General features: G+C 31.9%; 2 long non-coding RNA genes and 2 pseudogenes across 2 annotated transcripts; 3 read left to right on the forward strand and 1 right to left on the reverse strand.

The window, feature by feature from the left end:
- The first annotated feature begins 22,962 nt into the window (after positions 1-22,962).
- On the forward strand, positions 22,963-24,238 carry LOC135949318 (uncharacterized). Its single transcript, XR_010575859.1, has 3 exons — positions 22,963-23,412; positions 23,484-23,618; positions 23,675-24,238. It is a non-coding gene; the product is annotated as an uncharacterized LOC135949318 (long non-coding RNA).
- A 10,682-nt stretch (positions 24,239-34,920) lies between these two features.
- LOC135963181 (uncharacterized) lies at positions 34,921-36,219 on the forward strand. The gene is made up of 3 exons (XR_010576829.1): positions 34,921-35,058; positions 35,130-35,265; positions 35,322-36,219. It is a non-coding gene; the product is annotated as an uncharacterized LOC135963181 (long non-coding RNA).
- Positions 36,220-42,675: 6,456 nt separating this feature from the next.
- Positions 42,676-43,688, forward strand: LOC135949538 (uncharacterized; annotated as a pseudogene).
- Positions 43,689-46,130: 2,442 nt separating this feature from the next.
- LOC135949547 (putative nuclease HARBI1) lies at positions 46,131-47,395 on the reverse strand (annotated as a pseudogene).
- Between the last annotated feature and the right edge of the window lie 24,694 nt (positions 47,396-72,089).

Here is a 72,089-nt window from a genome sequence, read left to right on the forward strand (position 1 = left end):
AAACGTACAAATTTGTCAAAGCGGGCAAGGTTTGTGGAACTTCTGAGGAGTAAATAAAGGCTTTTTATATAAGTATTTGATACTGTTGAAAACATAATGACCTGAGGATTGATATTTTAGTAAAATTAAATAATTTTATAAAATTTTGGGACTTCATTTACCTTAAAAACTAAAAAAACTTTCATATGGTGATTTTCCACGAATAAAAATATAAAATTTGATTTAATGTAAAATTTTAACGGTTAAAGATATCATAACAAAATTGGGAACTAATTTAGATCCAAATGTCCTTAAATTAATGACATTATAATTTTTGACATTTTTTATTTTCAAATACCGAAATTCCTAAAACGGGGAAAATGTGTTCCAATAACTGAGTTTTTTTAGAAAAGTGCCTACTGTGACCGTAGGCACTACCGTGTGATAGTAAAACAACTTTCTAAGTATTTAAACAACATATAGGGTTATACAAATACGGAACTTTTTCGAGGATCGGTGCTTTGCCTTTTTAGAATTTTTTACTGAAACCTAAATATTTTTTTTTAAAATTGTCCATGCTTTTGGATTAAGTTTTCTTTCCGGAACATATAAAAATTGTATATAGTCCCAAAGAAAATTTGTTTCTACAAAAGAAAAAATATAGAGACTTTTTTAGGAAAAATCGTAAAAAATTAGGCCCATTTTACATGTTCCAACTTTGGATGCGTGTAACTTTTTACACGGACGAGATAACTGTTACCAAGTTGTTTTTTATTTTATTTAGAATTTTATTGCCAATATAGCTGATATTTTGAAAAAAAAATTCGACCCTCCGTAGGGCCGCCATATCTAAAAAACAAAAAAAAATCTAGCAAAATTAAAATAAATATATAAACCTAAATATCTCTTCAACTGAAGGAGATAACCTACACATGTAAGCGTAGTTTTTGTAGATCTTCTCAAGGACTATTTATATTTTAAATTTCAGCTCATTCGGATCATAAATGAATTTTTGGGGATTTTTTAAAAATTTTGATACCCGAGGTGACCAACTTTTAGGGGGCACAAACTGGCCCGTATTACCCCTAGGAAGCTGAACAAATGTAATTCAACTCAAATACACCTCAGATCTAACCATGTGAAATTTTGTAATAATATCTCCAATAGTACCCGAGATACCGAATTATTTCAAAAAAAAAAAGTTTCTAAACCACTGTGCCTTGGGAGTCACCAAAGTCGACAAAATAAAAAAAAATAAATTGTTAGTATCGTTAATACTTTTAACACAATTTCTTTTCAGAATAATATTTTTAAAAACCAATACTTATTATACTTTAACTATTTGCGTTCCTCTGGTTCCTTTCTTCCTCTTTGTTCTTCGTTGCTTTGGTTTCTTGTTGCTTCCGTTGAATGGTACTTGATGCTGTTGTTGTTCGTCGTTTTGGGTTTTTTATGTTCTTGTTGAACGGTATTTGGCTGACCGTTTTTCTTCCAACTGGGTTTTTATGTGGAGTTTTATTTTGCAAATGTAAAAAACAACCAAGAATTTTGTTTCATTTAAATTTACACGTAAACAATACACACATTTTTATAATTTTCCATTTTAAAAAATTTTGTGCCACAGACTACGAAAAAATTGTCTTACAAATTTATTTGTTTGTTTTGTTCACATTTCTTTGTCTACCAAATTCTTGTTTTGTATAGCGTTTTGCTTTAACACATCACTGATATTGTAATACAAAATATATTGCTATCTCTTTTTATGAGAACTGCCCTAACATATGATTTGGCGTTTTTTAAACGTCAAATTTGACACTTCTGTATATTCTGTGGCAGAAACCAAGGCGAATTTATACAAGGTGGAGTCAGTCAATCAGCTGATTACTCTTTTTTCGCTTGTTTGGTTCTAACACCTGTCAAAGCTTGTTTTTATACTTCAATGTCTACATATTCTAAGCTAATTAACAAAATATTTATATTTTGCATAAATAAGTAAAGCCCTCACTATTCAATTATCTACACTATATTTAGTTTTAATACATATTTGTTTAATTTTTAATTTCTGTTTTTTGACATTTGTTAAGACCATTTGTTGTTTTTGTAGAACTACCACCACCTTGAATAAATTCGCCTTGGCAGAAACCACTCATTTCTCTGCTGCAAATTATTCTCAGAGAGTATTTTTTATTTACTCTCTTCAAAATAAGTGAAAACAAAAAAGTTTGTTCCATAGAGAAACACATAGAGCGGAAACTATCCTGTCAAAGACCTAACTCAGTTGTCAAAAACCCAAGTGGTGAGAATGTATTAGTAAAAAAAACTATGTAAAAACAAAAACAGACAATCAATAAAACAATTGTTATATTTTGACATTTTAATTTTTTTTAGCCTTGGTTTTATTATAATTTCTTTCTTTCTTTGACGTTTGTCTTGCATTTGACACTTAATTACTGGAAATATTCCAGTAAGAACAGAATCTGTGTGGTCTGTTTTCGCATTCAAATACAGAAACACTTTTTTCTCACACATCGAGAAACGATGGAATTTTTTGTTTCACAATTCATGCGAGATATTTTACGATGCGAGAAATACAGAAACGAGCTACTGGTTAATACATCTTCGGTCTGAATGAGAATACACAAAAGGTGCATTTAGTGGTATGTTGCTTCCTTCTTGTGCTTCTTATTGAATTTTCTATACTACGAAAGTTTAGAATATTTCTAATAAAAAACTTATGTGCGGTTTTACTATAGCGAACGAGTGCTTTGAGTGGACGTTTTACATATATTTTGTCATCATTTTCAATTGACTCCATAAAACTGCTATTTCTTTATCACTAAATGATGGAAGCTTAATTTTTAAGACAATTTTTCTAACTTATTAGTAAAGAACACTAAACAGAATAGTTGAATTTTGTTGAACTAAATGACTAAGGCCGTCTAAAGACGATGTTTCCAAAAACCACAATTTGGTGACACATGTTCAGTCACTAATCATATTAGTAAACAAATATGAAAGTTTACATTTCAAATACTTCCCGAGTCAATAGAGCAAATTAAAACTATATTTTTTTTTAAATTTTAATTTTCACAAAAATCACAAATACTTTTTTTTGTTTTTTCACTAAAATTCAGATTGAAACTGTTATTTCTGCCAAACTTACTTATTGAGCACATTCAAACTGGTACCGGTTGATAGGTATTTTTATATAGAATAAAAAGCCTTTAGTTGCAATAAATTGCATTTTTTGAAGACCTTCTATAGACGGTCTTAGGTGTTAAAGGGTTAATAATGAACCTAGAAACTAAATTAAATACTGTAAAAGTTCCTAAATACATGACAATCCACAAGCGGTGATTTATTGGTTCTTTTTATTCTTCAAACGGAACTTTTTGAATTTTCTATAACAGTGTAACGTTTTAACCTTTTGGTTGATTTATTTCCTTTAAATAATCCGGATACTTTTGATTGCACATAAAAGCTGTTTAGTAGTTTAAAAATTGTAACAACTCTTTATTTATTTAAAATGTTCAACAACAACTTAAATTATTACTATGTGTTCTAATACACACACACGTTAATAATTGACTGGAAAGTACAGTAAACTTTAAGGCACACAGTTGATGTTTATTTACACAACGTCTAACATGAACTAACAACTACTGCAACCTCTGCCACTATTTATAACACTGCCATCTGCACTCTAGATTGTTCTTAACTGTCAAAACTCGTATATTCGAATTCTAGAGCTTTCGATGTTATTTAGTGTTGCCATACTTACAATCAATGATTAACTCAAAGCTTTTATTCAATGTTTTATGTTCCACAGCTATGTTAATTATACCCACAGATATGTTAATAATAGTTGAGGAACATTATGCAACTTTAATCCAATTGTTAAATCTGTTATATTTGAATTCAGGTACATTTTCGTAACACGGCCCCCCGCTTAAGCCTGTTCGTCCCGATTAGATTCACTTCTCCCATAAGCAGCCAGTCGTTTCAGATGTTCAACCTTAATTCCCAATATCGGTATTCCATATTTCCGTATTCTATAAACAATGTCGTCCAATTTCTTAACTACCCTATGTGGTTCTTTGCAGTGATTCACTAATTTGAATGACAAACCGTTATTACGTTGTGAGCTATGTATATCAGGTTTTCATTTGTCATTTTAATTCGTCTCCGAACGAATTCATGCATTTCTTAGGCGAATTCATTGGCAGTATCTTTCTCTGCTTAAGCACCTTCACCCATCTTGGAACCCGGTCTGATGATCATTTCATTGCGGATCAGACCAAGCACTCCAACATGAACCATTGTTAGATGGCCACTTTTCTAATTTGCTGATTCCAACACCAACAAACCATTGTCTATACAATCCTCCTCTTCCTCACGGGCCCATACCAAATCCTATGACTGCGGTGGCAACTTTAGGTGCTCAACAAATACTATCTTTCTAGACTTGCTCTCATATCCGACATCAAGGAGTATTTTTACATTTCGCCAATTCATGACTTTTTGTCCCATATCCAAAGTAATGCCGTGACTAATCATGAAGTCCACAATATCGGCAACAACAAAGACATGATGATGTACGCTTACGCCACCAATAGTTAGTTTGACATTAACTTTTCCATGGACAGTAGCAGGCTCTCTAATAGCGGTGAGTAGAATTACATTACAAATTGGTTTAATTGCTTTCTTTACTAAATATGATCTGATGATAGACTGCGGCGCTCCCGTGTCCATAGTAAGGATGTGCTTCTGACCATTGATATACCTACTAGCAGTAAGATTATTATTTTCCTGCTGCATTACTGATATGGAGATGCTAAGGCCTTCAGGTGTTAGATTATGTCCCTCAGTGCTAGCTCGTTTTAAAGGTGGCTCAAATAATGTTTGATGATTCGCCTGCTGGTTGTTACTTGGAGGCGAGGCAGATCTGGTTCGTTTCTTGGTGCTTTGTAGTTTCGCTGAATATGACCAGTTTTTCCGCAGTTGTAGCATTTGATTTTTGCTTTACCTTATTTCACATTTAAAGCCTCTAAAACTACATATTTTATTTCACTGACTATATTTCTCTCATTTTCAGTTATAACCTCGAAATTTCACACCTTGCATACTTGGGGTTTAGACATTTCGTTATTTCTTGTACCAACGCGAAAGAAACGGTTTCCGCAAATGTAGACTTGCGTGTAGTATAAACCGCATGTTTTACATCAGGGTCTCGAAGGCCTGATCTTGAAATGATCAATCTTGAAATGATCCTATAACGGATGGTTTTCGTACGGATATGAAAGCTGCATCAAACGTTCAATTTCCGTTGCAAAGTCTTGGTTTCTGCACTCTACCACGCAATTCCATTCGGTATATTTTTTTCATGTATTCTCCACCATACTTACGTTGTAACGCCTCCATTATGTCATCATAACTATTTCTGTTACTGATTGGTACGCTTTCAAGAACTATTGCTGTGTTTCCTTTCAAGGCCAGAATCAATTCTATAGCTTTTTCATCATTGCTCCATAAGTTCATCTTGGCAACTGTATCAAATTGGAACTTGAAAACGTTAAATGGTGTGCTGCAACCGAAACTAGAAGCCTTTATTCTACTAGATGCCTCTGGAATAATTCGCACCGGTCCATTTTGTCATTGAAGATTATTAATTTTCATTTCCAGATCGAGAAATTTATTATCAACATCTTGGGATTGTTTTTCTAGACCGCTCCACAGTGGTATGAGAAAAAAAAGTAATATCAGAAAATCTCTTTTTTAAATTCAAATGCATGTCACTTTGGACTCAGTCATGATTTTTAAACAATTCTTCCTTTATTTGATATATACATCTGTTGTTAATCCTATAAAAGTAAAATGACGAAAATTGGGAAATATATGGAACCGCGGTCATCAGAAAACTGGAGTAGGGTGGGTAAAAAGGTGGGCTCATGAGGTCCAGATTCAAAACTTAAACTCGACAACACTTCCCCTTTACGCACGTGAAATTTCATTAAAATCGGTCTAAGGGTTTAGAAGTTACAGATTTATTTCCCTCTTTTTTTCTCATACCACTGTGCGCTATCTAAGTCGGACACCTTTTTCTCAATGTCATCCACTCTGCTGTTTATAACTTCCGAAATTTGCTGAAGTTTCTTGAAAATTCGCTTCCATATCTGCTAACAGCTTCTCGTTGTTGATCTTAGAAGTTTTTAACAGTTTCTCGTTATTGGCTCTAGCATTTTCTTGCAATTTCGCTTCCAGGTTCTCGTTGTTGGCTTTAGATGTTTCTTGAACTTCTTTAAATTTTTCCATCATAGCCCCGAACATTGTGCTTATATCCATGCTGCTTGTTATTGCACGGGTAGAAACTTCCATTTCTTCTTTATACTCGAATTCTTAAGCTTCGATGTCAATATCACACCGCTGGAATTCATCTATCAGCCTCTTTTGCAATTCTGCTTTATTGCCAGCTGTAGGTAACTCCAGCTTATTCCATTCTCTCTTGAGTTATTCCACTTTAAGCTCTTCAAACTTCATGCTTATTATTTTGCAATCCCAATTCAAAACGTTGGTTTATTTCCTTTAAGTAGTTTAAAAATTGTAACAACTCTTTATTTATTTAAAATGATCAACTATGATCAACTCAAAGCTTTTATTCAATGTTTTATGTTCCACAGCTATGCTAATTATACCCACAGATATGTTAATAACAGTTGAGGAACATTATTAGTGTTTATAAACCGAATAACCGGTTTATTCGGTTTATATCACTCGGTTAACCGGTTTTTAAAATTTGGGACTAAACTTAATAAAATTTCATGTGTAAATATTATATCAAACATTTGGTATGTGGTATAGCTGCTTTTCTCTAAAACTAAGAGCATAGGAGTAGCGGTACCAAGCTTAAGAGTTTTATGATCTCAGAAAATTCACATTGGGTGAATGTACTTCATTTTTGCAGGTCATGTTAATAGTCAGTTGTAAAAAATCAGCATTATCTTATGGTAGACTTTTTTTTGTGATCTGTTAAAAATTAATTTTATTTCTGCAATCACGTGTTTTTAATTTAATTTTAAAGTCAAATGGGAATATTTTGCTATTGAAGAACATATGTAACAATATAGTATATTTAGTGTATATCTTTAATTTTATAATAATTTCAATAAACCACGTGGTCGGCTAATGTGGTATAGCTAAAGAATTTCAAGCAAATAATATGCCAAAGAAATGTGCAGTACGAAAATGGGCAGCGAAGAATGTATAGAGGAGCTTCTGGTAAGCTTGGTCAGCCGCCAACTTCAACCGCATCCATTAAAGATCATTTAAATAAAACGCAACTCATTTACAAATTAAAATACAATGTATCGGTTATGCGGTTTGGTATACAATATTAAAAGAACATGGTGTACCACATTACCCGCCAATTTTTTCAATTGCTTGTTTATGGGTGTTTTCTCTTTTTCCCAAATTTCTCTGCAACTTGAACTTAAAAGACTTTTTTACTTTCATGGATGTAAACCTACACCCAGAGAAAAAATGAACACATCCGTGTACGATTTGACACCATTCGGTGTCAATAGTGTATCAACCCCGTATGTGCACAAATTGTACACGAACGGTGTCAATTTGACAACGAAAAAATGACACAATTCAGTTGTCGAATTCACACCATCCGTTGTCGATTTGACACCGTTCGTGTACGATTTGACACCTGACCGTTGTCAATTTGATACCGCACCGTTGTCAATTTGAAACCATATGTTGTGGATTTGACACCGTTCGTGTACGATTTGGTAATTGAAATAAATAATAATTCCTTTATGTTTTACATTTATTTTTAAATACAATACTAATAAATACTTAAATATAAAATACATATAAATTTCATGTTTAAATTTGGCAAAACATTGGTGGCAATTGTCGGAGTTCCTGTATGTGAAATTTCAAATAGCATCCCTAATTGTGGCACTGCTTCCACAGGTCATCATTCTAAAAAATAAAACAAATACTTATTGTATTCTACATTGATTATAATTATATAGCTCTACTTTCCTTTTAAATGTACAAAAACTGTATGTTTATTGTTTCCAGGAATTTTTGGAGGTGTATGTCGTCAGTGGATTCGGTGATCTTCTCATTTCTTGCACTGCCTGGATCTTCATCTGCGTCAACACAAATTCACTATTAAACACAATTACACTTTCTTTTATACATATTTTCATTTTTAAATATTTTCACTTTTTTAATGTAAATAAAATTTAAAACTCACTTATAAAAACAAAGCAGAGCAAAAAGTTTCGCCGCAACACTTTGACAATAACTTGTCAGCAACTCACGTTGAGATGCGTCGGCGTTTAATTTAACAACATTGCGTTGTCGATTCGTACCCATTTGTTTACAAATTGTAAACGTACGGTGTCGAAAAAAAGTGACACCGTATGGTGCCAAAATGACACCAACCGTTGTCGATTTTGCAACGTCATTTTTCCCTCAGTGTAACACTTGTAGTAAAACACCAGCTGAAAACTGTTCCAATCGAATTAAGATTCTAAAAATTATAGTCAAATACAAAATAGGTATACCACATTACCCGAACTTACTCTAAATCATGATAATCAAAATTTATAATGACAAATAATCACAGTTAAGAAGAAGTGCGTTTGCATCTTATATATTCTTTTATGGGACTTGGAACATTTTCTGCTTCATATCAGAAAGTTGTGGTGATAATAAATTTTTAAAATTATTAAATACTAGTTGACCGCCCCGGCTTCGCCTGGTAGCATTTACTAATGTAAGTTTTTCAAGTTTCTCCAACCCACATACACCTGCCTGTTCTTATTTATTAGCAAATAAATTATCTAAATTTGTTTTGCATACTTTGGGGAGCTTTTTTTATTACAGTTGGCTGGACTCAAAATTAAAAAAAATGTTCGAGTTTTACCCGGAATCTTTTAATTATTTTTCTTTACAAACCATCTCCTGAAAATTTGGAATTGAATAAAAAAATCATCCAAATCGGTCCAGCCGTTCTCACGTGATGCCATTACATACATGGACCGTTTAATTTTTATATATGTATATGGAAGATGTATTTAATTAAAATATTGTGAGTTACATATTTTGGTTGAAATTTAATGAATAAACCAATAATTAAAACAAGTATTATATATTTAGTAACATATTTATACTCAATTCCATTTTACTAAAATAATAATTTGGAAATTTTTACTAAATAAAATGTACTTAGCACTTATGCATACATATATATAGTTATTTAATATTAACCATTTCAGTAGCTTGTTTCTGTTTTTCTCGTATCGGAAAATGTCTCACATGAAGTGTGAAACAAAAAATTCCATCGTTTCTCGATGTGCGAGAAAAAAGTGTTTCTGTATTTGAATGCAAAAACAGACAACGCAGATTTTGTTCCTACTGGAATATTTCCAGTAATTAAGTGTCAAATGCAAGAGAAACTTCAATGAAAAAAGAAATTATAATAAAAACAAAACAGTGAAAAGCTAAAAAAAATAAAATGCCAAAATGTAACAATTGTGTTTTATTGATTGTCATCATTTAAATAAAAAACAAAAAGTATAGTGTGGCGCTTATAACTGCTGAATTTAAAAAAATAATTTAGTAACACATTTTTGTGTACTTACATGTGTATATATAAATTTCGACTGATTTGGGTTCTATATTTATACATACTAAATTAAAAATATCTATATTTTTTAAAATATAGTTTCTCTCACAGCAATTTCAAATGTGACTTGTTTTGACAGTTCTTGTGAGAAACTTTTCGCAAAATATTGTTACAGAAACACTTTTTCTCACATCCTTTCAATAATTTGTAAGGATAAAAGTCGTCCCTCGTTTTTACCATACAACTATTTATTTTTATAATTGAATTATTATTTGTTTTTATATCATTTAATTTCTTTTGGTTTATAATTAAAGTTGAAGTAATGTTTGTTCTGTTTGAAATTAACGTATTGTTTGAAATTAACGTATTATGTATAAGTGTCGCCATCTATATGTGAATAATTACAATTAGGACAGAGATCGTACTATAGAATACAACTCTAAAGTTAAGATACTACTATTTGCTACAACTAACATAAAATGTAAGACAACAACAACTATGGTAGACAAAAGTGTATAAAAGGCGAGTTGTGTTCATATGAAAAGGCAGTCTGCGCCCAGTTCTCGCTTAGGTAAGACTAATCATTGTACGGTGGTTATACCGCCTGCACCGGATTAATCTTATAAGTGAAATATTGTGAAGCAAGAGCATCTGGTGGTTATACCGCTTCGTTGTTCCCGTCTAACAATATTCACTAGCCCACCCCCAGAGTATTGAGAAGCTAGAGCATCTGGTGGTTATACCGCTTCGTTGCACTTGCCTATTAATACACTGTTGGCTAGCCATACATATTGTTTGTACGGTGGTTATACCGCCTGCAAGACATTTGTGGTGATAAAGAGTAAACTACTAGAGAGACTCGCATAAGAGTGAGCTATTGTGAAGCAGGAAACTTCTGGTGGTTATACCGCTTCGTTGTTCCCGTCTAACAATATTCACTAGCCCAACCCCAGAGTATTGAGAAGCTAAAGCGTCTGGTAGTTATACCGCTTCGGTGCGCTTGCCTATTGATACACTGTCGGCTAACCACATATATTGTTTGTACGGTGATTATACCGTTTACAAAACTTTTGTGGTGTATAAGAGCGAACTGCTAGAGAGAGTCGCTTAAGAGATAATTTAAGAGAAATAAATATTATAACGTTTTATTGAAATCCCATTATATTTTTTTCTTTCACAACCCGCAAAAATAAATTTTTGTACTGAACCACTGGCACCGGCGAGTATACCCCAGCCGAGAGCGAAAACGTGTCGTTACAATGGCGCCCGAGCAGGGACTTGAAAGATAAAACAAATAAATTAATGGGAATCCTGTGTGGATCAATAAAATAAAGTGAACGGTATAAGATAAAAGAAAAGTTAAGCAATTGTCAAAGAGACAAAAGAAAATAAAAAAAAAGAAACAGAATTGTGTTAAATAAAAAAGAACGGTGTTAAAAAAAATGGCGTCGCAAAGAAAACGAATTTAAAAAAGAAAGAGCTGTATTAAATAGATAGTATAAAAGAAAAAGAACTGTGTTAAATAATAACGAGTGAATGAACGAAAGTAGAAAATAACTGTGTTGAACAAAAAAAAATAAAATAATAACGAGTGAACGGTAAAAATAACAAAGAAACAGTAACGAAAAACGAATTAAAGGAGAAAGACAATAAGTAAAAAAAAAAAAAAAGATAATGTTAAGAACGAGTTGGGGCTACGCGTTAAAACGCGATGAATTAGTGTCGTTGCTAAGTGAATTTAAATTAGAAACAGTCGGTACGGTAGATGAAATGAGAAAAAGGTTCGCGAAATTTTTAGGCAGTGAACATGATGCAGATAGATTACAACGTTTGTTAGTGATCCAAGAAAAATATGAAACGCAAAACACATTAGTGTTACCTACAACAAAAAACACTTCAACATCATCACCAGTTAAAAATGAAAATAATTCAGCAAATATGCATCAACCTACAACAGTACCAGTTCCATCCCGTACATCGACCGAATTAAAGCCAAATTTAATTGAGCATGTCAGGAAATGGGGTCTCTCATATGATGGTGGTCGTGATCCCATAGAATTTGTCGAGCGTATTGAAGAACTCGCAGAAATTTATGATTTACCATTAAACCAGATACCTAGAATTATGCCTGAATTCTTAGAGCGAAATGCCCTCGTATGGTTTAGAAACAATAACAAACATTGGCAAGTATGGAATACTTTTAAAACAGATTTCTTATCGTTCTTTCTTCCTGCCAGATATTTCGAAAAATTAGAAGATGAAATTCGAAAGAGAGTTCAGCGACCTAGAGAAGTTTTTAAAAATTATGTGTTAGCAATCCAGAATTTGATGCGTCATGCAGATATGTCGGAGGAGCAAAAATTGCAGCGAATTTTTCGAAATGCCCTTCCAGACTATCAACTATACATTCGGAGAAAAGATTTTTCCACATTACCAGAATTGATTTCATTAGCAGAAGATTTAGAGAGTATCACAACAACAACCACAACCGTTCGAGTGGAAAACCCACGTGTAATGAGTAACAACCCTCGCCATGGACAACAAAATAATTGTTATCGATGTGGAAATCATGGTCATTTTACATCAAGTTGTCCCCATGAAGATAGAAACCGTTCGGGAAACGTCCCCGGAGGCCGTCGGAATTGAGGGAGAACGAGCCTCCAAGAAAGAAGCCCTCACAAAATAGAACAAGTCTCCATAGTGAAGATACGCGTTTAAGTGCAACAGTAATATTAAATGGCAAATTACATAAAGCAACAATTGACACCGGAGCCAGTAGAAGTTTTATGCGACAAGATTACGTTAAAGTTATATCTAGTAACCCAGTATATATTAATGAAGAAATAGATGTGCTATTAGCAGATGGTTCTACTAAAACAATTTCAAAAGCTGTGGAGTACGAAGTTACTTTAGGAAAGCTTACAAAAAAATGTCGTTTCCTGCTAATGCCAGAAACTAGTGAAGATGTTATCATAGGATTAGATTTTTTACGCCTTTTTAATACAACAATTCAAGTGGCTGGATTAACCCTAGATGTTTCAAAAACAGATGTTAAATTTAATGCAATTGAAGATGCGGAAGACAAAGAAACTCTTAATAATAAAGACCCCAAAATAAACGAAGAAGATCAACGAATTATCAACAACTTCCTAGAAACAGAATTACCGAAGTTTCAAGAATTACATGGTTTGTCAACAATAACAACTCACAAAATTATTATTACCGACCCACGTCCAATTAAAATTAGTTACGGTCCAAAAAATCGAGCTATGCAGAAAATAATTGATGCCGAAATAAACCAGTTAATCGCACTAGGATGCATCGAGCCTTCAAATAGTCCGTATAGTTTCCCGATTACCCTAGTAAAGAAGAAAAATGGTTCGTGGAGAACTTGTATGGATTTCAGACAGTTAAACCTCAGGTCAGTACCAGATGCATATCCTTTACCCCGTATTGATAGTATTTTAAATCGATTACGTGATGCCAAATATATTAGTAGTCTAGACCTTAAAAATGGTTATTGGCAAATCCCGATGGATAAAAATAGTAAAAAGTATACAGCTTTTGCAGTCCCAGGTCGTGGATTATACCAATGGCGAGTAATGCCATTCGGATTACATTCAGCACCCGCAACTTTCCAAAGAGCTTTAGATTCGGTAATAGGAGCAGATATGGAACCATACGCGTTTGCCTATCTTGATGATATAATAGTTATTGGAAAAACCATCTCTGATCATCTACAAAATTTAAAAGAAGTTTTTTGTAGATTGAGAAAAGCGAATCTTAAGATAAATGTGGATAAATGCAATTTTTTTAAACATGAAACAAAATATTTAGGACATGTAGTGAGTGTAACCGGAATAAAAACAGATCCAGATAAAGTCGCGGCCATAGCTCAAATACCAACACCAATGAACATTCGAGACGTAAGACGATTTTTAGGAGTTGCTTCATGGTACAGGAGATTTGTGCCAGATTTCTCAAATATATCTCAGCCTTTAACTCGATTATTGAAGAAAGGAAAACATTGGAAGTGGGAAACCGAACAGCAACAGTCCTTTGAATTACTTAAAACCAAACTTACTGAAGCGCCAGTACTAGCATGTCCAGACTTTACCAAAACATTTAGTTTACAAACCGATGCGAGTGATTATGGGTTAGGAGCCGTATTAACTCAAGAATTCGATGGAGAAGAACGTGTAATAGCTTATGCTAGTCGCCATTTAAATCCAGCGGAGAAAAACTACTCGACCACTGAGAAAGAATGTTTGGCCATAATTTGGGGTATACGAAAAATGCGCGCTTATCTAGAAGGATACAAATTTATCGTAATTACAGACCACCTGGCACTCAAATGGCTTAATTCGATCGATAGTCCCACAGGAAGATTAGCCCGTTGGGCACTCGAGTTGCAGGAATTCAATTTCTCGATACAATACCGAAAGGGAAAACACAACGTCGTCGCCGATGCGTTATCACGTCATCCAGTAGAAACTGCTAACATAGCAAATTGTGCACAACCAAAAACACAAGAGTGTAAATGGATCAAAAAACTTATCAACAAAATACATACAAATTCGGAAAAGTACCCAGATTATACAATAATTGATAATCAACTATATCGTCGTTTTCAACGAAACACAACGAATGCAGAAGAAACACCATGAAAGCTATGCGTACCCACACCCTGCAGAACACGCGTTTTAGAAGAAAATCATGATAGTGCTGCAGCTGGTCATTTGGGTATACGAAAAACTATAAACCGAGTTGCCAGTCGTTATTATTGGCCTGGTATGAGTCGAGATATTATCAAATATGTTCGTCGCTGTCAGTCTTGTCAAAGGTACAAGCTAAATCAACAGAAGCCTGCTGGACAGATGTTAACAAATATTCCAGATGAACCTTGGTCTGTTATTTGTGCTGATTTTGTAGGTCCATTGCCAAGGACTAAACACGGTAATACAATGTTACTAGTAATTTTTGACAAATTCTCAAAATGGAGTGAATTAGTGCCAATGCTAAAGGCCACAGCTGAAGGAGTTACCAAAGCTTTTCGTGAGCGGATACTTGCGCGATATGGGATCCCAAAAGTCCTTATAACAGATAATGGTACCCAGTTTACATCACGAATTGTGAAACGAGTATTAGAAGAATTAGGAGTCCACCATCAATTTACTGCACCTTATACTCCTCAAGAAAACCCAACAGAACGAGCAAATCGTACTATAAAAACAATGATAGCTCAGTTCTCGGGTGAACAACACAACAGATGGGACGAATTGCTACCAGAAATAATGTTGGCTATGAACACAAGCGTATCAGACACAACCGGTTATTCACCAGCATTCATCACTCAAGGAAGAGAGCCAAGACTACCGAAAGCGTTGTATGACGAAGTTACTATTGGTACAGGTGTTATGACAGTAAATCCAGAAGAACGCCAAGTTCAAATGAAAGAAGTTTTCGAGATAGTAAAAAGAAATATGGCAAGAGCATTCGAAGACCAGAAACGTTATTATAATTTAAGAAGAAGAGTGTGGAAACCCAAAATAAGCGACTTAGTCTTAATTAGACAACATCCTCTATCGAAAGCGGTAGATAGTTTTGCAGCGAAGTATATTGTAAAATCTTTCGTATCACCAGTTATATTGAAGATACAAGATTTGAAAAATAAAAATATAAGAAACGTCCACTTGAGTGAAATAAAACCCTTTATAACATAACAATTCGTAGTACTAATTAAATGTATTTTTTTCTGTTTAATTATTTTACTTAGAAACAACACTAGAAATATAAAGAAAAATGGCAAGCGATGATAGATTTGAGGCGACTTCCAAAAAGTTTCGCCAGAAAGTGGAAGAAGAAAATAGTAAGAGGAGAAGAATGATATACCTAGACGATGACCTCCCAACCACAAGCAAACGGTGCAGAAGCAACAAAAACAACCCCACCGAAAAACCACAAAAGAAGACCAGCACTTTTTACCGCTTAAGCACCGCCAAATCATATACAACCGCCAAATCAACAACAAAAGCTGAAGACTAGTCTTCACAACCAACACAACCATTGAAAGATGGAGATGAAATTAATTTAATATCAGATGAGGACACAGAAGATATTAACACTCCACCCCGAGAAGATACCGAAAATGAGTTGCCTCCTACCCCAGGAATTAATCTCGAACACATAAACCAACAGACAGTCGTTAGTGAATCTGATGATATTCCATGGTTTAGTCCTACCGAAGATGAGCCGGATGTAGCACCAACCCCCGGAAGACATAACAATGAGAGATACTCTCCTCCGAGTGATCGTGAGTGCGGAACAAGTAGTGAACAGGCGGCGGAAACACCACAAAGATCCGACCCCATAGACTACAACGAAATTGATGAAATTTTTCGGTCCAACTTTGGTACGTTCGACAATACCGTCGACTTGAGACAACCATCACCATTGTCTTCGGATAGTCAAAGCGATATGTCCGAAACTCCACGTAAAAGACAGGGATGGGTTACTATCGATGTAACAGATAAAAGATGTCACAACTTCTGTGGGCATATTGGGTTCGAGAGGACAGTCACTTATCGATTTTGGATAGATCAAAATAAGCAAGAGACAGTAATACCAATCGAGGGCTGCCGTCGAAGATCCATAGAAGCAGTATCATCATCCTCATCGAACGTATCCTGGATAGAAGTGTCACCTAGACCTACTATAACTTTCGAACAAACACAAGGTACCACCACTTTATCGCAAAGTACATCGGGACAGTCGTCACCTGTCACACCATACATCAGCCTGTTTGCGTCACCCACCCTAGTTTTTATCAACCTCTCATCAGAAAGTTCCACAAAATCTGAAGTAACGCACATACCGTATTTTTCACCTAAAAGGTCACCAGAATCCCATGTAACCCAAATAAACCAGCCAAAAATAGAGAAGTCAGAATTATCATCTACTTCATCATCATCTACTTCATCATCATCTACTTCATCATCATCTACTTCATCATCATCTACTTCATCATCATCTACTTCATCATCATCTACTTCAACATCACCAACATCATCTATAACATTATCACCAAAATTACCATCAAATAACTCCCCACCAACATATACACCCACTACGACACCCCCATGTAATCGTAAAGAGCATTTTGAAGACATCTCATCAGAGCCAAGTTTTTGCAGCGAGATTGAGCCCACCACATCATCACACATCATAAGCCAAACTGTTAACATATCCACAGAAATTGACGAGTTAGCACAGATGCCTCAAGAACTACAAAATAAAATAAACAAATTACTCCAAACTCGAAAGATTGGTCAGCGCTACAAGTTTTTGCAGCAGATAGGAGACAGAACGTACCGGGTAATTGTGGCGAAGAGTGGAAAGGTTCAAGCCCAGCTAATATAGAAGAACTCATTTGTTTGGCGAAGTACGGAGGGACTGTAAGGATAAAAGTCGTCCCTCGTTTTTACCATACAACTATTTATTTTTATAATTGAATTATTATTTGTTTTTATATCATTTAATTTCTTTTGGTTTATAATTAAAGTTGAAGTAATGTTTGTTCTGTTTGAAATTAACGTATTGTTTGAAATTAACGTATTATGTATAAGTGTCGCCATCTATATGTGAATAATTACAATTAGGACAGAGATCGTACTATAGAATACAACTCTAAAGTTAAGATACTACTATTTGCTACAACTAACATAAAATGTAAGACAACAACAACTATGGTAGACAAAAGTGTATAAAAGGCGAGTTGTGTTCATATGAAAAGGCAGTCTGCGCCCAGTTCTCGCTTAGGTAAGACTAATCATTGTACGGTGGTTATACCGCCTGCACCGGATTAATCTTATAAGTGAAATATTGTGAAGCAAGAGCATCTGGTGGTTATACCGCTTCGTTGTTCCCGTCTAACAATATTCACTAGCCCACCCCCAGAGTATTGAGAAGCTAGAGCATCTGGTGGTTATACCGCTTCGTTGCACTTGCCTATTAATACACTGTTGGCTAGCCATACATATTGTTTGTACGGTGGTTATACCGCCTGCAAGACATTTGTGGTGATAAAGAGTAAACTACTAGAGAGACTCGCATAAGAGTGAGCTATTGTGAAGCAGGAAACTTCTGGTGGTTATACCGCTTCGTTGTTCCCGTCTAACAATATTCACTAGCCCAACCCCAGAGTATTGAGAAGCTAAAGCGTCTGGTGGTTATACCGCTTCGGTGCGCTTGCCTATTGATACACTGTCGGCTAACCACATATATTGTTTGTACGGTGATTATACCGTTTACAAAACTTTTGTGGTGTATAAGAGGGAACTGCTAGAGAGAGTCGCTTAAGAGATAATTTAAGAGAAATAAATATTATAACGTTTTATTGAAATCCCATTATATTTTTTTCTTTCACAACCCGCAAAAATAAATTTTTGTACTGAACCACTGGCACCGGCGAGTATACCCCAGCCGAGAGCGAAAACGTGTCGTTACAAATTGCTGGAAAATTATTTAAATGACAGATAATTCTCTCTTCACGACTGTCAGCTCGTGAAGGTAATGAGTCTGGCAAAACATCAGAGAAGAAAGTAGAAGAAAACAAGAAATTATTCCTCGCGTTGTCTTTGCTGCTACAGATGTAGAAAACACTTCTCATAACGTAAATTTATAATTGTTTGTTACATTAAAGTTTAATCTAAATAAAATTAGTTTTAGAATAGAAAAAGAACTATAAATTCAATCAATTCAATTTTTAGACTACGAAAAAATTTAAAGCTGTGTATTCTTAATTGGACATTTTATGTTTTCTTCACTTACATGTATGTTGGTTAACCGGTTTTTTCGAAGTCCCCGGTTATCCGACAAACCAGTTTTTTATAAACACTAAACATTATGCAACTTTAAACCACGGTGGTAAATTCCGGCCAAAAATGGTTTTTTAATTTTTATAAAATGTTGATGGTAAATTTTTCTTAATACTTCAGAATATAAAGTATCATTATTATTTTGGCTATAAAGTAACTATGTGGCCATTTATAGTGCTGTAAAGTCAAAGTTTTTTCATTTTAATTTTATAAAAATGTGATTTTTTTACTTTTGAATCGAAGTATCCGGTGCATTTTTTAAGTTTTTTTTGCAAATTAGCACATGTTTTTATAAAATAGTTATCAGTTAACCATTCCATGTAGTTATTAAGGAGCTTTTGCGTGTTCTTTTTATATATAAGTGAAGTGATTAGGAACTAGTTTTAAATCTATACTGAATGTAACATACAGTGTGAGGAAGATATCAATGATTGTATCAGAGACTTCAAGTCTCTTATCTTTTCGACCTTTGATCACTCTAAGTGCCAAATTCCTCCTAATCCTAAAATGTGTATTTCTAATGCAGAAATTAATAGACTCCTCCTCGAAAAGAGGAGATGTAGAAGAGATTGGAAACACAACAGATCCCCTGCTGCTAAGCAGAGGCTGTCCATTGCAAGCAAGAAATTAAAAAGAGCCCTTCAGTCTGAAGAGGATCGCAGAAATCGAAACTATATTGAAAGTTTAACCAGTACTAAGCACACAAACTTCTCCCTTTGGAAGGCAGCTAAGAATATTAAGCCACCGGTAGAGGGTCAAAGTCCGATAAGAAAATCTGATGGTTCCTGGGCATTTCCACCTTTGCAGATGACACTGCAATTCTTAGTTCTCATGTGGACTTAAATGTAGCATCTAGAAACCTTGATAATTATCTCAGGCACGTGGAGACATGGTTAAAAAATTGGAGAATACAAGCGAACGAAATTAAAAGCAAGCACATAACGTTTTCACTTAGGAGAGGAAATTGTCCACCAGTGACACTAAACAGTGTGAACATCCCACAGTCTGACCACGTTACATACCTTGGCATTCATTTAGATAGACGTCTTACTTGGCGTCGGCACATAGAAGCCAAGCGGCTCCACATGAAAATAAAAGCTTCTAAATTACACTGGTTAATCCACCACCAATCGAAATTAATCCTTAACTTCAAAGTCATCCTGTATAAGACAGTCTTAAAACCAATTTGGACATACGGAATCCAATTATGGGGAACAGCAAGCAATACCAGTATAGATCTTATACAGAGGGCACAATCCAAAATTCTTAGAACCATGACGGGAGCTCCATGGTACATAAGAAACGAGAACATCCACAGAGACTTAGATGTACCCTTGGTCAAGGATGAATTCAGAAAAACTCGTGAAGCTTATATATCAAAATTACATCATCAACCGAACCCGTTCGCAAGGCTACTTACTGTAACTCAAGACAGCTCAAGGCTGCGTAGAGCTGATTTACCACTCATCTAATTTTCCAAATATGATTCTCAATTGAGAGAACAATAATTGTTTAGTTTAAAGATTTAATTACATATTATAAGGCCTAGAAATTAAAGGCAGGAATAATATTATAATAAACGTATAAAAAAAAAATCTATAGAAAATCATTTAAAAAAAGTTTGAAAGGCCGGAACAAATTAAATGGGGCTATTAGAGGTTAAGTGTAAATTACATCTAATACTATAAAGTATCAAGAGTAATTACTATAAATTTCAGCTGCAATTATCTGCCATTCCAATAACCAGAACGATTTCAGTGCCTTCATATTTTACAAATCAATTCAAAAATTATGTAAGTTTGAGAGTTATTTACGTCTATGCTGAATTGGCCAAACCATGTATTTGTATGTCGAAATTTTTTCAATGAATAACCTAACTTTTCCGATAATTTCAAAACGTCCATGATTGTTTGGCCAAACCCTGTATATGTATTCCGAAATTTGTACGACCATTTTTTCAATCACTTATGCTATTTTTCATTTTTGGACTAAATTTCAGGCATTTACATGAATAACCTAATTTGTTCGATGCTTTTAAAATGTCCGTGATTGTTTGGCCAAACCTTGTATATGTAATCCGAAATTTGAATGACCAATATTTTTTTCGATCACATTTCAGCCATTTATTTGAAATTTTTTTGATACTTTTAGGACGTCCATGCTTTTTTGTCCAAACCCTGTATTTGAACATCAAAATATTTATCGATCGATCGGTTATGTTAATCATAATACAAATACCAAATTTCAAACATTTTTATGAAGAAATAAAGAAGTTATGGATTTTTGGCCCTGTGAGGTCTAATTTCTTTTATAATGTTTATTGGGTATATTTAAAAATAATATTTGGTCTCATTGCATTGATTTTATTTTCATTTGAAATAGAAAAAATTTGTGTACGTATATGAAATTTTCATTATAAAATAGTCTGTTGAAAATATTAGTTCGTGGCAAATAATTTGATTTTTTTTGTTGGAATTTTGAAAATATTAAATAATAAGCTTGGAAGAAAGGAGATTTTAGGAGTGAAAATTGGATATTGGTAAGATAATTTAGAAGTTTCTTTTTTCAAAATTTTGTTCTGTTAGATTTATGGTTGGATTTCTAAATTTTTGTTTTAGATTCTATTTGGTGGGATATTCAATTTCGGAATTTTAAGAATTGAACAACTTATTCCTGTGGTAAAAGGTTCAGTTTCCCAATAAGGGAAACAAGGAAAGAACAAACTAACCATTCGGACAAAATTGTATCAAGGGCAAATACATTTGGGTCGAAAATTTTTATCTTATCTATTCCTGCATCCCTCAAACTATTTATTACACCTCTAACCATACAACTTCCAATCAAGTCAAATTTTCTTCAACAATTTTATCATTGATCTTCCATCAAGATCAAGAATTTTTAAGAATTATAAAACTTTCTAATAACACATTAAAGTTTAACTTTTGAGACATTTGGTTGACATCAAACCTTTATAACCTGGACAAGACTTTCATAACCTGGATAAGACCTTTATAACCTGGACAAGTCAAATAACATTAAGTTATAATAATTTGAATTGACATTGAATAATGGATAAAACATTTTAAATTAAAATTTTGTTTTCCTAAAATTTTTTTAAATTTTGATTGTTTTCTATAATTTGTTTGTCATTTTTTTTTGTTTTGTATATTTCAATATTTTAAATTTATTTTAAACATGTCTGTCTGTTAACAAATTTAAACACAAAAACAAAAACATACATTTTTAAATTTAATATTACATTTTTGACACATTAAAAAAATGAGAAAAGAATTTTAAAACTACGTAAAAATTCAAAATTTCAAATCCATGGACAACAGGCCTGCTGTAACATCGGATCCATCTTTTGGTGAGTGTATTGTTTTTATTTAATTTATTCTATTTCTCATTTTATTTACACACATTAACACAATATTTGATTTACATGTTAAATTAATATTGTTTGAATAATTTTCTTTTAAATTAACATTAACATAATCATTTAAACTTTATTAATTGTTTTTTTATATATGTTATTAACATTAATGTTAGATGTTAAGATATTTATGTTGCTGATTTAACACTTTAATTTCTAAATATATTTAATGTTAATAACGTTTGTTACTATTAACAATATAGTTTTTTTATTCTTTTTGTTATAACTTTGTTAACACCCAACAAACATTTTCACTATTGTTGTCTTAATTTTGAATATTGAATTAAATATGATTTTTTTAATTCCACGAAAGATTTAAAAAAGCAGCTAATTTCATGAGTTTGGGCTATCTTATATTATACTAGGTGAAGATAGCAAAGGTAGGGTTGGGTTAAGAACCACAGGGGGTAATACCATCTAACTTCCTTTCTTGGTATGCTTCACTTTATTATTATTTTTGGTTATTTTTTTTATTGCTTATAATTTTTGATTTGTCTTCATGTTATTTTGTATCAGTATTGAAAATAGTAGAGCTACCTATATCTTTAAATTATTTGTAATGTGCATTTTATTTTCGGGAAACAAGATCTCCACCCCATTATCCCTGAGCACAGCCGGAACCATAGGTAGCAAATAGTTTTCTTGAAAGTAAAAGTTCATTTCGTCCGTTACAGCCCGTATTGACCACCGTGCAGTCGTTAAATCCGTTATATTTAAATTCAAGTACACTTTCGTAACAATATGTACTAGGATCGCCTGGTGGCCGAAATTCGACCAATTTTATGGAAAGATTTTTTTTTAAGTTCCCTTTATTATTACACCTGTCAACAAAATGACAATGAGTAATTTAATTTACAGAGGTGGGGTGTTAATTATCTTAAGTCAGTACCTAAGATAACTTAAATCGAATTTTAGAATGATAAGTAATTTATACTTATCAGCTAGTTCTGAATGTGTATACCGTTTAAATCTTCTGGGTGCCAGGGTTTCGTTTGCCGGCAACTGCCTGAGTTCCATGTTGGAATTGTGATGACCACACACTTCTGCTCTGTTTTAATATTCTTTTAATTTAAATTTATTTTTACACAAATTTTGGCACTTCACAAATTAAAATAAAACTTAATCAAAACAACAATGAAAAAAAATGACACTTCTTCTTTTGCGTGTTGTTCTTGTCATCCATTGCGAAATGATAACAAAAACATTCCTGCCAATGTTTAAAATAGAAAAAACATAGTTGCTAAAATTGTAGTATTTGACACGATGGAGACGTGTCTTCTATATCCTGTAAATTAATTTCTTTTTGGTTATACCTATACTTGTTGACACACTTATATATAAGAGAAAAATTTTAAGGAAATCTGTAAAACTCTACGTAGGTAAAACCAAAGGGAATCTAAGGACATTCACAGTATTAAACTTTTACCTAAATTATATGAAATTGATATTAAAATATCAACGAATACTATAACAAATTGGTGAGTTTTTAATACTATGAATTTGAGAAATATCTCATTAGAGATTTTAATTTTCAAACTCCATTTGATAGATTTAAATCCTTGGAATGTGACAGCAATTTCTGATAAAAAAAATAAAGAAACCTAAAAAGAAATTAAATATTTTTATTTTGCACCAAGATATTTACGCAATATATATACGTATAAGCCGGTAGAAAATTCCTCGGGTAAGCTTTAATGAAATACATTTAAAAGATTTGTATTTAAACACAATTCAATGTAGGATATTTAAGTAGTACGCTGTGGTGATTAATGAGAAACAACAATAAAACTCAGGCAACACTGTGTATAGAAGAAATTAAAAACAACTCCATCTACCAACAATCGCCCACCTTACTAAATATCCCGAGTGAGTATTAACTAAGTTCTAAAATCTCTATAGTAGCAAATACACCAACCGTAAAGGCTTATGCATAAAAACAAAATACATTCCACGATAAAATACAGTGGGTATTATATAAACTACCTGATAAACTAACCCTGAGAGTTTAAATTAACAATCTTTGATGAGAAATAAATAGACAAAACTAATCAATTTAGAATATGTTTAAGAATTAATAAAATATATAAATATTTCATTAATACAAAACTAAAACAAAATATGCATGTATAGCACCCTAATATATACAGGTCTATAGATTTATACATGCCTAGGTATAAATATATATGTGAAGCAAATATACATTGAAAGATATGTAGGGATAAATATATGCTTATATATGTACTTATACCTACTTAACCATTAATATATAAATCAAGCTTTAATTAATAGTTAGGTAAAACGATACTATAAAAAAATTATAGTGTATATTTATATGTATAACAAAAGAAAAACTAACAAACAAACCAATGAAGATAAAAAAAAATATATCTACATATAAAAAAAAAAAAATAAATAATATATAGAAATATACATATGCAAATGTAATATAATACCATAATTACAATAAATAAAAATATTAATACTTACCTATACCATAATAAATAACTAAAATCACATAAAATAAACCATATAAAAATAAAATATAAATAAACTTATATAAAAGAATAATAAAACTAACATAAATATAATAAAATAAACCCATAAAGATAAAATTAATAAGTGAAGAAATATAATAATATAAATAAACATAATATAAAAATAATAAAATAAATATATAATCGAATAATAATAAATAAAATATAAAAAAAAGATATAAACAAACTTATATAACAGAAACACAAAACTAACATAAATGTATGAGTAAATACATGAAAATATACAATATAACAAAGGAATATTCATCTAGATATACATATATTTAAATATAATTGACTGATTTCGAAAACTAAAAAAATATTAAAAATAATGTTCAAAATTAACAGAGATTAAAAACAATTATATGTACATAAATGTTTATTACTATTGGTAATTATTTTTTTATTTTTCATTATATTTAAAAGTATACACATATTTGATATATGTACATTTTTATACTTATTTTCAATTTTTTTGTATGCATGTAATAATTGTTAATTTAAATTTGTGTAAACTAAAAAGAAAACAAAAATAAAATGTATCTATATATTTTTAAGTTAATAATGTATTGAAACAGTTTTTCCTATGTTGGGCAAGTAGAGAAGTAGAGATAATGTGGTAAATAATAATTAATTTGGGACATCTTAATGAACCTTTAGACAAATTAAGATGTCATGGTTGACTGAAATAAGTCAATTGGGGTGGGCCGTCTTCTAGGACAACTACACCACAGTCCTTACTCACTTCCTCCTAGAACATATCAAGAACATAGCTCACGGTTTTCCTGCTCAAAAGTGTTTCCACTAACACGGAACTTAACTAACGTTTATTTAACTTTGGCACGATAAATTTTAAATGTAAACGACAAACTGACAGACAACGAATCTACACATCCGACGAGCTTATGCCGCAGCAACCACCAGCGTGCCAGGTCTGTCATTTCAAACAAAAAAAGTCGTTACATTTTGGCGCCCAACGTTCGAGCATTTCGAAAAATACTATTACCTTGTGGAAAGTTATATTTTTATATTTCGTTTGTCCCGGAAGGTACACCAGTACCATGCCTGTGTCGCAACGAAATTAGGAAAGTAACTTACTACTCAGAGTCATCCAAATTTGAATCACATCATTTTAAATTTCTTATGTCTTGGTCCGAAGGGCTATAAAGCTTAGTATCCAATCGCGACTAAATTTTAAGTGAGAAGTTCAAATTTGAATACTTAATAGTTTCTTTTTGTTTTGTTCTGCCAAAATTGTTTAACAAACCATGGACTAAAATTTATCTTATAGAATAAAAACAACTTATTGATATGGTTCAAAAATTTTATTACGTTTTGTTTAGATACAAAACGTTATGATTAAAATTTACAAACAAACGTTACAAATGTTATTCAGAAATATTATTTTTTCTACAACTTAGTTCTAGAAGACAATCAATATTAAGAATAAAAAAAAGTTTGTTCAGATACAGGAGATGTATAAAATTAACCACACAATTGCCTCGTACACGGATCTACAAAACCAACGAATTTTTATCAACTCTTACTTACCTAAAAAGAAAGAAAATATATATACATTAAAAACTCAGTATCATTGCTACTGTCGTAATATTTGTTATAGATTTCTAACTATTTCTAATTCTACTGTATTATAAATTATTATTGTTATTTATATTGTTTTTATTTATAGTGTGGCTATTTATTACTAATTATATTATTATATTTCTAATTATAAAAGTTGTTACTATTTGTATTACTGTTATTGTGCTAATGTGTCTTATGTTTTTGTTTATTCTAAAACTACTAAAATAAAACTGAAGATAATTAATAAAACAATTTTTTAACATATATACTTCTCAATTAAGGGAAACGTTTGAGAGCAATCAATCTTAAATCATTTCACTTTTCGAATTTGAAGTCTGACATTTCTATCCAGGTTATACTGTTCCTTTCATATAGCTTTTTGCCTCCACAGAGTTTGTATATAGAGTCTGTTTCATTACTTTGTGAACTGCGTATTGCTAAGTGTTAAGCAAACATAGATTTTGAGGGTAATAGAAAAATAGTTCTTGAAGTCAGTTTAGTGTAACGGTATGGCAAACAGGCCAAATAATACACAAATTACTAGAAAATCTGACCGGCTAGCAGCTAACAGGTATACTAATATAATTACGCCAACAACTACCATCATTTCGACCACAACAACAACTACTTCATCTTCTGAACAAGTTCCTTTTAATACTAACTCTCCAATAGTTCATACAAGCGCATCCCAAATACCACCACTTATGTCATTGCAATTTCCACCAGGAATTGGCCCGCAGACTTCGTCATCCCCTGAAACAAATAGCACTATCCGATCACCTGAGTATAGCAGCATAACAGCGCAAGGCATTGTCCAACAACGCTCCAACATGCAGCAACAAAACACCCATATGCCTAGGCTCAACGAGGAAGTAAGCCCAGATATGCCAGTTAATGGAAGTGGACTTTCATTACGGGAGTACGTTAGCGCATCAGTGGGAGCTGCACAAGCCACAATCATGAGGCAAGTGCAACAGAATCTCATGGCCATAGTTCCACAAATAATTCGAGATTCATTGAGGTCAGAACAAAACTCCACATTTGAAAACCAGCAGGGAACTAGAAATAGAAACAGCAATCAAAATCGTTTCTCTCAAAATCACAACAACAATCGATATGCAGATCAAATGTTTCAGACTCCACCACCACAAAACATGTCACAAAATATCGCTCACGGCTATAACCATAACGCACCTTTACAAATGGAACAAGTAAGAGTGCTATATTCGGCTATGCCGAATCTTATATACCCTTCACCTTTGTTGTGGATGCATTATTATTTTTTATAATTAGTATATATGTACAGTCAGCGTCTAAAGAAAGTGTACAACTTGTTTTTACATTTAAAACATTTTATTTACATATTAAAAAACTATTTGTTCTCCAGTTCTAGTATATTTAACAAAACATTTAATTGTTCTCTTGCAATATATAAACAAAAAACTAAACTAGTTCAACTGCAACAAAAGCAGTAACAACAAAATCAAAAATACTCCATTTTTAACGCGTCAAAAGAAAGTGTACAGTTTAGGGAAATTAGAACAAAAAACGTGTTTAGTATTTTATTTGACATCTTTTGGGTTTTAAAACAGTTTCAAGCCTCCTTGGCATTGTTTCTACCAATTTTGATGTCACCGATGTTGGGATGTTGAACCACTCTTCCTGCAGGATTTCGTGTAGAGAGTCATTGCTGGTAATATTTCATTTTCCGATCTGTCTGTCCAAATGCTACCACAGATGTTCAATGGGATTAATGTTCGGTGACTGTGGGGGTTGTTCCAGTTGTTTCGGTGTATGATACAACAACCATTCTTTAACAAGTTAAGAAGTATGCTTCGGATAGTTGTCCTGTTGGAAGATCCAGGTTCGGTCTAGATTTAATTTTCTAATGATGGGTTCCATATTTTCTATAAGAATGTTTAGGTAATCGGTTTTGCTCATCAAACTATCAATAAATATGAGTTTTCCCATGCCACTTGCCGCCATACACCCCCACACCATCACCTAACCACCACCATGCTTTTTGGTCGAACTCTTGATTTTTGCTTCTCCAAATTTTACTCCTTTTTTTACTTCCGAAAATCTCAAACTTGCTTTCGTCCGTAAACAGCACATTATTCCAAAACAATATTCTTGGTTTTTATACCTGTTTGCGAATTCTCGAAGTCGCTCTTTATTTCGTTTGGAAATGTGGGGTTATTCTCTCGGAACTCCACCATATAGAGCATTTGGGTGTAGCGCTCGGCGAACCGTACTGTTACTAACTCTCACTCCAGACGAATCTATTAATTCTTCGCATAATTTTACTGCACTTACTGTGAATACTTTCTTCACTGCTCTCACAATCGATCGTATTTCAAGGTTGTTAAGGCGTTTTGGTGTTCCGGCACGTTGCTGATCTTCTAAAATTCTAATTTTTTTTGTTTGTCTATAATTTTTTTTTTTACAGTATTATGGCTTCTTCCTATTATAGAGGTGATTTCACGTGACGATTTGCCTTCATTTTTAAATTTTATGACTTACTTTCTTGTTTCAATTGCAGTTTGTTTTCCCATTTTGGTTTTAAAGTTCTCGCGATCAAACAAGAAAAGCTACTATCTTAAAATCTCATGAGACTAGCAGCAAGATCCACAAAAAATTATAATCTAGGCAAAAATAAAGAATAACAATATATTTTTTTATGTAGCTAGAAAAATCTTATTGCAATTCTAAATGTGTACACTTTTATCTGACGCGTTAAAAATGGAGTATTTTTGGTTTTGTTGTTACTGTTTTTGTTGCAGTTGAAATAGTTTAGTTTTTTGTTTATATATTGCAAGAGAACAATTAAGTGTTTTGTTAAATATACTAGAACTGGAGAAAAAATTGTTTTTTAATATGTAAATAAAACGTTTTAAATGTAAAAACAAGTTGTACACTTTCTTTTGACGCTGACTGTATGTACATTGCCCACTTTCAGCGTACAGCATGCTAAATTTATCAAGAACACAAAAAACAACAACAACGCCAAACGAAACAAAACACCAAAAGAAAAAACAAAATACGCAAGGCAATGAAACCAACACACATCCAAACATACGTTTAATTGTATAAAAAACAACAACAACGCCAAAAGAAACAAAATACGCAAAGCATGCACATTCAAACATACGATTTGTTGATTTTTTGTCAAAAAAACCAACACACAACCAAACAAACGTTTAGTTGTATAAAAAACAACAACAACGCCAAAAGAAACAAAACACAAAAAAAACAAAATACGCAAAGCATGCACATTCAAAAACATACGTTTTGTTGCTTTTTTGTCAAAAAAACCAACACACAACTAAACAAACGTTTAGTTGTATAAAAAACAACAACAACGCCAAAAGAAACAAAAAACAAAAAAAAAACCAAATACACAAAGCTTGCACACCCAAGCATACGTTTTGTTGTTTTTTTGTCAAAGCATGCAATACATTGTGTTTTTTGATGAAATTTTCAGAGGTTGTCTCGGATTTTTGCTCATATCTCCGTTATTTATGGACGGATTTTGCTGATTTTAAATAGCAAAATTCTCGAAAGTATGTCTGACAGAATTGTTGAAGATTTGGATCCCGGAGATATCTGGGGCCTTCAGAAAATTGATTTCAACAGACAGACAGACAGACAGACAGACAGACAGACAGACAGACGGACATGGCTTAATCGACTCCGCTATCTATAAGGATCCAGAATATATATACTTTATAGGGTCGGAAATGAAAAATGTAGAAATTACAAACGGAATGACAAACTTAGATATACCCTTCTCACGAAGCTGAAGGGTATAAAAATGGGGCGTTAAGTTTGACGGGAACAACCAATCGATCAGTGTGGAAGATTTTGTGTTCCGAGTAGAATCTTTAAGAGAAGACTACCAATGTCCATGGAGTGTGTTTATGAAAGGGTTTCATCACCTAGTTACAGGAAACGCTCAGCAATGGTTCTGGGATTTCAGAAGACAAAATCCATCGTGTGAATGGGGACACCTTAAATATCATTTACTTAGAAAATTTCGGCGTTATGAAAGTGACTTCGAAATTCAACGACGAATAATGGAAAGGCGACAACATATTTCTGAATCGGCCGATTTGTTTATAGCGGAGATAGTTAAGTTACAAAATCAATTACGATTTCCTATTCCGGAATATGAGTTAGTTAGACTAGTAAAAGACAACCTAAAAGATGGAGTAGCACAACTTCTCTTCCCCATGGAGATTAGCTCTATGGATCAGCTCCTAGAAGAATGTCGCAGGGCCGAGCGAAATCTAGCAAAAAGATCACATTATCGCCAACAATCTAATGTCGTGAGGAGAATTAATGAATTGGATTTTGAAGAAATATCCGGAGATAATAGCCAGTTCCAGGTCGAGGCAATCAACCACTCCAATAATCCCGGGAAACATCTGATATGCTGGAATTGTAAGACGCCAGGACATTCATTTGTCGATTGCACCCTAACACAGCGAAATCTCTTCTGCTATAGGTGTGGGTTCGACAATGTGATTTCCCCAAATTGCCCGAAATGTAAGGGAAACGACCAAATGAATGTGTTGAAGACTGGACCAACATGTTCACAACAACATCGGCTCCAGTAAATGACAATTTTCTAACCTATGTACTAAGCCAATCAGACAACGCATCAAAAGAATGTCCCTCATGCCAAAATAAAAATGAACAAAGTAAACGTCAAACAGATCACTTCGAGATTATATCAACAAATACACATCCAAACGAAATCCTCACTTCACAAGAAAAAGGTCCAGATAAACATCTAAAAAAATTAATACCATATGAAACTAGGCTGGAAATATATAATAAAAAAAGGGCAGAAATCTTTAAAGATACAGATTGGAATCTAAAAAAACGAACACGTGAAACCAGGCAAAGATTTAATAAAAGAAAGAATGAGCGAAAGGAAATAGCATCAGCCATTGTAAGCAGCGAATCTGATATTAGACCCTACTTAGAAGTAAATTTAAATGGACTAACGCTTAAAGGACTAATGGACAGCGGTGCTTCAATTAGTTGTTTAGGACGAAATTGTTTGGAGAATGTCGAGAAAATTAAAACACCAATCATTGATTTTAAGTCGTCAATTCAAACAGCAGACGGTAAAACACACCTTATAATAGGTAAGATCAAAATCAATATACAATGCAGCAATAAAAATGAGGAAATAATGTTGTATCTCGTCCCGGACCTGAAACAAGATCTTATTTTAGGGTACGATTTTTGGCAACGCTTAGGTATAAAGATATGCGTGAACACAGCCACTATAAATGAGATCGAAATTACTGAACAGGATATAAAAACTCATGATTTAACAACAGAACAGGCCACGATTCTTGAAAACGTAAAACTGACTTTCCGATGTTACACTAAATATGGACTAGGGAAAACACATCTTGAGACACACAGCATTGAAACAGGTGACGCACCGGCGAAGAAAATGCGACATTACCCTGTAAGCCCTGCTATTCAGAAATTAACATATGATGAATTAGATCGAATGCTGAAGCTGAATGTCATCGAAATTGCCACTAACGCTGATTGGAATAATAGGACTACGCTTGTTATTAAACCAAATAAGAATCGGTTGTGTTTAGATGCCCGAGAGCTAAACAAAGTTACAAAAAAAGATGCATATCCACTACCAAATATCGATGGATTACTGGCTCGACTGGGCGACACTCATTACATCTCGGCGATAGATCTGAAGGATGCCTTCTGGCAGATCCCGCTCGAGGAATCCGCTAGGCCTAAGACAGCATTTACAGTCCCTGGTAGACCACACTACCAATTCAAAGTAATGCCATTCGGACTGTGTAATGCTGCCCAACGTCTTTGCCGCCTCATGGATAAAGTGATCCCTACTGAATTGAAAGATCGTGTATTTGTTTATCTCGATGACCTTCTTATCGTTTCTCCAGATTTCGATACACATATACAAATGTTAAAAGTTGTAGGCGATAGGCTCACTGCTGCTGGACTAACAATCAACATGCAAAAGTCGAAGTTTTGTTACAAAGAACTCCGTTATTTAGGTTATATTGTAGGTGGTGGAAAGCTGAAACCGGACATGAGCAAAACGGAAGCGATAATGAAAATAAAACCGCCTAAGAGTCCAAAAGATGTGCGAAAATTCCTCGGTACAGTTGGGTGGTACCGAAGATTCATAAAGGACTTTTCAACCTTAACCTCACCACTAACTGATACCTTAAAAAAATCTTCGAGATTCACTCTGACAACGGAAGCCTTAAATTCATTTGAGGAATTAAAAAAAAGATTAGTATCTACACCCATTTTAACAAGTCCTGATTATAGTCAGCCCTTTTATGTACAGTGCGATGCCTCTAATGTGGGAATAGGAGCTGTTCTATTCCAAAAAGACAACAACTATGGGGAACACCCGATAGAATTCTTCTCGAGAAAGTTAAACACTGCACAGAAAAATTATTCAACCACCGAAAAAGAATGTCTGGCAGTAGTTCTAGCTATAGAAAGATTTCGCCAGTATATAGAAATGATGGACTTCACCGTCATTACTGACCATTCCAGCCTTAAATGGCTGATGAATCAGCAAGATTTGAACGGACGATTAGCTCGTTGGAGTCTAAAACTTCAACGCTACAAATTTAACATAGAGCACAGAAAAGGAAGTCAAAACGTAGTACCGGATATGCTATCAAGACTAGAAGTGGAAGAAATTGCATCACCAACGGCCATAATAGATTTCAATTCCGAAGAGTTCAAATGTCAAGAATATCAAACGTTGATAGAAACTATTGAACAAAATGAAAACATATTGCCTGATCTGAAAGTAGTGGATAACATTGTATATAAAAGAGTGAAGTTCAATAGAAATGATACGGAAAATGAAGAGGACTGTTGGAAAATTTGGCTACCCAGTGGATTGACAGAAGAAATCGTAAAAAAATCACATGAAAATAACACTGCTCATGGCGGAGTAGCAAAAACACTCTATAATGTAAGAGAATTCTGGTATTGGCCTTCTATGGTCAAGCAAATCAAAAAATTTGTAAATGAATGTGAAACTTGTAAGGAGATAAAACACCCCAAGCAAACGTTAAGGCCTACCATGGGAAAAGAGGTTACAACTCAAAGGCCCTTTCAAAAAATTTACATTGATTTCCTTGGACCCTACCCACGTTCAAAATCTGGTAATGCATTCATATTCATTGTGCTCGATCACAAAACAAAATTCGTACTTCTAAAAGCCATGCCTAAAGCTTCTACAAAAGCTGTAAACAAATTCCTAATCGACGAGATATTTAACAAGTTTGGAGTGCCAGAAGTACTGCATTCTGACAATGGTAAGCAGTTCATTTCGGAATCGTTTAAAGAATTGTTAAGGTCATACGGAATTCATCACATGAGAACTGCGATACACTCACCTCAAGCTAATGCTAGTGAAAGGGTGAACCAGTCCATCCTAGCTAACATTAGAAGTTTCATACAAAAGGATCAATCTCGTTGGGATGAGAACTTGTCAAAAATCGAAAGCTGTTTGCGATCTACAGTCCACACTTCCATTGGAGCATCACCATATTATGCACTCACTGGTTACAATATGATAACACACGCCCAAGCATATAAGATTTTGAGAAAACTTGGATCTATTGAGGACGGAGACAATGTAGTATTGCCAAAATCCGAACAAATGAAACTGATACATGAAAGAATGACAGAGAAAATGCATGAGGCCTACAAAAGAAATACGAACTCATACAACAAGAGATGTCGAAATATATCATTTAAAGCTGGTCAAGAAGTCTTCCGAAAGAATTTTGTTCAAAGCTGTTTCAAAAAGGGTATTAATGCCAAGCTTTGCCGTCCGTGGTTAAAATGTCGAATTAGAAGCAGTGTAGGCAATAATCAGTACGAAGTGGAAAATTTAAATGGTCAACTAATAGGCATTATACACGCCCAGCATTTAAAACAATAGGTCAATAACACAGTATTACAAAAACTTTATCACATTTCGAAAGTTTTATAGCGATCAATAATATTTCCAACGAATCACTGTCCTAATTGTAGATAACTAAAACTTTAGCGGCACAGCGACACGAAAGACACAACATATGAATTACTATAAAAACAGATATGAGAATAGGTGTTAGGGACACATGTGAATTTTACTGTAAGTATCAACAAATAGCATATATTGTACACTTTCTTCTGATAGATTAGTTTACTTACCTCTCACTTGTAGTGCCAGAAATCAGATGCAATAAGTCCATCTTGTTGATATCTGCCACAAAATTGACAGTAAGGGAAACAGTACTATTTCAACTACACTTTGTTTTGGTTGCATCTAAGTTGCACTAATTACTCGACCAGTAGTGGACGCACGTTCTATACTGCTACCCTCTCAGGCCCAACTACCAATTTTAGTTTATTGACATCTATGTCCCGTAAAACAAATCAGCAATATTTGACACCAGTATCAGTTGTGTGTCTTTTTCCCATCTCATTGCACTTCACAGGTTACGCGTAATGAACTGGCTTTGTGATGACCACACACTTCTGCTCTGTTTTAATATTCTTTTAATTTAAATTTATTTTTACACAAATTTTGGCACTTCACAAATTAAAATAAAACTTAATCAAAACAACAATGAAAAAAAATGACACTTCTTCTTTTGCGTGTTGTTCTTGTCATCCATTGCGAAATGATAACAAAAACATTCCTGCCAATGTTTAAAATAGAAAAAACATAGTTGCTAAAATTGTAGTATTTGACACGATGGAGACGTGTCTTCTATATCCTGTAAATTAATTTCTTTTTGGTTATACCTATACTTGTTGACACACTTATATATAAGAGAAAAATTTTAAGGAAATCTGTAAAACTCTACGTAGGTAAAACCAAAGGGAATCTAAGGACATTCACAGTATTAAACTTTTACCTAAATTATATGAAATTTATATTAAAATATCAACGAATACTATAACAAATTGGTGAGTTTTTAATACTATGAATTTGAGAAATATTTCATTAGAGATTTTAATTTTCAAACTCCATTTGATAGATTTAAATCCTTGGAATGTGACAGCAATTTCTGATAAAAAAAAATAAAGAAACCTAAAAAGAAATTAAATATTTTTATTTTGCACCAAGATATTTACGCAATATATATACGTATAAGCCGGTAGAAAATTCCTCGGGTAAGCTTTAATGAAATACATTTAAAAGATTTGTATTTAAACACAATTCAATGTAGGATATTTAAGTAGTACGCTGTGGTGATTAATGAGAAACAACAATAAAACTCAGGCAACACTGTGTATAGAAGAAATTAAAAACAACTCCATCTACCAACAATCGCCCACCTTACTAAATATCCCGAGTGAGTATTAACTAAGTTCTAAAATCTCTATAGTAGCAAATACACCAACCGTAAAGGCTTATGCATAAAAACAAAATACATTCCACGATAAAATACAGTGGGTATTATATAAACTACCTGATAAACTAACCCTGAGAGTTTAAATTAACAATCTTTGATGAGAAATAAATAGACAAAACTAATCAATTTAGAATATGTTTAAGAATTAATATAATATATAAATATTTCATTAATACAAAACTAAAACAAAATATGCATGTATAGCACCCTAATATATACAGGTCTATAGATTTATACATGCCTAGGTATAAATATATATGTGAAGCAAATATATATTGAAAGATATGTAGGGATAAATATATGCTTATATATGTACTTATACCTACTTAACCATTAATATATAAATCAAGCTTTAATTAATAGTTAGGTAAAACGATACTATAAAAAAATTATAGTGTATATTTATATGTATAACAAAAGAAAAACTAACAAACAAACCAATGAAGATAAAAAAAAATATATCTACATATAAAAAAAAAAAAATTAAATAATATATAGAAATATACATATGCAAATGTAATATAATACCATAATTACAATAAATAAAAATATTAATACTTACCTATACCATAATAAATAACTAAAATCACATAAAATAAACCATATAAAAATAAAATATAAATAAACTTATATAAAAGAATAATAAAACTAACATAAATACATAAATATAATAAAATAAACCCATAAAGATAAAATTAATAAGTGAAGAAATATAATAATATAAATAAACATAATATAAAAATAATAAAATAAATATATAATCGAATAATAATAAATAAAATATAAAAAAAAGATATAAACAAACTTATATAACAGAAACACAAAACTAACATAAATGTATGAGTAAATACATGAAAATATACAATATAACAAAGGAATATTCATCTAGATATACATATATTTAAATATAATTGACTGATTTCGAAAACTAAAAAAATATTAAAAATAATTTTCAAAATTAACAGAGATTAAAAACAATTATATGTACATAAATGTTTATTACTATTGGTAATTATTTTTTTATTTTTCATTATATTTAAAAGTATACACATATTTGATATATGTACATTTTTATACTTATTTTCAATTTTTTTGTATGCATGTAATAATTGTTAATTTAAATTTGTGTAAACTAAAAAGAAAACAAAAATAAAATGTATCTATATATTTTTAAGTTAATAATGTATTGAAACAGTTTTTCCTATGTTGGGCAAGTAGAGAAGTAGAGATAATGTGGTAAATAATAATTAATTTGGGACATCTTAATGAACCTTTAGACAAATTAAGATGTCATGGTTGACTGAAATAAGTCAATTGGGGTGGGCCGTCTTCTAGGACAACTACACCACAGTCCTTACTCACTTCCTCCTAGAACATATCAAGAACATAGCTCACGGTTTTCCTGCTCAAAAGTGTTTCCACTAACACGGAACTTAACTAACGTTTATTTAACTTTGGCACGATAAATTTTAAATGTAAACGACAAACTGACAGACAACGAATCTACACATCCGACGAGCTTATGCCGCAGCAACCACCAGCGTGCCAGGTCTGTCATTTCAAACAAAAAAAGTCGTTACAGAATGTTGTGTTAAACGAGTTGTATGTTTAATGCTGCTGATACGGATAATTTCTTTTACTGTTTTGACGTTTAGATCTCGATGTATGTCTTCATCTCTAATATACCATTCAGCGTTGGCAATAGTTCGCAATATTTTGGATTGAACTCGTTGAATAATTTTTAAGTTTGTTGTGCTAGCTGTACCCCATATTTCTACGCCGTACTTCCAAATTGGCGCTATAATTGTGTTGTATATAAGCAGTTTGTTTTGAGTTGTTAGTTTAGATTCTCTCCCTAACAGCCAAAATAATTGTCTAAACCTGTTTTTTATTTCTTTTTACTTTTGAATGATGTGATCTTTCCAGTTTAGTTTTGAGATAATTATAATGCCAAGATACTTCGCCTTTGTATCCAAAATAATTGGTAGAGTATTTATTTGAATAGGTTGAAAGTTTGTTATCTTTCTATTAGTGTAGATAACTTGAACTGTTTTATCACTGTTTACTTGAATTCCCCAGCTACGGAACCAATTCATTGTATTATGGAGCAGTTGTTGTAGGTTTTGCATAGCCCATTTGATGTTTGCGTGCAAGGTCTATTAATAAGGTCTGTGCAACTAATCAGCTGACAATTTTTTGCCCCTTTGTGTTTACATACTAGGTGTGTTCGCGTACTTTCCAGTAACTTTATTTTAGAGAGTAAAAATAAATTACTCTCAATCTGAAAAGTAACAAAAAAAGTACGCGAACAACAATTTGTAAAAATAAGTTGTATTTTATTATAAATTAATTTAAAACGTTTGTTTTGGGCTATTTTACTTTTTTTCTTTGCAAAACTTGTAAATTTTATTAGTTTTCAACTTTTTAGTTTTGTTTGCAACCATATGTTTTAAACGTTTTTTATGTTGATATTTTTTACTGGACAAAACATGTCCAGTAAAAAATATCATGTTCTCTATCTACGAACTGTCACTTTTAACACTCTCTTGCTCTCTCGTTACAAGTTTTTAAAAGTAAACGAACGGAATCCCGTAACTTGCAGTGATAATTTGTACAAATTATTACAAATTATCAAGTACGCGGACACAACTACTGTGATTGTCAAAATTTGTTTACATTTTTTTTAATTTGTTTATTTTTGTGTGTCGTGACATTTTTTTAATTCTAAAGTTTTATTAAAACAAATTAAAAACGTTAAAAAAGTAATAAAAATTTTTAGATTTCTAAATCAATTTTTTGTTCTTCAACTCCTTTTCGTTTTGCATTCAATTCTTTTTCGGCCGCATGATTTTCATTCCTATAGCTCTTACATCAGCCGCATCACAATTTAAAGCCTTACACATTCTGACCACACTTGTGAACAACTGCAAGATGCCTTTTTTCATGTTTAATAGTTCTTGAATTTGATATACATACATATTTAAAAAAAAAACTAATATGTAGTTGAAAATAAAATTATATTATTTATGTTTGTATTCAGCAGTTTTTGACAAGTTCAGTATAGTTTTACACAAACAAATTGCCTGTTTTTATTTTTGTTTTTCAATTGTTGTAGAGTTGCACAGACCTTATTAATAGACCTTGTTTGCGTGTGATGATAGTAGAACAGTGTCGTCAGCAAATGTTGCTATCATGTTGTTATTTGTTGTAGGAGTTGGTATATCTGATGTAAACAGGAGGTAACGCATTGGTCCGAGGACACTACCTTGAGGTACTCCAGCTTTTATAGAAAGTATTTTTGAATACTCGTCTTTATATTTAACATAGAATCTTCGGTTTTGTAGATAGCATTGTAGTATTATGAAAAAATCTTTTGGTAATTGATTTTTTAGTTTATGAAGAAGACCTTTATGCCATACGCTATCAAACGCCTTTGCAACATCGAGATATGTTGCAAAGCAAAATTTTTTTTTGTCAATATCATACGATATTTTATTTGTTGTATAGTAGAGTGCTTTCGCCTAAATCCAAATTGGTGTTTGGGGATGAGTTGCCTTTCAAGAAGAATAGGTTCAATACGTTCATAGAAGAGTTTTTCGAAGATCTTTGACAGCAGTGGTAGGAGGCTAATTGGCCTGTAAGATGTTGTTTTTGAGGCGTCTTTGTTTGGTTTAGGAATAGCGATTATCTCAGCGAATTTCCATACTTTTGGAAAATATTTAATATCTATAATTGAATTAAATAAATTTCTTAAATAGACTAGGGCCTTATTTGGCAATTCTATTAGGAGTTTTCCGGTGATCTGATCATAACCAGGCGATTTACTATCTTCTGTTGTTTTTATAATTTTTTTTATTTCATTAATTGAAATTCTTCTGATATGAGAGGAAGAGCTGTTTGAAAAATTTTGAAGTGTTGTGTCCTTTTCGTCTATTGAGTTTGTAAAGGTTTTAGAAAAATGATCTGCAAGAACAGTAGCTTTTTCTTTATTTGTGCGGGCCCATGTAAGATCAGGTTTTTGGATCGGCGGCTGATGTAAAATTCCATTATTTATTTTTTTGGTTGCTTTCCAGAGCGAGTAATTTGTTGTAGCTGAGGAGCCAACGTTAGTAAGATATATTAGAAGTTTATCTTCTTCGTCATTCTTTAGCAAGTTTTTGAGATCTTTTGTGAGCCTATTAAGGTGGGTTTTGTCCTGAATTGACCTTGTAGTTTGCCATCTTTTTCTTAATCTTCGTTTAGATTTTATTTTCTCTTGGATGTGAGGTGGGATACTGAATTTATCTCCTATGTGTGTTCTGGCTGGAGTAGAATCACTTGCCGCGTTTATAAGCGTATCATTGAAAAAAGCTATAGAATTATCCAATTCTTCTTCGGTTTTTAGCGATATATTTGTGTCGAGTTTTGTCTCTAAGATTTCCCTGAAACAATCCCAGTCGGTTTTCTTGTTGTATATAAATTTATTTTGATTGTATAGAAGTACAACGGTTTGGTATTTAAGTACCACTGGAGAGTGGTCAGATGATAATTCAAAGCATGATTTTATATTTAGATAATCATGTCTTATATTCTTGGTAATAAAAAAGTCTAAAAGATCTGTTTTTTTGTGAATATTTGTTGACCAGTAAGTAGGCTCTCCAGTACTTATAAATTTGCATTTGAATGCTTTTATTGCTTCTAGTAAATTTTTTCCTTTCGATAGTGTTAATCGAGATCCCCAAACTGTATTTTTGGAGTTAAAATCTCCACCCACTATAAACCGATTCCCAAGAGATTTAAGGAGTTCAAGATAATATATAATAATACAAATGGACCGTGTATATTTTCTATTAAAATGGAAGTAGCTTGAATATAATCTTTTCTAAAATTATGTAATTCAGTGCATTTAATGGATCTTCGTATTATTATGGCTGTACCCCCATGCGCTGTGTTGTCAGGATGATTAGTATAAAATATTGAGTAGTTTGGTATGGTTAGAGTAACTTCGGGTATTGTGGACTATGCGTCTAATGTGGACCAGTGTATTTTTTCAGAAACTATTGAAGGTATGATAAAACTGATTTGTCGTACATTTTACGATTTGTTTGAAACGACAATTGCACATTTGCTTTCATGAGTAATTTATATGTTGGCTTTTTATTCTTGTATTGAAATTAATTCGCATGCTCAACATTTTTTTCGGCACAAGTAAGAAACAAAATTTGGTACAGTTACTTGGTAGAATTTAATGTTTGGTTGTTTTATATAGTTAAAGTGGACACGTAGTTTTGCATATATTTGGTAAGAATTTAAGCACATTTAGATTATTAGATAAAAATAATTTTTTACCACTGTAACCCAAGTTCGTGTAATGTGGACCACTTAAATTACTTGATTATGTACTACTGGTCCATATTACCCGACAATAACTATGTACTTTGTAAGCAATCTATCTAAGCCAAGAACGCGACTTTTTAGTTTGTATTAATAAAAATATATTGAAATTAAATTTTTTAATCATTCATGATTAGCTGGTTCATGAATTTTATGTATTAAATACTAGTCCACATTAGCCTCATATAGTGGTCCATATTACCCTCCAATTTTTTTAATGCTGGTTTTTCGGTTCCTTACAATATTTTCACATAAATTTTTTATCCTTTGACGGAAAAAATTTTCAACTGCAAAAACAATTAGAGAATACATTAGCTAATTTATTGCTTCACAACTTTTTTAATATCCATAAATATTGTGGCCAAAATTTAGAAAAAACAAAACGGTAGTCCACATTACCCGAAGTTACTCTATAAAGCTTTTTTGTGTGAAATGGGTTTCAGAGACAAGTAACACGTCAACTGAAAAACGATTTAAGAATGATTTTAGTTCGAGTGTGTGTTGGACAAGCCCGTTCGCTGTCCATTGTACTATATTAAGTTCACTTAGCCTGTCCATCCAGCTTAGTTAGATGTACTGTAATAATGTTCATCATGTTTGATACTTGAGAAATCAGTTGCTTCATCATATCTTTAAGGTCTTGCATATCATTATTTATTTGCGTTGTAGTGGAACTGCATAAAGAATTACTAATAACGGACATTACCTCAGCATTAGGGTTTTGATTCTGTGCTGTTGCTTGAGCGTAAGTCACTTTAGGATTTATACTACTGGTTGTTGTGGGTACGTTTTGAGAATTATCAGCTTGTTGTGTTTGGTGTTCTTGGACGGTTATTATTTCTTTGTTTCTTAGTGGTACCATACATCCTTTATAATTTGCGGTATGATTTTCACAGCACAACGCGCATTTAATATGTTTGTTTGATTGGGCAAAGCATAGTTTTGTGATCTCCAGCACATTTAACGCAAACAGGGTTTTTGGTGCAAAAGTTTTTGGTGTGGCCATATTTTTGGCAGTTTGTACACTGAGGTAAAGTTCTTTTTGGGCGTGGAGGTTCAAAACTAATTTTACAGTATAAAAGGTGGGTTAAAGAGTATATTTCCTTATTATTTTGATTTGATTTAAGTTCAATAGAAAACATAGATAGTGTTTTATTTGTGCCAGTTTGTTGGATATTTTGGATATGTGTAACTTCGTGTCCGAGTTCACATAGTTCTTTTTTAATTTCCTCTTTATCGGTTGAATAATGCATATTACGCAAGAAAACTTTAAAACCTTTTTATTCTTTAGGTTTATAAGTGTAGTATTGGGTGTTTTTAGCTCTTAATAGGTTTACTATTTGGGTATAGTGAACAGATTCTAAAGGTTGAATTTTTATTTCATTTTCTTTCAGAGCACGTATTTCGTAATGACAATTTGGTAAGGAGTTTAAAGCATTATTGAGGTTATCTATGAATTGAACGTTTTGAACATATATTGGTGGGGGCTTTGTAGGTTTCTTTATTTCTGGTTGTTTGCAGGGAACACCATCATTTTGAATTTGGTCTTCTATATTTTCATTATCATCAATAGATAATCGGCCTTATTATGAGTGTCGTTGTCGTGTCGTAAACAAGGCGTTTTTTAAAATCGGTATTATAAATGTCGAAAATCGACAAAAATACAACACTGTTGGAAGTTCTATTACAAATTTCGGTACCATGAGTGTCGTATTTAAATGTCAAAAATTGTAAATATCGTCGTTAAAGTTTTCGTTGACGACAGTTCAAAAAATAATCAAAAAAAAAAATGAAAATGGATATAACTAAAAAGTAAGTATTAACACTATTTAATAATGATAAATTTAACTCTTTTTAATTACGATTCAATAAATTTTAGAACTAAAATCACAAACACCAGGCAATTTAGCCGAATGGTGTCACTGTTGGTGCAAAATCCATGCCTGGCCAAAGGATTTAGTAGTGGCATAAATAAAATAAATGTTAAGGCGGAGTGGAACAAAATTGGTGAAGAACTAAACATTTTAGGACCACCATCGCGAAATGGAGAAGGATGGATGAAGGTTTGGGCAGATTATAAATTTAAAATAAGAAAGAAGTTAACTCACAATAAAGCCGAATGCCATGCTACCGGGGGTGGTTCCTATAATCAATATGTGTTATCCCCAACAGAATAAGCTGCCTCCAATTTGTTACAAGTTAATTCACTTGTAAATGCAGGTGATGAGGCGTTTGGTTTCAAACGCAGTAGCCAAAATAAACATTGTGTCAATGAGGAGGATATACCAATGATTGATACTTTAGAAAACAATGAACCATGCTGCTCAAATCAATCCACAAAACCCAAACAACACAATACTGTTCCTAAAATCGTACGCGCCTTACATTTAACACAAAATACTCCAACAAAGATACCTATAGAAGTACCTGAAGAAGTACGTTCCTCACAGTCATAAAAAAAAAACTCCCGTCAAAAAAACAACACAAAATAATGAGATTCTTGGAGAACAAATTTTAACACCATCAACAAAGAAGACCCCAACAAAGAAATAAACAAAAGAGGACCTTCTTGGGGAGCAATTGGAAGTCCAAACTGCATTGTACACAGAAGTGAAGCATTCTTTATCTGAAATTGAAAGGTATCAACGCAAAAACTTCCAAATAAAGGAAGAAAAGTTAGAACTTTACAAGAATGAGTTAAAGAGTAAAGAAGATTTTAGAATAGAACTTTTAAAGCTTAGAAAAGAAGAAATAGAAATTGAAATAAGAAATGGTATACACAGTATTGAAAATGATGAAAGTTTATGAATACTTTCAGTTTTTGAATTTCATATTTTATACATACACTGAATCAATTAAGTCTCCGTACAGACATACTCATAATATAAACTAGCAATTTATGGTCACTTTTCAATATATATTTAAACCTTTTTATACCCTTCACCATGTGTGGCAAGGGTATATATAAGTTTGTCATTCCGTTTGTAATTTCTACATTTTTCATTTGCGACCCCACAAAGTATATATATTCTGAATCGTTATAGATAGCGGAGTCGATATAGCCATGTCCGTCTGTTCGTCTGTGTGTTGAAATCAACTTTCTGAAGCCCCCAAATAACTTACATACACGAATGATACATCAATATCTCCGAAATTCTTCCGGCTCGGTTGCTATTTAAAATCGAGAAAATCGGTCCACAAATGGCTGAGATATAAGGAAAAAACCAGGACAACCTCGATTTTTGATCTATATTTGATCCATATCTGGATTACTAAATCATTATTATAGACAATATGGATATCTAATGATAAATATTTCAAAGACCTGTGCAATAGGGATATAACTATTAAGGGTCCTCATGTAAACGCTTAAAAGCCTCGCAAACTGTGCAATCTGTGCATTTTTACACTCTCGCAAATGAAATGTCAAAAAATGTATGGAAATTCGTTTGCACAACTCCGATAAGTTTGCGCGACAATTTAGACTCGCAAACTTGAATTTATTGTGCATTTGATGAATCAGCTGCTTTTGTTTACTTTTATTTATAAGAAATAAAAATCAAATAAAATATAAAAATTTTGTGCATGTGAAAATTGTGTAACTTTGGAACAGAATGATTGTATTAAATGACATTGTGTATGAAAACATTAACCAACAGCTAGAACATAAACAAAGTCCTCCAAACTATGTATACCACCGTTTGTTCCAAAGATTTAACTTTCATTCAACATTTTAAAATTAAAATTTATACAATTTGAAAAAAATTATTAAAGCTTTTGTTGAATTTATGTATTTTTATTTGACAAATATAAATTTTCTGTATAAACTTGCACAAAATTGAAAAGGTGGGTTCATGAAACATGTCGCGCAAATTTGCCCATTTGCACAAATGGGAAACTTAAGCGTTTAAATGAGTACCCTTATTGACAATTTTTGCAAATATGCAAATTGGCATAGCATAGTCGAATAGAGCATTAAAAAATATAAAAAACCACGGTATTATTTTTTCGCGGTTGTTAAAAAAGTTCACGCACCAAACGCAATAAAGTTTTTCATGAAATATTTTCAATTATTTTGAAACACAATATATTTTATTTTAATAGTAACTGCGGACATACTTAAAAGATAATTTTTAAATAAGGGAAGCATCCCTCACATTTGCAAAAAAAATTATGAAATAATGTGCGTGACGTTTTTGATCCCAAATGATCTAAAAAAATGATTTTCATTACTTATACAACATTGGCCATCACGTGGTGGTATGCCAAAAGTTTCGCCAAAATTTGTTATATGCCTACTGTGCAACGACGTATATAAGACCATAGTAAGTTGGACCTACAATGGGTCAAAATCGGAAAAAAAAATTTTTTAACCCGATTTTTTTTTCATATTAAAAAAAAAATTAAAAAGTAAAAAAAAAAATTAAAAAGTAAAAAAAAAAATTTTTTAAATTAAAAAAAAAATTATAAAATTTAAAAAAAAAATTTAAAATTTGAAAAAAAATTTAAAATTTAAAAAACAATTTCGAAAAAACAACTGGAAAAAAATTTAAATTTTGTTTACCTAAATATATTTAAAATTTTTATTTTAAAGTATAATTTGGTGAAGGGTATATAAGATTCGGCACAGCCGAATATAGCTCTCTTACTTGTTTTAATTCATTTTATAAAAAATCTTATAAACTAGAAATCAACATAAAAAAACTACAAACATTTTCATTAAAAACATAAAAATTTACATAAATTCAATAATTGTACGAAAAGTATCACAACAAAGCTGGCCCATTCCATGCACTGCCATTTAAATGCTGCAATTGCTCAGAAAGGAGGACCTACCACATATTAAATTCTATTAAGATTAATATTGGGATTCCTTGCCTTAAAACGGTTAACTGTACGGAGACTTTTTTGGTGATACTTTTCGTACAATTATTGAATTTATGTAAATTTTTATGTTTTTAATGAAAATGTTTGTAGTTTTTTTTATATTGATTTCTGGTTTATAAGATTTTTTATAAAATGAATTAAAAAAAGGTTTAAATATATATTGAAAAGTGACCATAAATTGCTAGTTTATATTATGAGTATGTCTGTACGGAGACTTAATTGATTCAGTGTATGTATAATTATAATTTTGTTTTTTTATGAATTAAAAAAGAGAAAATGTGAATTTAATTTGAATATGTTTTGCTTTATTAATTTTTGTTATTTTATTTTTTTTTAATTAACATATTTAACAATAAAACTGAATTAAATATTTAATGATTGCATTATTGATGATCGTATATTTATTGCGTTTAAATCGTCATCTGCGACAGAATTGGTTGATGGTAATTCATCCATTACATCAATTTCAGGAATTTCAGTTTTATACTGAATGCATATGTTGGGTAAAGCTGCACAAACAGATGTAATTTTAGCAGCCGTATCTGGTGTATAATGCAACTGTCTTGCGCCTAGTATGCACCGGAATCTATTTTTTAGAACACCAATAGTTCGTTCAACAATATTTCTAGTTCTTGCATGTATATAGTTAAAACGACTTTCTGAAGAACCTTCTACAGCAGATCGGAATGGCGTTATCAAAAATTGTTCTAAGGGGTACCCTGCGTCTCCTGCAAATGACATAGAATGGTTATAAATTTCAATAAATTGCTGAAGCACATTTTAAATTGTTTGAGGATAATAATAATTTTTAACTTACCTAATAACCAAGTATTTCTTTCTCCATTATCATATTGATCTCTTAAAAATTGTTTTAAGTAACTGGTGTTCCATACTAAGGAGTCGTGAAGAGATCCCTGATGATGAGATAATATATATCTTATTCGGAGCTTATGATCACATACCTATGTATAGTAAACAAATTTAGTATTGAATTTTTCAACATTAAACTAAACAACTAACCACTGTTGCATTAAGACTGTAGAAACCTTATCTGTTTCTGTATTTAAATTGTACTTCCTTTTCTGGTGAGATTATATTTATATGGGTTCCATCTATGCATCCTATTACACCTGGAAACCCAGTTTTATTGTAAAAAATTTTTGATCTCGTCTTTTTCATTTTCCTCCGTTGGAAAGGAAATCCATTCTGAGCAAAGTACGTTGTACATAGCATCTATGCACTCTTGGAATGCATTGCTAACTGAAGACTGGCACATACTAATGTTGTAGTCATTACCAGCACCTTTTTGGTAACTACCCTCAGCGAGTATCCGCATTGTTGCTGCAAGCTACATATTTGGCACACATGTTGACCTTGTCGGTTCTTTTAGTTTAAATGCAATTTTGTCCAGAACATATTTAAAGCCCTCTTTATTTATTCTAAAGTAACTTACAAATCTTAAGAAAAAAAGTATGAATTTCTATTATATTTAATCATTTCATTACTTACTTGGAATTTGGCATGGCAAATATGTTGGACTGTTCCCGTAATTGTCTCCGAATACCATTCATTTCGGTTGTGGTATATTCTTCATCTTCAGAAGATGAAAATGCAGCAACGCTTAACATTTTATATAATAAATTTATTTTCTTAATTAATTTTCAATTTATTTTACATGTATTTAAATAAAAGTTTTTTATACCGCCAAACATCTGGTTTTGACACTTTTCATAAACAGGTAGTTCATAAATATTTAAAATCGTGCGAATTATGAAACAATCTGTTATTTTCAATCTGTTACAAAAATGTCGCTGTCGTAAATTTTACATGATACCAAACAAAATTAAAAACGACCACGACAATTGTCGTAATGAAAAAACGACACTCATAATACGGCCGAATATTTCAAACCTATTTGGCGTTGAAGGTTGGCTTAACCAGTAAGATTTTAGTGTTTTTTGTGTCTGCTCTTTAGTTTTCACTTTTTTGTTGCTGTTTGTGTTTTCAATAAGTTTTGTGGGTGAGTTACGAGGCCTCTTTGCTATGTTACTGGTTTTTAATTTCTCTTTATTTAAGGGAGAATGAATTTCATGTAACTTACTTGTTGTCATTATTTCATTATTGAAAAAATTTTGTGTTCATGGTTGTTTTGGTTAAATTGGCATTCTTCCTTCTAGATTAGGTCTGCTGTGTCCCTCCTTCTTAATCGAGTGTGGCCACGGTTATCTAATATGTTGCGGGCCAGCGGGTTTGGGTGAACTTCAAGTTTTTTTAAATATTTTTGTACGTTTTTCGAGATTTCAGTTTTTACAATGGGCACGTTTAGATCTTTGTGTATATTCGCGTTTTTGATATATTATAGATGTTATTGGAGTCTCTGAAACATGGTACACAAGAAATGTTACTGACATGTCAGTTAATATTCCGGGTTATAATATTCATAGAAACGATCGCGAAATACGAAGGGGCGGTGGTGTATGTTTATACATCTCTCAGAAATTCAAGTCTCGTGTGGTGTATAAGAGAATGATTGAGAGTGTATTCGAAAGCCTTTTTGTACAGATAATGCTAGGATATAATAGAACAATTTTAATTGGAGTTGTCTATTTACCACATCGCAACTTTAATGTTTGTGAATGTGAACATGATATATCTGCTCAGTATAGTAACGTAATTATAATGGGTGACTTCAACGTCGATATCTTTTCTAGAGCAGAAGTTCGTAGTTTTTGCAACCATTCTTCTCTCTCCATGGTTCACAATTCACAACCTACACATTTCTGTGATGTTAGATATAGTACATCGCTTATTGATTATTCCATGGTCTCAAATATTGATGTTGTGAGCCGCAAAGGACAATTTCAGCTTCCTGCCTTAAATTCCAACCATGCTGTAATATGCATTTCTGTAAACCTGGAAACTAACTCAGAAAGTGAACCTATTTTCTATAGAGATTATAAAGCTTTTAATTTAAATCATTGTATATCAGAGTTAATGTCTTTGGATTTCACGCCCATATACGAGAATCATATGCCTGATTTACAAATATCAATTATTAATGCTGTATCTTTAGAAATAAGCTGAAATCTATCATCCGAAAAATTAGAAGGAAATTTTACAAAAACTTTTTTTCAAATTGTAATCAGGCACAAATATGGAAAAGATTGCGATCTGTTGGTGCCTTAGGGGACAATCAAAATAACTTGGAAATTGACCCAAATACATTTAATGAATATGCAAGAATGCCACAGGTTCAGGGACCTGTTATAACATTTGATCAAACATTAAATAATTTGACTGGATTTTCTTTTAGAAATGTCAATGAAGTGGAAGTCTTAAACGCATTATTAAGGCTTAAATCAGATGAAGTGGGTGCGGATATGATACCTTTAAAATTCTTAAAATTAATATTTCCAGAAATAGTAACGCACCTCACATTTATCATTAACTCGTGTATTACTAGATCCTATTTCCCCTTGGAATGGAAAGTTGGTAGAGTGGTTCCTGTTCCTAAAATTAAAAATCCAATTTCAGTAGAGGACTTTCGTCCAATAACTATTTTATCATGCTGCTCGAAGATATTTGAAATATTATTAAAAGACCAGATGGAAACATTTTTAGATGAATCTAGCAGTATCAGTCCATTTCAATCGGGATTTCGGAAAGGCTTTAATACATCGACCTTGATGTTAAGCATCATAGAGTCTATTCGAGCAAATTTAGATAGACATTTAGTCAGTGCATTAGTGTTTTTAGATTTCCATAAAGCTTTCGACTCTTTATGTCACGAATTATTAGCTAGAAAATTGATTGACAAATTTGGTTTCAGTATTCAATCAAGCAAGCTCTCAAATTGATAATTTGATTTCATTTGAGAAGGACATAAACAGTGAATTAGATAATGTTCTTACCTGGTCTCGTGAAAATTTCCTTGATCTCAATCCTACGAAATGTAAAGTTATGGTACTTTCAGGGAATGCGGACTGTCGTCTAAATATATCCTTAAATGGTTTGAGTATTGAACCGGTGACTACATACAAATCGCTCGGCTTCCATATTGACCATCAATTGAATTTTTCTCACCATATTAATTTTGATGCTTATGGAGCTACCCCGGATAGCAATAAAAATAATTCTTTTTATTTTTAATGCTATATTACGACTTGAATATTATCCTCCAGAATGGAAGGTTTCACTGGTTACCATGATACCCAAGCCGGGAAAAGATCACACAAAAGTAGAATCATACAGACCCATCAGCCTATTGTCTAATATATCAAAGCTATTTGAGAAGATACTTATGAACAAGTTGTACCCGATGTTAACTGAAAACAATTGTATTCCGAATCATCAATTTGGATTTAGAAGAAAACACAGTACTATCGAACAAACCCATAGACTTGTAAATATGGTGAGAAAAGCGTTTGAAGAAAAGAAATACTGTTCTGCACTCTTCATCGACATCTCTTAAGCGTTTGATAAGGTATGGCATGCTGGATTAATATACAAATTGAGTCAAAATTTACCGGCAAACACACATAAGCTGTTGGAAAGCTATTTAACTGGTCGAACATTTAAGGTTAAAGAGGGAAACTTTTTAAGTACTGCACAACCCATTGAAGCTGGAGTCCCCCAAGGCAGTATCCTGGGACCTTTTTTATATTTGATGTATTCGTCTGATATGCCAACTAACAATCGCACTCATACATCAACATTTGCTGATGATACTGCTATTCTAAGCATTCATGAAAACCCTCAAGAAGCGTCTCGTCACTTACAAAACCACATATTTGAATTAGAAAAATGGTTAAAACAATGGAAAATTAAAGTCAACGAGCAAAAATGTACACACATTACATTTACATTGCGTAGAGAATCATGCCCCCCTATTCATATCAATAACCAAACAATAATTCAACAATCCGAAGTGAAATACCTCGGAATACATCTCGATCGTCGCCTTACATGGAAAAGTCATATAGATGCAAAGTTGACTCAAATGAAATTGAAATCAATTCAAATTAATTGGCTTATTGGCAGAAACTCCACGCTTAGTTTAGATTGTAAACTTCTACTTTATAACATGATCATAAAACCGATATGGTGTTATGGCATACAGTTATGGGGCACGGCCTCAGCGTCAAATGTAGAAAAGATCCAAAGACGCCAAAACAAGTTTCTAAGAATGATCACAGTTGCCCCCTGGTATATCAAAAACGCGAATATACACAAAGATCTAAACGTGCCCATTGTAAAAACTGAAATCTCGAAAAACGTACAAAAATATTTAAAAAAACTTGAAGTTCACCCAAACCCGCTGGCCCACAACATATTAGATAACCGTGGCCACACTCGATTAAGAAGGAGGGACACAGCAGACCTAATCTAGAAGGAAGAATGCCAATTTAACCAAAACAACCATGAACACAAAATTTTTTCGTCCGGCACTGGCTGGACTAATTAAATAATAATATTAGATATAAGATTTGAACCACTTATTGTTAGTTCATTAAATAATGAAGATACAATAAATAAATGATGAAAAAAAAAAAAAAAATATTAATTTTGTTAATTCAAGGGTATCACGGACGTTACAAAAGTTATATAATATGAGTTGCTATTTGCCACTTGCAATGAGAAGACGGGTAGGGGTTGCTTTATGTCTTCCCATATTTTCATATGGTCTAGAGATGTATGGCTGCACCTCTCGTGATAACTTAGCAAGACTTAAGTTATGTTTGAACAGAGTGGTTAGATATGTTTTTGGTCTCAAAATGGGACAACATATATCGGCTTTTAGAATGGAATTGTTAGGATATGACTTTGAAGATTACATAAGTTCCCGCCAGATCATATTGTTTTTTAAAATCATGAAAAGAAATTGCCCGTCATACTTGGCTAATAAATTTGTTTTTGGAGGTTCAACAAGATCGAGTACGATAATCTACCCAATACATTCTACTCTTATTATGCACAGATCTTTTATTATGAAAGTGGCGAGAATATGGAACTCGATTATTCCGTATACTGAAAGAAGATTCTCCCATAGTGTGGCGCAATTTGAAAAAATTTTCAAGATGGCTATTGAAGTTTGAATGAAATCATTATTTTATTGTATATAAATTATCAAATCCTTTCATTAATGTTGCTGCAAATCATCACTCTTCTTTCTTCTCAGTTGTGTTTGTATAGAAAAAATGTAGGGTAAATTGTTAAGTTATTTTTTATATGTATGTATATATATTCATTTAAATATATATATGGGGCATTTCACGTCAAGTGAACCAACTTTTGAAATCGATGTCTTCCGATCGCGATGAAATTTGCACCAATGTTAGTTCTATTGGATAGTAATTCGGACACCATTTTTCAACAAGATCGGTCAAGAACTCTCTGAGTTATAGGAGGTCAAAATTTGACATTTTGGCCAAACAGGTGTTTTTTTTTATCCATATAACTTATTACCTATTGTTCTTAGCAAAATGTGTCCCAAATAGTTTAGATAGCTATTTATGCAATCTTTCGAAAAAAAAATTAAAAAAATTTAATAAAATATTTTTGATTTTTTTTTTAAATCAAAAATATTTTTGACTTTTTTTTTCAAAATGGGCCCTTTTTATTTTTTTTTTATTTTTTTTAAGAAAGCTTAGGTCTTTTCCTAAGCGACCTATATGGTCGCTTAGTGGGATGCGAGTGGGATATCTATCAAAAAAAATATTTTGTAACTCAAGATTTAAAATTTTTGAATTTTTTTGCAAAATCAAAAACTTTGTTGACTTTTTTTAAAAAAATGGACCCATTTTTTAATTTTTTTTTTGCTCAGAAGAAAGCTTATGTGTTTTCCTTTAACACCCTTTTTGTCCCTTAGTGGGATGCGAGTGGGATATCTATAAAAAAAATGTTTTGTAACTCAAGACATACAATTTTTTACTTTTTTTTGAAAAATCAAAAACCTTTTTGACTTTTTTTTTACAAAATGGACTCTTTTCCTTTAAAACCTTTTTGGTCGCTTAGTGGGATGCGAGTGGGATATCTATCAAAATAAATGTTTTGTAACTCAAGACAAAGGTTTTTAAATTTGCACTATTTTAATTTTTTTCATATTTGTGTGTAAACCTTAAAAATGAAACTTACGCAGAGAAACTAGACACATTAGCCTTTCCGATGGTATGTAACATACCCAACTAAAATTTCATAGCCTCGATACTGTAATACCCATAATATGTTAACCTCAGGAATAAAAATCACTTTTTTTCTATGGAAATGTTGAATAATTTAATTTTGTTATTTATTTGTAATAATAACTAATTTAATATATAATAATAATAATAAAAAGATGAATAATTTAGTAAAATTTAATCTTAATCACAATAGATCAATTTATATAATAACTATTTTTACACTTAATTTATGAAGTTTTTAAATTTTCAAATATCCATACTTTTATCCTCCTTATTTGTCACCTTTATTAGCTGCTTTTTTTTTGTCAATCCTTTCTTGGCGTTATTAGATTCAGCTACTGATTTCGCTGCTGGCTTCTTTTTTGGCTTTGGAAAGAAATCGCATTGAGTAGATGCAGAAAACTTTTTTAATTTGAGTCTTCCATCGACAAGCGGTATGAAAGCATGGTATTGAGCAGTGCCATCGATTGTTACCGCAGCATCGAATCTGCTCTTTAGTGTTTTCAATGTTTCCTCATGATCCTCTTTGCTACTAAAAACTATTTTAGTTTCTTTACAATAATTCTTTGCCCAATGGAATAAAGCAGTCGCATCTAAGATGCGATCTTGATGAGAGCACTGGAGGCTATACTTCGCTGCCTTTCTTTTGAGGTTTGCTCCAATACCATCACATGCTCCTTTACCATGAGCAGTAGGATGAAAATGCCACTCAGCTGGCATTCCAAAATCTTTTTCATGAGCTGTAAGATTTGCGAAGCTACTTTTGTTTTTATAATGTTGACGAGCTCCGTCCGAAACGTAGTATACCTTTTCTACTGTAAATTTTGATTTTAGATAATTTAGTATTATCTTCTGGTACTCATAAACTGCAACGGTGTCATGTTTTAAATCGTCGGATATGATTGCCATACTTTTGTGTTCCAGGTTTTCTTCTTTCATGTAGTAAATAACTACTGTGAATATAGTTGCTTGGTCGTTATTGAAGTGGAATGCTTGTATGGAATCCTGAAGAACATGTTTATAGTTCTCTGCGAAATCAAATGAAATAATGAATTCACCAGACTTCAAATGTGTTTTCAAGTCCTTGAAGAATGACCACTGCTCTTTGACTAAAAAGTCATGGGTTCTCAAATTTAGCAATCCTCTACACAGTTCTTCCACAAAATCATCCACATTTAAAATTATGGTTTTCAGTGTGCATCTTTCAGTCTGAAGCCAAGATTCAAATTTTAACTCCTCAATACATTCTCGATCAAAAGAGTTGATTAAATTTTCTTTGATGGATGTGGTTTCCGGGCAATTCGAACATTCACCTAAGTGGCAAGAAGTTGTAGCATTAGGGCACATAGTCAATTTAAGGCAATCGCGGTAATGGTGTAAATCTTCTGATGAATCATCTTTTAAGTAATTTAAGTTGATTTCCTTCAACATCAATTTAACATTTTCATGGTAAATACAAACACATACTGTGTGAGTTCCGCTGCTTCCTGCCAAAACGCAATGTTTTGGCCTCAGTTGTGTAAATTTTGTGAATCCAATTTTGACATCCTCGTATTCAGATTGAAATGTTGCGAATAATTCATTCAGGTTACAGAGAACCATTCTCTTCTGCATTTGAACTTTCTTGCCATCGATTCGTACAGACATCCAGAGATTTAGTATCGCACTCCAAAGTTTTTCCCTTCTTTTTGTTTGGGAGTGTGAGAATCCCATGCTCAGCAACCAATTGTTTAGCAATTCTTGCTTTTCGTTGAGACGTTCCAAACTCAGTCATTGTTTTTGCAGAACTCCATGTTCTTGGAGCAAGCGTGAGAAGTTGAATTCTTTCAGCTTCACTCTGTGACGTTTTGTATTTCTCTTTTATTTGTTCAAGAACTTCTACTGCATCCTTATGGTATTGGTTTCGACACTCATTCGTTGAATTTGAAAAGTTAGAATAACCATCATCATCAACAGTTCTGTCATCATTCTCGGAATTACTTTTGTCTTCATCTGGAATAACTTCAACGCAAGGCTCATTACTATTCAAATTCGGTAATTCGTTCAACTTTCCGAGCTCTTTCCTGCATGATCCACAAATTTTCAATCGTTTTGACAGCGTAGGGAATTTTTTTAATAAGCCGTCGGAAATATTTCGCATATCTGATGATCTGTGCTTCATTTTGTTAAAGGGATTAAAACAAAAAGACGAATAAATTTCATTTTCAACCTTAGCCTTTTTAGAAGTCGTAGACATTTTGAATTTTGTAAGTATTTATGTAAATAACACACGTCTTAACTTTAACGCTGTTTCTAAAAAACTGATTTCCGTATGTCTTCAGAATGACAATAAATAGTTTTTTAAGATCATATAGGTAGTACGTTTTAATGAATGAGTCTAAAATCTTTTATTAGGGTCAAGAAGGGCTTACATACTAAAGTACCTAGTTTAACCAAATGTTACAAATAATAATAAAAATAAACCACCATATAAATAACCTACCTGTCAACTTCTACCTCTCCACCCACTTCTTAAAGTCAAATGTCATAAAATAATAAATAAACTGTTACTTCGGAGAAGGGCCACTTGATTTAATTTTTTTTCGAAAGATTGCATAAATAGCTATCTAAACTATTTGGGACACATTTTGCTGAGAACAATAGGTAATAAGTTATATGGATAAAAAAAACACCTGTTTGGCCAAAATGTCAAATTTTGACCTCCTATAACTCAGAGAGTTCTTGACCGATCTTGTTGAATAATGGTGTCCGAATTACTATCCAATAGAACTAACATTGGTGCAAATTTCATCGCGATCGGAAGACATCGATTTCAAAAGTTGGTTCACTTGACGTGAAATGCCCCATATATGTATATTCGTGTCAAAATATGGATTAATTCTGCAGCTATTTGGCCCTTTGGGCTTACACCTGTTATGGAAATAAATAAAAATAAAAAAAATAAAAAAAAAAAAATCCTCTCTTGCTTGGTTTTTAAATTCTTCATCAATTACGTCATCTTGAGATAACATTACCTTTTGATAAGAAGTATCTACGTTTGTCCATCTTGCATCTATTTCTTTTAACCTTATATATATTCGTTTTGATCTTCTCTTCGGCTCTCATTCACCTTTCCACAATAGTGAAGCAAATGTTCACAATCAAATTTAAAGTAATCTTTGTAGGATGGATTAAATTAATTTTCTGTTTCTCGCGGCATTTTGTTTGATAATTGTATTCGATATTGTATTTATTCAAATAATTAGATTTCTGTGGTTATACAGAGTAAGAGTTTTAAATTATAAGGTATTATATTGAGATATAAATTTTTTAGATGTTCAGTTAAAATTTTCTAGTTTAGAACAATTTTTTATTTTAAATTTTTAGTGAATAATTAAATTTGTATTTAATTAATTTTCAGTTTTTCGAAATATAATGTTATTTAATTATCGTACTAGATCTTGTAACTAGTATAAATGAAAACAAGAGATTTAAATCCTATTTATTTGTTCACTTTAATTAGTATATCATTAGAATTTTGTATTTAATATAAAATTTGTACACAAATGGGAGCAGCGGTAAATTACAGAGTGTTTTTTCTATATCCTTTTGTGATAGCTTAGCTATGGGGTAAATGCACTATATAGTTGTAATCTAGTAAAACAAAAGTAATAGAATATACACTTATAATCGAAAAAATTAGTTTTAATGAAACAATGAGATTGATAATGAAGCGGTTTAAACAATTATTAGTACCTATGTAGACTAATATTTTTATCAATTTTAATTTCATTAAAATTTTTGTGTACTATGTGGTATTCTGATTTTTATAGAGACAATTTTGTGAATATGTTTCAGAGATACCACTTAAGCGGTTAATTGTGAACAAATAGGAAAATTATTCCGTAATCAATTTATTAAGTGGATTTAGTATTAATCATTAAATTTGATATTTAGTGAAATTTTATTTTTTAGAGAAAATTTTATTTATTATTAGACAAAATTTTATAGAAATATATTGAAAATTTTAGATTTCATTTGCAAATTAAATTTGTTGAGAATATTCTGATTATTATGAATTTTTAAATTCTTTTGTATTATACAATTTTTTCTGATTATAATGAATTTTAACTAATTTTTTAAACCTAAGTCGGTTGTCAAATAAAACCTAACTATATGAATGTATTGGTAACATATTGTTTATATGTATTGGTGATAAAACCACTTTCACCACACTCCTCAAACACACATAGTTGTAAAAAAGCGACCTTAAAAATTATAACAAAATTTTATTACAATTAAATTTAAAAATTTGAACAATTCTCAAATTATTTATTTTATATTTGACCTGGAAAGGTTTTATAAATAGATTTTTCATCTTTTTATTCAATAATTTCTGCAAAAATTAAACTTATTTACATTTTGTATTAATTTTCAATACGAAATTTTACAAATGTGTTTTTTCAGTTTTAATTTCAACACCCAAAAATTGAATGTCAAAAAAAAATAAAATAAAATATTTTTCGTTTGTGCAAAATAAGCATGTTTCGGTTAATTTAAGCGTTTAACGGCCATTTTCACAATGTACGATTAAAAGTTAACGTGAACTTTAACCGCAAGTTAATAAAAGAACATGGAAAAACATTTATATTTTTGTAATATTTATAATTTTTAAAAGTGTAAAGCGAAGAAAAGTAAATTTTGCACGGGGTGATCCATATACCACCCGGATATTGCACTTACAAACCAAACAACAAATGTGCACTTTTCCTTGTTGGTTTTCAGTAATTGTTGTTCAGTTTGTTCTGTAAATTTTACAGTTAGGAACCTTAATATTTTTGAGTTTTATACGTTTTTTTTATTATACCACTAAGAAAACACAAATTATTGTTTTTTATGCCGTCTTTTAGACATTTTTTTATATTTCAATCTTTCATTACACTATTTTTCGTAAACAAATGTAGGCATTATTGCCATACTTTCTACTGAATGCTTTGGTTAAGTAATCAAATGATGGTGAAACGTAAATCGGTAACCGTTGGTTAAATGGTCCCCGTTAAACAAACCGACAGTTAGTTAATTTTCCGGTTAAAATGAAATAATCGTACATTGTGAAAATGGCCGTAAATGTGTGGAAAAAAAATTAAAAAATTTTATGTGTTTGTTAAAGAGTGTATTAAAATTGCAATTTTTTAATCTCTCTCTCAAGTTTGTTGAATTCACATACTACCTGTATGTGAGAAGAGAGAGAGATTGTTGTTGTAGAAAAATTGAGAGGCTTCCCTTCTTGTTATTCTTTGTATATAAATGTCTTTGTAAGTTTGTTTGTTTATTGGTTGGTTTGTTTGTTTGAGCATCACGCCTAAACGGCTGAACCGATCCTTATTGGAAGCGTCAATAGGCTATATCTTTTTTTAATACTTGGACCAGAAAGAGATTTAAAGGTGGAAAACCGGTAAAATTGGTACCTTTAGTTCTTAAACAATCAAGAATAAACGGCTGCACCGATTTGATTGAAATTTGGAATATAGATATTTCTTTACTTGGAAGCAATAATAGACTATGTAGTTTTACTTAACTTGGACCACAAAGGGACAAAAGAGGGCAAAATTTGTACCACCCATACAAAGTAAATTGTAATTTTCGAATATCTGCAGAACTAAAATTGTGACTATCTTCAAACTTTATACGAATCAATTTCGTATCACTGTTTGAAGTTTAACTAAAAATGGGACGGATCGGAACAGGGGGTGTGACACCTCCCATACAAAGTAAATAGTTATTTTCAAATATATGGTGAACTATAATTGTGGAAGTCTCGAAATTTAGTCCGAATAGCACCCTTATCATTTTACATGGTTGGCTGAAAATGGGCGGTATTAAATTAGTGGGCGTGGCACCTACCATACAAAGTAAATAGTTATTTTTGAATATCTGGAGAACTGTAAATGTGAAAGGCTTCAAACTTCATTTGAGTTAATTTCTTATCAGTGCAAGAAGTTAATAAAAAAATGGGAACTCCCATACAAAGTAATTAGTTATTTCTAAATATCTTGAGATTTATAATTACTAGATTCTTCCAACTTTGTCCGAATAGCTCTCTTATCATTTTACATAGAATAGCTGAAAATGGGCGGGAGTGGATAAGTGGGCGTGGAACTTCCCATGCAAAGTATATAGTATTTTCGAATATCTGCAGAACTATTATTGCGACAGCCTTCAAACTTTATACGAATCAATTTCTTATCAGTACATGAAGTTTATCCAAAAATGGGACGGATGGGAACAATTTCTGTCATAGCAGGACACTGGCATCAACGTAATTTACACAAAGTTTAAAGACTCTTACAATTAGATTCACTTGATATTCGAATATTTATAGAATTCCGGTATTAATTATATTCATTTATTTGCTTATAAAATCTTTTCACATTTTTTTATTTTACTTCGACAGGGGTAGCGAAGCGCACCGGGTCAAGCTAGTCTTATATATAAAAAAGAAGTGTACATTTTGATGTCACCACTAACTGCGAAAACGGATCGACCGATTTCAACCAAAACAGGGTACGTTGGGGATGGTCTGTATATGGTTTATGTGAAGTTTGCACGAAATCGGCATTGTGGTTCCGGAGATATGCCTGGACCGATTTTTATCAAATTTTCAGTGAATCTTCAGATTTTTGATTTTCGGTCTTTGGGCGGAGGGGCGTGGTTATATCAAATTTTTACACTATACCGCTAATGATTTCAAGGTCAGTAATTGTGGCCAAATTTTTGCAAATAAAAAAAAAGTTAAAAAAAAATTGTCAAAAAATAATTATTTTTTTTCAATCGAGAAATAAATGCTTTTTTTCATTCCCAACGATCAAACAATGCTAATTTTAATTTCGTTGCTTAACATCATTCTAAAAATTTTAATTCACAGTGGTGTACTCTGAAGCGAATGATTTGGTGTAACATGTCCGGTACATACCAAATTTTCATATCGTTCGATAAAACAAGTTGGCCGCTGTTAACATTGTAATATAAAAGTGCTTTTATATTATCAACCGATGATAAACCAAATTTCCGAAAGTACAACTAATATAGTAAACAACGTCGACAAATCAGATTTCGTTCCCGCCGAACTTCTGCCAAATGTATTCACAAGTCTTACAACAAACTACAAAAATTCGGATTGGCTGTGGGAACGTGCAATTTTGGTACCAAACAGTGATGATGTCAACAGGCTCAATGAGCGAATTTATTGAAACTGACTGGCTAAACAATGAAATACAAATCGATTGACACAGTAATGAACGAAGAACAAGCCTCAATTATGCTACTGAAACATTGAAGGTTGGATCACAGATAATGTTTCTCCGCAACATAAACGCGCCAAAATTATGCAACGGAACACGATTTACCATCAAAAAGTGTTCACCAAATTTAATTGAGGTAACAATCATCGGTGGCAGATTAAAATGCGAAGACGTAATGATTTCACGCATACCAAAGATTTCCAACGACAAAGCATAAGGCCAATCGTTGACTATTGCTGGCTTACATTTGGAAAATTCATGTTTTGTATGTGGTTTGCTCCCGAGTAAATACAAAAAAAGAAACGTACATCCCCTGTCCTTAAGATGAATTCATAAATATAATATCCCATTTGCATTAAATACATTTTTTTAAGGGCATATCATGCCACTGTACTTATAGATATCTGCTACAACTTTGTCAAATGACCACATCAGTGTTTCGGGTGCGATGTCAGGTCTGGGTGGTCCGTTTTTTGTTTGTCCGACACTGTATAGTCAAATCGAGATGCAATTAAAACAGAATTATTGTAAGGGCCAGCAACGCGGACCGGGTTCAGCTAGTTGGTTTATAAAATTGTAGGTACCTTTTACTGTATAAATTTATACAAACCAAACCATGAGGAAAAAGTAACAGTTAATTCTTGAAAAATTGTTTTTTTGGGTTTTTTAATATACTACAATAAACACTTGTATAAAGAAATTCAACTCAACAGTTTTTAATTGTAAATTTCATTTCTTTTATTATCTACGTGTTATTCTCTTTCCCAGCAGTCCGCAGGTTATTACAATTTAAAACACATCAAAATGTATACTATTATGTCAATAGGAAAACATAAAATAAAATTGGTTAAAAGCATACAACTAGCATCCGATTCAGATGAGTCCTATTGCTATTCCATTGTAAAATGAAATACATATTAGAATTAAAGAACAAGACAAAATCGAAAAAAATGTTGTCATCGTACTTGCATCTGAATTGGATGGCTAAGTAATGTAGTATCATATTTTTAATATAGTTTTGTTGTTTGTTTTGGTTCAGCCGTTGTCCCGTTATTTATTTTTTGGTGTTTCTTTGTTTTTTCTATTCTTTCAAAGAAAAATTTCATATTGTAAAGTGTTTTTGAAAGTACACCGTGATTAAAAATAAATAATTAAATAAAATAAGTATAAATTAAAAATAGTAAGTGTTGTTGTGTGTTTTTTATATTAAAAGAAATGATCGGCTTCAGAAAGAGAAATTTAAGACGATTAAATGTCAGTGGAGTTAGACCCATCCGACCTTCGCTTACATTGTCGGTAGAGTTGGACCCATATGACGGCCTAGGCCATCGCTGTGTAAATGTAAGTGGAAACTGAATACAGACTTTGGATTAGTCGCATCTACATTGTCATTGGACTCAGTTGGAAGATGTATGGGGAAAAAAATCCGCTGGGTTGTTTGTTTATCTTCATTAAAGAGAGTGACAGTGTTCCAACAAGTTTTTTATTTGTATATTACTCAAGAGAACGCACTTAATGTTTTACCGGAGAGATTTGCAAGTTAATATAGAGAACGCACTTAACTTTTTTACCGGCACGAATGATTATAGGGTTATAAACATTTGAAAATTTTAAAATATTACTGAGATAAATGGTTAGTAGTTAAATATTTTATTAACTTTTGTTTCAAAAATATATTTGTTATTGTGTAATGTACAATTCTCATATTTTTCGATTACTTATATAGAATTGTAGTGTATAACATTTTTTTCTTTCAAGTTTGTATTTTGTGTGGCTGTATTATGTATTCTTAATTAAGTTTTAAAATTCAAAATTTAAATACATATACGTTTTTAATTCTATTCTACTTATTAGGCAGAATAAACACCACTTTCGCTATTTCCACTTCAAGTTTGTGTTTTGTGTGGCTGCATATGTATTCTTAGTCATGTTTTAGAATTTAAACTTTAAATACATATACGTTTTTAATTATATACTACTTATTAGGCAGAATAAACACCACATTCGCTAATACACTTTATCGCAATATTATTTTAAACAATTTGGAATTTTCAAATTTTCCATTTTATCGTTGGTATTTTCGGGTATAAATAATCACAAATTAGGGATTTTGTAAACCGGAGTTGGGAACCCTATATTTAGTGGACTGTATTTTGATTCTTAAAGAGAATTTTGTACACTTTACTTAATCACATGAATAATTGGGAAAAACCGCATAAATATTTTTCAAAGCCGCACTTTTTAAATCAAATAAATTTATTTTTTGTTAAAATGTTATTTATTATATTTTTATATTATTATAATAATTTACATTATATTTTTTTTATATTTTGAATTTTTGTAGCAATTAAATTACACACATTAAATGTTTGAGTGTAAAATTGATGTAGGTCAGTTTGTATCATGAATGAAATAAACAAGATTGCGCCTTCGCTCTCTTAAAAAAATTCTCTTAAGCTCAGTGACGTCAACATTGACCTAAACTGCTTGTATTATATGATAATTGTATGTGATTTATAATGGAAGAGTCAATAATTATGTTTAAAAGTTATTTAAGTTTAATAAAATAAAATGTATTTTAGGTTTTATGTTATTAGACATATTTTACTTTATTAATTTTCAATATTTTTGCTATATATTAGTTCACGATTTTGATTTTTTATTATTATCTTATATATAAATAGGCCACATGTTTTTTTGTGGTATGTTATTGTCCACCAATATTGATGAAACATATATGGTTTTTTTATTTATCATTTTTTTTTTAAATTCTTTCCATAAAGGTGGTAAAAAGCGTTTAAAAGTGGTCGAATTTCGGCCACAGTTTTTGCAGTTTTTGACTGCACACCACATTTTAATTTTTAATTAATTTTTTATTTATTTTTCACTATTTGTTTTGAAATTTCATATAAAAAGTAAGTATTTTACATTTAAAGCATAAGAAAACAATCATTGCTGACGTCACGAAAAATTAGTAAAAGAGTACACTAAAATAACGGAATTGTCGATGGCGCAATCTTGTTTATTTCATTCATAAGTTTGCATAATATAGAGATTACTTATGAATCTCTTACCTCAAGAGATATTCTTGCTTCTTAAATAAAAATTAAAGAGATCTTAATTGATGTTGAGCTTCTTTTGTTGTTGTGGTTGGGATGTTTGACCACTTGAGCTTTTATTTGTTTTCCTTTTTTGGTTTTTGAGTGGGAGAGATACAGAAAACAATTCCCTTGTTTCTGTTTTATAGTTTTGTGTTTTTCACTTTTTTCTTATTTGATTTATTTGTAACTGTTATTATACCCTTCATATATATAAGTTTGTCATTCCGTTTGTAATTTCCACATTTTTCATTTGCGACCCCATAAAGTATATATATTCTGGATCGTTATAGATAGCGGAATCGATATAGTCATGTCCGTCTGTGTGTTGAAATCAACTTTCCGAAGCCCCCAAATAACTTACATACACGATTCATACATCAATATCTCCGAAAATCGGTCCACAAATGGCTGAGATATAAGGAAAAAACTAGGACAACCTCGATTTTTGACCTATTTTTGACCTATATCTGGATTACTAAGTCATTAATATAGACAATAACGACGTATATAAGACCATAGTAAGTTGGACATACAATGGGTCAAAATCGGAAAAAAATATTTTTAAACCGAATTTTTTTTTCATCAAAAATTTTTTTTTGTCATAAATCCTTTTCCAAAAAAATTAATTAAAGAAATTTAAAAAAACTTTTTTTAAAAAAAATTAAAAAACAATTTGGAAAAAAAAATGTTTTTTAAAAAAATTTTAAAACATAAAAAAATTTGATTTTGTTTAAATAGAAATATTTAAAAAAAAAAATATTTATTTTACTGCATTTATAAATACTAACAATTCAATAATATAGTACTTAATTTAATATGCAATTCAATAATATAAAATTCAATTAATATTACAATTTTCGATTAATAATACAAATTCAAATAAAATTACAAAATTCAATTAATATGTATATACATTAGGGTGGCCCCGTTTGTATGGAGAAAAAATAAGGTATCGATGTTCCCGTCTAAAATCAAAACTACGTTTTGAAATTTTTTCGTCCTGGGGTCAATATTTGGCGAGCTGGATCAAAGGATAAAAAGGTCCTTTTTTGAGGTTTTTTACATTTTTTCCATATTTCTTCCAAAGGAAGTATATGTAAATTTGGTATCATATGAAAGGTCTTTGAGAGACGCATTCAATTGGTTAAAAGAAATTTAAAAAAAAAATTTTTAATTAAAAAATTTTAAAAATTTTCGGCAAAATTTTAGTTTTTTTTAATTTTTTCATAGAATTTATTCAAATACATAGATGAAATTTCTTGATCATAAACATCATGTAATTTCACCGAAATGGTTTTTCGCGTTTTTTAAAATTCAATCCAGTTCAATGTTTATTCAAATTTGTTTAAACCTAATTTCATCCCTATCTGACAATCTCTGTACTCAATTCATAGTATATGTAATGGGCATCAAAATAACTCAAATTTTATAAGCTTTCCATCGATGTATAAATTCGTATACTTTTCTTTTGTTACACTACGAATATTTAAATTTAAGCTAAAACATTATTCCATAATAATAATAATAATTTGCTTTTGAATGTTGTTGTATTTTGTCGTTTATTTTTAAAGTAATGAAGAATTTGTATAAAATCATTGACAACTAGTAAAATTTTAAGAGAAAATTTTGTCTCTTTTTTTTTAATTTTTACAAAAAATCTTATATATGGTCACCTTAAAATCAAAAGGGCATAACAACCAAAAAAATAAAATTTTACATTTTGATTGGAAATAATACATTGCAACATAACACATTTTAGAACACTGTTGTCAACAATACCAATTTTATTTATTTTAATTTTATTAAAGAAAAATTCAAAGGGCATATCGGACATGATTGTGTAGGTTGGGAGATAATAAATGTAATAACAAATCATATTTATAACAAAAATAGTTTTCATACTACATATTTATTATAAACTTATTATTTATTATATACTTCGTCAATTCACAATTCCAACACTCAATTTTAATTGTCAATCGTACACGGATTTAATAGATTAGAAAGAGGTAGCCTTCTCAGAGCCCCCTTGCATTCAATTTTACTCAACAGAACAATTAATGAAATACAACGACTCAAGCAACATTATAGATATTCCAGGTAAAACATTATAAATTCTCATAAAAATCGCGATAATAAAATTAAACTTTTTACTAGAAAATTATTTTATCTTTGGTTAAGCTATTATGTATAAAATCGTGATATTTTAATAATATATTACTAATTTCAGATTTTCTATGTCATTCACAAAATACAGAACGATTTGTACATTTTGTCAGTCAATCCATGCTATCAGTAATCGAAAAAAAAATCGACCTTCTTATATTGCTAATAGAATATTTTCTATGAATTTATATTTTTAATTTTTAACTGTTAATTAATATTTCTCATTTAGCAAACAATATACTAAACAATGTAAAAATATATGTAATAAGCAGTTTTTCACATGTTACTTAAAATTAACAACAACATTCCAAAGGAATAACATTAAAATAATCATTATAGCGCGATGTATAGTAAATGTTTTAGCTTAAATTTAAATATTCGTAGTGTAACAAAAAAAAAGTATACGAAATTATACATCGATGGAAAGCTTATAAAATTTGAGTTATTTTGATGCCCATTACATATACTATGAATTGAGTATACAGAGATTGTCAGATAGGGATGAAATTGGGTTTAAACAAATTTGAATAAACATTGAACTGGACTGAATTTTAAAAAACGAGAAAAACCATTTCGGTGAAATTACATGATGTTTATGATCAAGAAATTTCATCTATGTATTTGAATAAATTCTATGAAAAAATTAAAAAAAACTAAAATTTTGTCGAAAATTGTTAAAATTTTTTAATTAAATATTTTTTTTTTTAAATTTCTTTTAACCAATTGAATGCGTCTCTCAAAGACCTTTCATATGATACCAAATTTACATATACTTCCTTTGGAAGAAATATGGAAAAATGTAAAAAACCTCAAAAAAGGACTTTTTTATCCTTCGATCCAGCTTGCCAAATATTGACCCCAGGACGAAAAAAATTCAAAACGTAGTCTTAGAATGAATCAAATTTTCATTTTAGGTGGGAACATCCGCAACTTTAATTTTGGGGCCACCCTAATATACATGTATCAATAGTACATTTGTTGGATAAAAAATTCAATTAACATTAAAAATTCAATTAATAAATAAATGTATATATAAATACTACATTTTTTGGTAAAAAAAAATTCAATTAAATATTGTTTAAACTATAGTTTAAACAGCCATTAATTGGGTATTTTTACTTCCTGGTTTTTTAAATTCCCAAAATCTACGCTATCTCGTCGACGCTATCTTGGCTCACGTACATACAATTATTCAGTTCGATAGGAATTTCACTTTTTTTTGTAGTGGAGAAACTTTTTTTTAAAGGGTTTTGAGAATTGGTTGTTGATGGTTCTGTTGTTGTAGCAGCAGTGTTTGCTGAGTTGACAGCCCTTGGCCGAGTGAACTCGGGTCATTCCGGTGCGTAGAACCGGCTGTCGTGGGAATGTGATGGTTCTGTTGTTGATAGTGCTGCTATTGTTGTTGTAACAGTTCCGCTGTTGGAAGTTTTTTCCCAGGGAATACAGCGGTTGATACAGCTGTTGCTGGGTTGACAATCTTTGACCGATTAAGAATCTGGTCGTTCCGGAGCGTATATCCAATTGTCGTGGGAATGTGCTGCTATTGTTGATGTAACAGTTCCGCTGTTGTTGGAAGTTCTTCCCTGAAAATAAATTCAATTGTGATATTTTTTTTTTATTTCATATTTTATTTATTGTATCTTCACAAAATAATGTGAACTATCAATAATTTGTTCAAATCTTAAATCTAAATATTATTTTTTATTTACGTCCCACCACAGTTGGACGAAAAATTGGCGCATATTCATAAACGATCACCAAGTGTTAACTTTTTTAAGTACCTATTTAAGTTATTTACAATTGGTTACTTTCAGCACAATTAGTTAGCACTTAATCATGGGTAAAGTTTTAACTAAATGCCAACTACTAATACATTCAAAAAAACAGCTGATTGATTTCATTTTAATACATGTATACAAAAAGAAAATAATCTAGAGATGTGTTTTTTTTTTGTCAACAACATTCTATTGAAAAAATTCATTCTACATACCCTTATTTTAATTGAATTACAAAAAACTATAACTATACATTTTTTATGTACTTTTAGAAAACAAAAATAGTCTCTTAATAGCTTTATAAGCCTTTTTATTAATTACAGTATATATCGATAAAAAAAATATTATCGATATTTTGTTTTCTCTATATATCAAAGCAGTAACTAAGCTAGTTATGAATTGTGAATAAGATATACAACTATCTATGAACTATTTTTTAGTTTCTGTTTTACTAGTTCCGACTTTAGTTATGATTTATGAATATGCGCCATTATGTTTAATTTATAGATCCTATCATCAGCGCAGGTCTGTTGGATTCCTTCTTCTTAGTCGGATGTAGCCATTACTTCTCATTAATGTTCGTGCAAGTGGGTTTGGGTGAACTTCTAACTTTTTGAAATATGACTCCGCTTGTTTTTTTATTTCATTTTTCACCAGGGAGACGCCTAGGTCCTTATGAATGTTAATATTTCTCAAATACCAAGGCGCTGCTGTTATCATTCGCAATATTTTATTTTGGAATCTTTTAATTTTTTCAATATTAGAAGCTGATGCCGTGCCCCATAATTGAATTCCATAGCACCATATGGGTTTTATTATTGAGCTGTACAGCAAAAGTTTGCAATCTAAACTCAATCTCGAGTTTTTACCAATTAGCCAGTAAATTTGTAGTAATTTTAACTACATTTGAGTCAATTTCGTATCTATATGCTTTTTCCAGGTAAGACGTCGGTCTAGATGCAGACCTAGATGTTTGACTTCAGTTTGTTGAGGTATTATATGATTATTTATTAGGATTGGAGGGCACGATTCTCTACGCAATGTGAATGTAAGATGTATAAATTTTTGCTCGTTTACTTTTATTCTCCATTGTTTTAACCACCTTTCTATGTCGAGTATATGGTCTTGTAAAAGTACAGATGCTTCTTGGCGGTTTTCATGAATGGCTAGTATAACTGTGTCATCAGCAAAAGTAGATATGTGGGTTCGACTGTTTGTAGGCATATCACAAGTATATAGCAAATATAGGAAGGGACCCAGTATACTTCCTTGGGGTACGCCTGCTTCAATATGCTGTGGTGAACTTATGAAGTCTCCCTCTTTAAGAACGAACTTTCGATGACTTAAATAACTTTCTAGAAGCTTGTGTGCGTTCACTGGTAAATATTGTTTTATTTTTATCGATAATCCTTCATGCCATACTTTGTCGAAGGCTTGCGAAACGTCGATGAAGAGTGCAGAACAATATTTTTTTTCTTTAAATGTCTTGGATATGATTTCTACCAACCTGTGAGTTTGTTCTATGGTGTTATGTTTTTCTCGAAATCCGAATTGATGAGTTGGAATACAATCAAAATGATTCACTATCGGCATTAACTTGTGCATTAACAGTTTTTCGAATAGCTTTGATATATTTGACAATAGGCTAATGGGTCTATATGATTCTACTTTACTGTGATCTTTTCCCGGCTTAGGTATCATTGTAACTAAAGAAACCTTCCATTCTGGTGGATAATATTCAAGGCGTAATATAGCATTAAAAATAAATAGGATTATTCTTAATGCAATTTGGGGTAGCTCGAGGAGCATCTTGTTACTGATTTTATCAATACCAGGTGATTTTTTGGAGTTTAAATCAACAATAGCCTTGACAATCTCTGAAATCTCAAAACGAAGTGGTTCAGCTGCAGTAATATGGGGTAAAGTAGGTGGTAACTCTATTATGTCGTTTGACTCGTTTGGGGAAAATACATTCTTTAGATGACTAACAAATAGGTTTCCTTTTTCAGTATCGTTTCTCGCCCAGCCTCCACTAGAATTACGTAGAGGAGGTCTGCTCATAACAGATCTTTTTATTTTTTTGTAGCTCGCCATAGAGAATAATTTGAGTACTGGGTGGCATCTAAGTTCTCCAGATATTTATTAATTGAGTCAGTTTTGCGTTTGTGAAGAAGCATACTGTGGCGTTTGCGACATTTTAATTTGAGGGGATCTGTAGAGTTGCCACTCTCGACGAACTCTTCTTTGTTCAGCTAATAACTGTTCAATGTCTGCAGAATAGAGTCTATTGTATCTTATTTGTTGGGTTATTTGAGTGGCGTGTTCAACAGCAAGTTTTAAGTTTTGTTCAAAATTTTTGAGTGAGATATCGATATCTTCTGGTGTTCTTAGCGATATATTTTCTGTACTGTGTGTGCTAATATATTTTTTATATTTCAACCAATTTATTTTCGTTTTTGATATTGCAGAGTGACCAGTCGGGGATACTATTTCTAGGGGGTTCAATAGAGTAACGAAGGTGGGTGAGTGATCCGAAGATAATTCTAATGAAGATTTTACCTGCATTAGTTCCATTGGTAAATTTTTTGCAACTGCAAAATCAATGAGTATCAACGGGTATTTTGCTTGGGTCAGTAGGCCAGTATGTTGGTTCTCCACTCGACAGCACATTTAAAATTATAATCGCCAGCTGCCAGGAATCGGGGTCCTAGTGATTAGTAAAAATTTTCATATTTGTTTTCAGTAATCGAAAACCTTGGAGGTGAATATATCGACGAAATTAATAGGTTTCTGTAGCAATCATCCAAACAGATTGTCGTAGCATGAAGATAGTCTTCACAAATATCACACATTGAATGGTGTTTGATACGGGTTTTAATTAAAATTCCAGAGCCTCCACATGCTCTATCTCTTGGATCATTTGTGCCATAAAAAACATATAAATTTATCTTAAATAAACTTCTAGACGTCAAATGGGTTTCCGAAACTAACATTATATCAACTTCATGACTTTTTAGAAAATACTCGAGATCGTTTTTATGTTGGCGAATGCCGTTTGCGTTCCAAAAACATATTCTTAGGCAGTTCATGGTCTGTTAAGCACAGCCTGCAATAACATTGATTGCATCTTAAGCATTTCTTGCATCATGTTACTCATTGAGTTTGTAAAGTTATTTACCGATTGCACAAGAGTTTCTATTGTAGATTCTAGTCTGGTAAAATTGAAAATTGGCGTTTGCTCTCTTACCTCTGGGTTCATATTTTGGTTTTGTGGTTGACGGACTTGCGTCTGAGTTTGGTTGTTTCTTAGTACATTAGCATATGTTTCTTTGTTGTCATATGTCTGTTGCAACGGGGGGTAGTTAAAATTGATGTTATTTAATGGCTGAGCGGGGAAAATCTTTGGTTTCTGGCTTTGTGATTTTTTAACAATTGAGTAGACAGGACAACCCCTGTAGTTTGCTGTGTTGCTGCATTTTTGCTGCATTTTTTTATTTTAGGATCATCTTTAGATTTGTTACATTGGGATGTGTTATGCAACTCCCCGCAAATGACACATACTGGTGGCAATTTGCAATATGCCTTGGTGTGTCCATATTCTTGGCAATTCATACATTGAACGGGGCCAAATCGTTTGTGTGGTTCTTCTACCGTAATTTTACGATGCAATAAGTACTTCAAGTTATATATGGGATGTGTTTCATTTTTTTCAGGTTTATGTCACCGGGTTCAAGTTCAACACGGAAGAGTGGTTGGGGTATTTTTTCGCGATTTCTAATATTTATCACATTTTTTGTCTTATAGCCTTTATCTTCTAAGCTTTGCTTTATTTCGAGTGGTTCAACATTACAGTCAATACCCTTTATTACAACTTGTAGACCCTTGCTTCCTTTCAGCTGATAAGTGTAAAAACTTTTCTTTTGAGTTTCAAAATATGTTACAACCTTTCTATAATCGTTTTCACTATTGACCTGTATTTTAGTTTCATGAATCGTGCCTTTCTTGATTGGGATTACGTAAAAAGAGTTCTCTCCTATTAATGAGATCAGGCTCTGAACCAGTGGATTCGAATTATTTTCTCTCAAGTAAATGGGGGGTGGTTTTGTAGAATGGATTTTATTTACTGGTTCATTAGTTTCACATTCCAGAATAGAAAAACGATTTTCATTGTTTAGTCTATGAGGTTCACTATCCTTATATAATTTGGCCAAGGGTGCCGCTTTCGAGGACTTGGGACTTCGTGCCCGTTTTAAAACTGTAATATACCGGTCCATTCCAACCTGTATTTGGGATTTATTTTCATTATTTATTGGTTGACTAATCTTGGGTACAGCGCCGCTTAATGGGTTAATTTTATTTGTAGTTAGTGTGGTGGATTTCGTATCTGAAGCTGATATAGCTAGCATACTTTCAGGCATAGATAAAATATTTTTATTTTCTGATTGAGTTGAATTTTTTTTTGTTTGACAATCATTAGTTGTTGTCAATGCGGGGGAACAAGAACGAGCGCGGTTAACAGGTTTGGCTGTTAAAAACAAGTTGTCATCTATTCTTCTGTTTGTTTTGTTTATATTTTTTTCGTCTACATTAACTGTAACGTATGCATTTCTGCCGTTTACACTTAACCTTCGCTCACTGTTTTCGTTGAAGAGACTCATTTAAGAGTATTTGTAATTACTTTCGTTAACACTCTTGATCTTTATTTAATAGTCAATGCTGTTTTGATTTTTATACCCTTCAGCTTCGTGAGAAGGGTATATATAAGTTTGTCATTCCGTTTGTAATTTCTACATTTTTCATTTCCGACCCTATAAAGTAT

The sequence above is a fragment of the Calliphora vicina genome, chromosome 1 (genome assembly GCF_958450345.1).
Source record: "Calliphora vicina chromosome 1, idCalVici1.1, whole genome shotgun sequence".
Taxonomy (NCBI): domain Eukaryota; kingdom Metazoa; phylum Arthropoda; class Insecta; order Diptera; family Calliphoridae; genus Calliphora; species Calliphora vicina.